The sequence below is a fragment of the Phragmites australis genome, chromosome 3, assembly GCF_958298935.1.
Source record: "Phragmites australis chromosome 3, lpPhrAust1.1, whole genome shotgun sequence".
In the NCBI taxonomy this organism is placed as follows: Eukaryota; Viridiplantae; Streptophyta; class Magnoliopsida; order Poales; family Poaceae; genus Phragmites; species Phragmites australis.
The window spans coordinates 18946491-19005544 of NC_084923.1; the positions used below are offsets into that span (position 1 = coordinate 18946491).

A 59054-nucleotide genomic window follows, 5' to 3' on the forward strand; every position below is an offset into this window, starting at 1 on the left:
TGTGAGATGTTCGTGGGGGTGGCGCCTTCGGCGACGCTGCTACGACACTTCTTCGTCCTCCGGCCGGTGGGGAAGAAGAGAGGGCACTCCACGGTGGATGTCGCGGGGTGCTGCAACCTTCGGCTACGAGACGGCCTGGGGGAGCACTACATCCCCCAGGTACTGCGCAGCAAGTGGGAGGAATGGCGACGGGACTGGTTCTTCGTCGACGTCGACCCCCACGAGCGTCTCGATCTACCAGAAGCGGTGCGCATCCGACCACCCGCCACTGTGGACATCCCGGCGCCGTTGAGAGGGCCCACCGGGCGGCCACAGAGGCACCCGGTGTGCCCACCCTGTCTTGTTCTTCTGTCAGGGCAGGGCGGCAGGCGGAACGCTTTGGTCCTGGCAATGTTATCCCGAAATACCCCGGATGATACGGGACGGGACCCGTGCAATTAATGGACCCACGCCCCTCTGCCAAAGCATGGCAGGGACTGACACTGCGGCGTGGGCAGTTGGGAATGTCAGGATGTCAGGATGTCAGGCCGCGCATGCCCATTAAATACGGCTTCGGACTTTTGACTGGTTGACACCTCGCCGACGGGTCCTTCCGAGTCGTCGAGGCGTCGGATGATCTTGCGCGAACCTTCGGGGAACCGAGTGCTCGGGGGCTGCCACGTGCAGCCCCGGGCACTCTCTCTCGAGCACTTCTGTAGGACCTTTGGGGAACCGAGTCCTCGGGGGCTGCCACGTGCAGCCCCGAGCACTCTCTCCCGATCACTTCTGTAGGACCTTCGGGGAACCGAGTCCTCGGGGGCTACCACGTGCAGCCCCGAGTACTCTCTCTCGAGCACTTGAGTAGATCCTTCGGGGAACCGAGTGCTCGGGGGCCGCCACGTGCAGCCCCGAGCACTCTCTCCCGAGCACTTGAGTAGATCCTTCGGGGAATCGAGTGCTCGGGGGCCGCCACGTGCAGCCCTGAGCACTCTCTCCCGAGCACTTGGTTGTTTGGCCCATTGGGGGACTATGGTACTCGGGGGCGAGCGGGCACCCTTCCGAGCACTTTCTTCCCGGTACTTGGACTCTGCGGGTCATCGAGGAACTGGGGTGCTCGGGGACCAGAGGCTGTTGCCCCGAGCACCTTCTCCCGGAACTTAGATTTTCCTCATCCTGCAGGGGGGACCTCGCGGGATGGTGACACGTGGCGGACGGCCGGCCTGGTCTCGGGACTCAGGGACCCCCGGTTCCTGATACACCGACAATCACCCATCACCAATGACTTATAATAGGTGATGGGTTAATAATATAGGTGACGGGTGACATTCTTCACCCGTCACCTATTACTTATTACCCGTCATTTGTCTCTTTGACAGAAATCTTTCAACTTCAAATTCATAAATTGTTATGTGGAAGCAAACACTTAGTATTACAAATTTAAAGAACCTGAAACCTAAAATTCAAATTTGACTTATTAATATTACATATTTGACATTAATATTATAAATTTAATATATATAAATTCAAATTTGACATTAATATTACAAATTTGACACTCAAATTCAAATTCATCGTTTTCGTGTTTTCTTGATATGGATCCCTTCGTTATGGTCGGAGTGCAGGTATGGAGTTTTCTCAGTCAGCAAAAGGTTTGTTACGATTGCAGTAGCAAAAGGGGGGATTTCATCGAATTGATTGAACTCCTCATCATCAACAACATTTGTAACTCCGACGATGTGTCTTTTCCCAGCGAGAATCACATGGTGTTTCTTCTTTATTTTGTTAGTCACATAAAAGACTTGCCGAACATCTTTAGCGAGGACGAAGGGTTCAGACTTGTATCTGACATGTTTGAGATCAATGCTAGTGAATCCATACTTGTCATTAGTGACGCCCTTTGCCCCATGTACCCAACAGCACCGAAACAGGGCTACCTTGAATCCTAAGTAGTTCAGCTCCCAGATCTCCTCTATTTGACAGTAGTATGTGCTCCTTTGCCTGTCGATGTCATAAGCATCTATACGGATACCATTGTTCTGATATATGCTCTTCTCATCTTGGGCAACCATGTAAAATGTTATTCGTTTATATCGTACCCTTGATATGTCATAATTTTGTATATAGGGCCCGATGCCAGTTTTTTTATCATAGCACTTGTAGGAGTACTCGATTATCTAATTCGATCTCGGAATCAAATCATGAACCTTTCCATACGTTGCCTCGCAACCCAAGCTTCGGTCTGCCCTAGATTCTCTTCAACTAGCATCTGCTTGTGCTCATCAACATATGGGCACACTTCTCTCATTTGTTGCAGCACGAGAAAATGAGCTTGGTTGTATGCCTTCTGATCAAGAGTTATTGCCATCTTCCCCAGGAGCCCTACACATGTGAGCCTCTCCTCATGATGAGACTTAGGCAAGCTAATTGGGTTATTTGGGTCAATGCAATTAACAGACCACTCTAATACCTCCTCTGTCGCGTAACCCTGCATGATGCATTCCTCAGGAAAGGCTCGATTCCTTACGTACGACTTGAGAACTCCCATATATCTCTCATATGGAAACATGTGATGTAGGAACACGGGGCCAAGGTAGTGTATCTCCTTCACAAGGTGAGCAGTGAGATGTACCATGATATCAAAAAAGGATGGTGGGAAATATATCTCAAGAATACATAGAGTCTCAAGGTGTCTTCTTTCTAGCTCCTCCAGCGAGTCTGGATCGAGCACCTTTTGTTCAATTGCATTGAAGAAAAAGCACAGGCTCAAGATAGCCTCGCAAACTACAAGCAGTGAGCATGTTCCTAATAGCTACCGCAAGTAGTGAGCATAATCACGTGGCAATTATGGGACTTCATCAAGGCAAAATTCATTTTTAGCTCTTCCACTGAAACAAGTCTTGCGATGTTGGACGAGTAACCGGAGGGAACTTTCACACTGTGCAAGAACTCGCAGAATTCTTTTTTGTCCTTGGAGAGAGTGATAGCTGTTGGGGGTATGTGTTTTCCTTTGTTCGTACCATGTGCATGGAGCTCCAGCTTTAAGCCTATTTCTTCAAGGTCAACTCGTACGTTCTCATGATCCTTTCATTTTCCCTTCATTTGGAGCAATGTACCGATCAGCCTCTCGCAGATATTTTTCTTTACATGCATATTGTCGATAGAGTGACGAACATCTAATTTTTCCCAATACTCTAGCTCGAATAGTATTGATTTCTTGTTCCACATTTCTAATTATTCATCAACCTTGGAGGATTGTTTTCGCTTGCCAAGGACAACATTGATATTGTTAACCTGATTGTGGTCGATGCCGTATGTACACTATTTTCTTTGAGTTGTTCAACCTCAAACTGCATGTGTCATCTAAGCAATGGGGGGCAAGCTTCACCTTTCTTTTGCTCTAACCTGACACGTTATGAAGTACTGGCAGATCATTGATGGTGACGAACAACATGACGTGCAAGGAAAAGTAATCTTGCTTGTACTAATCCCAAACCTCAACGCTTTTCGACAAGAGTTTCTTAACATCATCAACTAAAGGCATGAGTTATACATCGATATCGTTGCCAGGTTATTTCGGTCCTGATATCAAGTTTGACAACATAATGTATTTCCGCTTATTACAAAGCCAGGGTGGAAGGTTGTAGATAGACAATACAACAGGCTAGGGGCTATGTGAGGTACTCAGGCTACGAATGGATTCATGCCATCTGTGCTCGTAGAAAACCTAATATTTTTCAATTCTTCAGTGAACCAACCAATTGTGGAATCAACGATTCGCCACTGAGCGGAATCCGCCAGGTGTCGTATTGTTGTGTCATTCTTACAACCCTCCTTATGCCAGCGCACCAATTGGGCCTCATTTTTGTTGGCAAACAGACGCTTTAGACAGGGAATTATAGAAAAATATCACATCACCTTCCTAAGAGACCCTTTACTTTTCTTGCCTCCATCCCCGTTACCACCGTCATTTCTACGCTTATATTGATGGGTTCCACAAACAGGGCATTGATCCCGCTCTATATACTCTCCACGAAACAAGATACAATCCTACTTACATGCATGTATTTTTTCTATTTCCAGTCCTAAACGACAAATTATCTTCTTCACGTCGTAGACGCCCTCGGGCACCAAGTTCTCCTCCGGTAGCATGTCCCTTAACAGATCCAGCAATACTTCGAAACTCTTGTCAATCCAACCATGGGCATTCAGGTGTAGAAGCTTTAGGTTCCCAAATATCCTCGTGTACTTCTCCTTACAGTTAGGATAAATGGGCGTCTTGGAATCACGCACAAATTCCTAGAATTTAGCAAACTCACCATTGTTATACTCGTCATGCCGCTCGACATCCCGCACCATCTGGTCCACATTCTCCACAAAATCCTCGAGATCATTATCATTGAAACCTAATATATCATCGTCCCTGAGATCATGATCTATTTCACCAGGTGTAAGTTCTTGATCTACACTGTGGGTATAGAGGCCCCGATCCATCTCTCCCTCGTTAAAGCTTTCCTCGCCATGTTTATTCCAACATGTATAATTCTCTTTAAATCCATGCTTGATCAAGTGTGCATGGACATTGTCTGGTTTCAGGAATTTTTTATCATTCTTGCAATCGTGACATGGACGATACATTGTCGTTTTACCATGATCTTTCATATCCATCAAAGCAGCACTCATGAAATACTTTACCCCGCTCAGGTACTCTGTACAAGTCCGGGTCTCAAGATACATCCAACTTTTGTCCTCCATCTATAATTAATATAAAAATATTCATTCTTCATTAACAATTACCTTAATTGCGTGATGAAGCATGCGATTAAAATTTCTATACAATTACACTAGATCGATGGCATCTAGCGGTAGATAGGGCAAATCTAGTACCAAATCTAACATAAATACAACTCAGTTGTACTAAGATTTTGGAAAAAGATGCAAAATGGTCAATTACAACTCAAAGCACAAGAGATCTACCAATTAGGGTTTAGAAGAGGAGAGGAAAGGGGGAGATGCAAACCTTCAAAGACCTAGTATCAATTCAAACTTCAAATCAACAAGATATTAGAGAGTCTCTAGCGGAATCAGAGAAAATCACCAGCTACTGTGCACGCAGCACTATTCAGTAACTGTTCGGCACGTATAGTAGCTGATGCTCTTATAACAGATCTGAGTAATAAGTGACATGTTATAATATTATCTTTCACCTATTACCTGTTATCTATGACGAGTTTATACCCGATCATGACTCGATACCATATAAGTGACGGATCGTATAGTAACTCGTCACTAAATTATCTCTTTTATCTGTTTTTCATATAGTGTAATTAGTTTCTACGAGATGGAAACATGCAAAAACAATTTCACGCTACATCCTTAAAAAAACTAGTGGACAGAAAATTAAGATTGCAACCACATATAGATCAAACACACCCCATAACTACCTAATCACCTAAGTGAACAAAATGACCAACCATGTAATCGTAAAGGAAACACGGACGCGCGCGCAGTGAATCAAACTTCGTGAGCAGCTGCGTGCATGCAGGCGTACGGCCGGCGACATGGCGTCTAGACGCCGCCGCAGCGGTAGATGATCCGGCACGTCCTGCCGACCCTGACGACGTACGTATGCTGCGGCTTGACGAGGAATGGCGGCAGCCGCAGCAGCGCCTCGCAGACGCAGTCCTTTTGCACCTCCTTCAGCCACCGGCAGCAGTCGCGGTACGCCCGGAGCTCCTCGTCGTGGTGCTCGTCGTCGTCGTCATCGTCATCGTCATCGTCGTCATCATCATCATGGTCGTCTTCGTGGTCGTCGTCGTGGTCCGGGTCGTCGGTGTCGTGATGGTCGTCGTCGTCATGATGATCGTCGTCGTGGTCAGGGTCATCGGTGTCGTGGTGGTCGTCGTCGCCATTGTCGTCCCTCAGACGGCCACGCCTGCCACGCCCACGACCGCGCCCACGCCCGTGCCCGCCGCGGGTTCGGTTGCCGTGGTGGCCGACGGTGCGGTTCCCCACGACGCCATGGCTGTCATTGGTCGCCGCCATCAGGCCCGAGATGCTGATCGCCGCCGCGCGGTGGCCGCGACGGCCACGGTCATGGTGATCGTCGTGGTCGTCATGGTCTTCGTCGTCGTCGTCATCATGGTCGTCGTCGTCGTCATCGTCGTCGTCATGGTGGTGATGGTCATGCTCATCCGGGGGACTCGGCGGCAGGATGGAGCAAGCCTGGCTGGCGATGGCGAACTGGCTGATGCAGAACGCCTTGGCGCCCTTCGGCTGCGCCGCGGCAGGCGCCATCAGAGAAGGGAGGAAGAGGAGGACGGCGGCGGCGAGCGCCGCGACGTGAGGCGCCGAGGCCGCCATTCTTGGCTGGACCTGTCGTCGTATTGACCTACTGTAGTACTTAGCCGCTGTGGCCTCTCTTGCTGGCGAAGTGCCACTTCTTATATATACAAAGATGCATATTTCAAGTAGTTGGGGTCAGCCTCTGCATGGTTTGGATTAGGTGCTTTTTTGCGAAACTAGACGAGTAGGAGTGACCGGATCATGGGTGCATGGTTTGAATTAGGTGCTTCATACCGGTGGCATGCATGCAGCAAGGGCAATTTGATCGGCCATGTCCACCTTGTTTACATGCATGCAGTACATCTTGCTGGTGAGAGGTTAGTGGCTCTCCGGTCATGCAACTCAATTGTTTTGGGGTCTGCAATAACAGATTTGCTATATTTTTAAGACTATTTTCATGACCACAAAAGCTTAGGTTACCCCCTCGAACAACCGTCTGAGGACAAGTTGATATTGCAATGCAGAGAACTTCAGCTATATAATTATGTTTGGGTGATTTGAGATGCTATGACTACTATTTTCAATGTTGAAGAAACAAATTCTCGAAATGGGACCTTGTATATGGCCAAAACAAAAGGCAAAAAGTAACCACGAAGAATTCACTTCACAGATTATTAAGGTTGCATTCCTTTTGAGACAAAAAAAAAGACACTGATCAAGCAGGAACTACAACGCAGTTACTAAATATTTTGGCGCTATACGGACAAACATTGTGCTGAACAAAGCTTGCATCAAAGCAGTTACTGTGCAGAAAGAATGTGTTTTCTTCATCAGATGCAAGGACAATGGCAAAATGCTTTGTATTTTACTTTTTGGCATATGTACGCTGTAATCAAACAGTTAAGTCACCAGAGTAGCTGTTGTCTGAGGGCTGGAGGGATACATGAATGGACATAAACGATGAAAATCCTCCAAATGAAATTGAAAACCGTCGGACTAACAATACAATCTACAGCTAAGATAGATGACAATCTATCCCTATGATTCAGCTCTCCATTCTCAGAACAATCCCAAGATACATATGTACATGGAGGCAGGTAACGTCTAGCCACTTTCTGGATGGTTTCGCGCTGGAGTCCACTGGAACGGAGACGATTAGCCACCTCAGCCTTCCAAGTTTACCAAAGCGGAAAGTCTCGAACTAAAAAAAACATCAGCGCCTATCAAAATAGGTCGTCAGATGAAATACAAAATATAACGAGCCGCATACCGCAGAGCAATGCCAATGGGACAACATACCATTTCAATGTTGCAAAAGGTCATCTTGGTCTCCAGCTACCATGTCCTGCAGTAAAACATGTACATTTAATATCCTCAACTCTATAATCACACAAGGCAATGTGAAGGAACTTTCTTTTCAAAATGCCTGCTTAACGCTTATTTTAGCATCTCATACCAAGCAAATTACATAAATTCGACTTTGTTATTAAGTGAAAGGAATTAATATTAGGGTCCATTTGGATCCATTGAACTGGATTTGATCCATTCAATTGTATTCAAAATCCTATTCTAATAGCATTTGAATTTGATGTAAAACAAATCAAAATCCGATTTATATGTTTTGCTGTGCTGAATTGGAAGATGTTCACCAAAAAAATTTGAAACAAAATCATCAAGTACGATCAGCTCCCCAAATCAAGCCTAAAACCAACGCCAGTTGCTGCCAGCTGCACAAAGTGCCACTGCGAGAAGATGAAGCTGCTCCGTCCAGTTAATTCCACTGGCACCGCCGCCGCCGTCACCTCAGGGAGGCGGAGCAAGTCTTAAGTTGGCGGTGGGAAGAAGGCCTCACCGACATATCACCACCAACCTCCATGCCCAAGACATTGACCTCGCTGCTGTGCTTTGCATCCCTGCCATTCTCGACCTCAGTCATCAACTCATGCTTTGGCAAAAAGACAAGGTCACAACCCGCAGGTCGAAGAAGGAATCACCAATTCTTTTTGGCAAAGAATTGTACTTAGTTATCTCATCCCTCTCTGGAATTAAGGTGAAAAAGTTTATTTCAATTCCAGAAGCGTGCCAAACAGCCCAAACTATGGAATCCAATTTCAATTCATCAATTTCACACCCAATACCATGGATCCAAACAGGGCCTAACATGGAAGCCTTTGAATCAACAAAATTCTGTAACTCTTTCATGCGGTTTCCACACCTGATCTTTTACTGAAGCCCTTGGATTAGGCTTGAAAAGTTTCTACCATAACCACAAATAAACAAATAATAATAGCAGATTCATACAAGGCAAAAGCTATCAAACCAGATTTTCCAGTAACAATGATGCGTAGGTAAATGGATGCAACTTATATTAGGAAACATATCAAAGCAACAAGAACATACCTCCAGCTACATGTGAAACCAGAGGCTCCACAGAACGTCTGGAGGGAGAATAGTTCGATATCCTAGGGGGCCTAGACCAGCCTGCACAAGGCCCTGGTGGAGGATCTGATGGCTGTCCATAGTGCATCGGGGCTGGTGAAGCTTCAACATGGTCTGGAATCGGAGGAGGCCCTGAATAGTACACCAGAACAAACCAAATTAGCTCAATACTGGGTGGGTGATCATATATAACAAGCAACAGCTTATTCATGAAAAAACACTAGCAAATCCAATTTTTATTAGGAAACTTTATAGCATGAAGACCATGATAAATAAAAAGAAGTTCACAACATGACCATTCTAAATAAGTTTACCTGACGGAAAAGGAGGAAATCTTCCCCTCTCACCAACTTCATGGTGCATTGGTCCCCTAATAGCTCTCTCATCAAAGTGATGTCCTCGGTCATCGAAATGCTGTCTTCTATCATCAAAGTAATGGGCTCTATCATCATAGTGATATCTTCTATCATCGTAGTGATATCCTCTATCATCAAAATGGTGTTGTCTATCATGCCCGTGCCTTCTATCTTGTCTGTGATGACCTCGATCATGTCCATTGTACCGATATCTCTCAGGATAAGATGAACAGTTATTACCCCAGTGAGGTGGTCTTTGTTGAGGTTCTGGTGGCACACAAGGGAATTGATTTAGAGGCGGAGGGGGTGGTGGTTGCAAATGATACCCCTCATTAGGTATTGATGCATTTGGGGGTCGATGGTAGTTATTTCCATGATATGATCCTGGGGGTGCAGGGAAATTCCCATGAGGACCAGGAGGATTGAGTGGTGCCATTGGCGGGGGAGGGGGTATCTGATTCGGATGCCCTCCATACCCCGAATTACAAAATGGTGGAGGTGGCAATGGTGCCACAGAAGGATTCATGTTTCCTGAGTGCTCTGCAGTAGAATGTGGTTGTTGACTTTGAACATTCTGCCAAAAAGAAAAAAAAAGGCACAAGTTAAGTCATACTATAATGATTGTGTAACCTCTTCTTGCACAGGAACAAAATATACATACATAGGTAGCTCTTGGAGGATGCAGCCCAACAGGATCAGATGTCATTTGCAATTTTGGCTGCATCTGTGAACTCTGAGAAATGGGCGCAGGTGGAGGAGGTGGCACAGGTGGAGGAGATGATGGCAATGGCGGAGGTGATGGAGGCCTATCATTAGGAAGAGGAGGGCCAACATCTGAAGGGTATTGATCAGATGTAGACTTGGTGTCACTTTGGTCTGGTCGGCATTTGGTGCTAACTTCGACTTCAGAAGGTGGAGCTACATCCTCCATCTCAAGCTCGCCATCAACTTCTTCAAGAATACGCCGGTGCTTCTCCACAGGCATTTGAGATTCTTCATCGTCATCATTACCTTGGGCATCCTGTTCAGGTGTAACAGCTTCAAAACTCCGATCTTCAGAGGAGCTTCCTTCCTCTTCTTCAAGTACTTTTGTGCAAATTAAGTTGGGTAGCTGGAAACCAGCATTGCTGTTGAAAATAATGAAACACGTAAACATGAAGAAAATAGAAGTAGGAAACTTTTTCTCAGAACAAAAGATGATGTTGCCTAGCTCTATATGCATAACTGATTTGCTAAAGTAATGACATCAAATTCGAAGGCCCGCTCAGCACTATGATGCCACTGACACGACTCTGCACTCCTTCTATTATACATGACCCTAAAAACGCATTATCACAAGTTTTTTACCAATTTATTGTCCCATACACACACATATATATATATACATGTGTGTGTATACACACATATATATATACATACACACACACACACACACTATATATATATATATATATATATATATATATATGTCAGTTACTATAAACATATATGGTCGTAACTGAGTACCTTATCTAATCATAATTATGCACTTTTTTGTCATGTGATCGCAACTGAGTCACCTCTGCGCACACCCTTAGTTACGATCCAAAAAGCAGTATAGTTGCTATCGTAAATAACTTTTTTGTCATGTGATCGTAACTCAACTATCTGTGCTATCGTAACTGACTATTTTCTTAATCGTAACTGTGATCGCAACTGGGTCACATCTGCGTACACCCAGTTACGATCCAAAAAGCGGTATAGGTGTTATCGTAACTGACTTTTTTGTCATGTGATGTAACTCAACTATCTATGCTGTCGTAACTGACTATTTTCTTAGTCATAACTAGGGGTGGCGCAGCAGTAAACTACAATGCTTCTCGTAATTATACACTTTTTATCATATGATTGTAACTCACATATGTGTGCCGTCGTAACTGAGGTGATGCGAAGGTGGCTGCAGCAACTGAGGGTGGCGCAACGTAGTTCACTGTAGCACCTAGGCGCAAAATAGACTGCCTTATAACTGGGGAATGCATAATTGCAACACGAGAAGATATCACTGTAGTTCGTGTCTGCGCACATCCCACAAGTTGTAACTCACAGTGTTTCGGGTTGTAACTGGGGGATGTGCGCAGTGCGAATAACAAGTTGTAACTCATAGTGTCAGTTTCTCGTGTTACAATTATGCATTTATAGACGTGAAGTTGTAACTGGTCTACCTAACAAGTTGTAACCCACAGTGTTTCGAGTTGTAACTGAGGGATGTGCATAGTACGAATAACAAGTTGTAACTCATAGTGTTAACTTCTCGTGTTGCAATTATACATTTCTGAACGTAAAGTTGTAACTAGTCTACCTAACAAGTTGTAACTCATAATGTTTCGGGTTATAACTGGAGGATGTGCGCAATGCGAATAACAAGTTGTAACTCACAGTGTTAGCTTCTCGTGTTGCAATTATGCATTTCTGGACGTGAAGTTGTAACTGGTCTACCTAACAAGTTGTAACTCACAGTGTTTCGGATTGTAACTGGAAGATGTGCACAGTGCGAATAGCAACTGCGCATATGCGCAGAATAGCCTCGCCGTGTGTGTGTATTATAGAAAGGGTGTCCACTAGTGATTGTTAAGTCTTAAGCAACTTTACTAAGTCCCCCCTACATTCCAGTGATAATTCTGTTACACATTTTATAGCTGATGTACAAGTCCACATAGCTGATGTACAAGTCAAATTCGGTGGATCCCCCCCCCCCCCTTCCCCCGCGAATATTTGAAATTCAATGTTGGCAACTTGGCATCATTTACCCACAAGCCACAATAGCACACTGCTTAACCAACAAACAGTACCATCCCAAGCATACAAATGCATTAAGAAACTTATTCAAAACTGCACAGTGCAAATAAGTTCATCAATGTTGCAGAAACTCTGCTTGCTTCCAGTATTGGGATCATAGGGTCAAACCACAAAAAGAAAAGTTCCTTCATGTATGGACATAAGGATACCCTAGCCAAGCCTAACAAGAGCTTACACATGATCCCATTTTATGGCCGGTCAATTCATCTAGTCCTTGCCTTGATTATGTATTGGCAAGAAAGAACTAAAAGACTAGTGCATATAGCATGAAAACATGCAAACAATACAAAAATGACACTAATGCATATAATTTAAAACTATTTTCCATTTCCTCTTTCCGGTACATGAAAGAGGGAACCACCATAGCTCCCATACTCTTAATTATGTATTGGTAAGCAACAAATAAAAAATTAGTGCATATAGCATGACATGCCAACAGCACAAACATATAACACTATTGCATATAACTTAAAACCATTTTACATTTCAGGAAAATGAATGAGGGAAATTGCCATACCTCCCATACTCATCAACAAGCATTCCTTCATTGTCACGCAAAGGATCATTTAGAGCTCTTTCTGTCCTCGAAGGACGGCGAGAACTTCCAAATGATGCCTCATTGATAGTCTCAATTTCTCTAATATGATGACGGATGATATATTCTGAAAGTGTTTTTCTCTCAAGCCAAAGTTTCAAAACCTAATAACCAAATGACAAACTTGTAAGGGGCAAAGAAAAAGGCAAGGTTGCACACGATATCTGTTCCGCCAGACAAACAAAGGCACTTACCTTGAGACACTGCCTTCGATTCTCCCATGCTGAGTTTCCAGGAGGTGCAGCAGCATAGAGTATTCGAGGTAGAACTGCTTGAATAAGAGAAGGATATACATCTCCAGCTCCACCTGCAAGATTATAAACAGTGATAAATACCATGCATCCAAAAATAATGAACAAAGATTGGGAAGGTGTACACTTACCTTTCTGATTGCGAGAGCACTGTGTTATTGAATCCACAAGAAAGAAGAGGTCCACCCTCTTATACAAATTTGATTCCTTTTCCAGGTGCTCGACGATAATATCAATTGTCTAAAATTGACAGAAAAAAGGCATCAGAAAAATTTGATAGATGGCAATTGGTTGCATAAAAGGCCATGTTTGTCTTTCTTGGTAGGCAGAAAGCAGCATGCATGTTTATATAAAATTCCAAGTAAACTAGAATTTAGAAACAGTACGACTGACAGGATTATCACTGGTTATTTCCGAGTCCGCAAGTTGGTGATGTAGGTTCTCATACCATGCCTAAGCAAGTAGAAACTATTATAGATGGCTCTCTACAGTAACAAGCTAGATGCTCCGAAATTAAATGCATGCTCCTTGAGCTTGTGGTTGGAACAGAGAACAGCACATCATCACCAAGCTATGAAAGCCAAGAAAACAAATATCTGCTTACCAATCCACCAACCATCCAACATATCAAAGAAAGCAACAGTAAATCCAGAAGCATGCAAATGAAGATTATTCTAAAAAGAAACCTAGTTACAGGACATTAACAAAGAACTAGGAGTCTAGGAGTGGTAACAAAACAGTTTCCTCCGTGAACAATAGTACAATACAAACAAAAGAGAAGGGATAGGCATGGTCTAACCTCACCAGCAATGCCGAATTTAGCACAATCAATAGCAAGACGTGTTGCACGTGCTATACTTTCTTTTGTTCTCGTCAGTGTACCGAGGAAATCTTTGAAAGCCCTTCGTGCTGCATTGGCTTCATCATGCCCTGCTAATTTCTTATGTTGAATACTATCAAAAGGACTCCTAGACTGAAAATTATCATATGTCGAGGTGGACCTGATTATCCGATTTGAAGGTGACAACTGCCTTTGCGATCCTTCCTTGGGAGGTGTATTTACTAAAGTTTCAGGAATATACTTGGCATTTAGAAAGTTATCTGCAAAGGAAGTTGATCGAGAGAATCTTCTAGCTTGTGCAACAGCTATGAGTTCTTTCATTGGCATTGAATCCGGAGAAGTGCTCTTATCCTTTAGGTTTCTGTGGTTAAGTTCTTTCAATGCCAAAGCTGAAAATGTATGCCTGCAAGAAAAAATAAGTACAGTCATGTCTTTTCAGAAGGCTATCTTGTAAATTTAAGCACCAAGATAGAAGGTATAACAGATGAAAATATCAGAACTGCAAGAGGCAACAGCGCATTCAGGCACCTGATCTACCATCTTATTCAATTCTCCATCAAAACTGTAAATCTTGCATACAAAATTTACAAGGAGAGCATTAATTGATTGAAGTGAAAAGAGTTCTATCATCACTTAATGCATGTAGAACTCCACTCCCTCCATGTTGCTATATTTGTAAGCATTGTTTCAAAATGTTTGTCCAACAAAGAAAATGCGAGCGTAGTTTCCTTTTTTAAAATGAAAAACGAGTGTGTAATTGAATTGCTTCCACTCTCTACCCCTGCTTTAATGCTGTGAAAGAAATTAAGTGTTTGTAGCATGTCATATGATAGAGATATGCATGAGTTGCTTTCGCATTACTTTTTTCTTATATTTAGTGCTTTCTTGGTCTGTGTGCATGGTGGGATTGGACAAATATTATTAAGCAGAGGGTGTACACTACTAGGATAAAATATATATTTCTAACAAGGGGGAGGCGACTCAATATGTAAGATAAGAATATGGCTATTATAAGGCATCAAAGTGAATATATATATATAGGTCTTTTTCGTTCTTGCAAAATAAGCACTCGTGTTTAGAAACAGCACGGCAGGCGGCAGCTTGCAAACAGTGGATTTAGAGCTCCAGCAATAGAGGATGTTCAGCCTTCAAACATGTCCCAGCAACAATTAAATCTCCATTGTGGTCCCAAAATTAATCTCTGCCAACTCCTAAATAGCATCTTTCTATAACAAATTCTATATCTAAGATAGAACAAACATGTTGATTAGCAGCATATGGATAGACGATCAGGTACACAAAGAGGTAGAAAACAGCCACAACTGTTTCGCATTTTTAAGAAAGGAGGATTGTGCAGGATAAATGAAATACCTCACAAAGATATATTGGCATCCAGACAACTATGCAATACGGAAAGATTTATTGGATCCAAAAAGCTATAGTCAGGACATTTTTGAAAATCCAATTCAAAAGAATCAAATCTACATAAGTCAAAAGGTACTAGTCAATTATCAAATCAACATGATTCCAGTTAAACCACTTATATATAGTGCAGTAGTCCTTCCACTTAATTTTGACCTGTGAAATGATTAAGACGTGAGCATTAACCCAAGCTATCTGGTCTTAAAAAAGGGAGTTATCCTGGTGCGCAAAATATCAATGTGATATTACTCGAAAAAGGATCAGTATGGAACATAGGAATGTTGCAGGAAAGAAAATTTCAAGTGAGGGTGGATATTGTGTTTCCACCAACTTTCCTAAGTTCCAAACAAGGGATAAATCTAAAAGATTATTATCGTGTATAATATCATCTGCACATTGGCATTCAATGGTTAATGAGTCACTGCTTTTTAGGTACAATGCAAATCATGTATCAAGACACAATCATTTTGACAATTTATTTGTAGGAAAGGGAGAGAGTTCAGCTGCCCACCACGATATGTGCAGCATCCTTCATTACCCTAGTTTCTACAATCAATACCTAGCCACATACCAGCAGAAACATGCGGCGTACAGGGTATTCTCCTAATTATTAAACCATCGCATAGACCTACTTTGCAAATGGCCAAATGCAAATTCAAAAGTAGACATCTTTAGGTGAATAATTATTTGTCACATCATTCAAAAAATGGAAAGGCCATAGTAACAAAAAAATTGGAAAAGAAGCATGTCTAAAACAGAAAAGGGGCTGCATTAACATTGTCGAAGAGCAATAGTAGACATGTAGATTGGAAAAATATCAATGGTAAACAAACACTGGTTTAGAAAACTTCAACATGAAAATCTGGATCTTACACTTCAAATGCCCGGGTGTCTGCATCGGATAATATACTGGAACATTTAGTAGCCAATGAAGAGTTGCTTGTTGTATCCCCCATATTGTTTGTTGATTCAGCTATAACAGTCTCACCACGGTACATAGCATCGGTGATCACATTGCTGTTTGTCAGGTCAATTGGCTCGGCACTTCTGTCAACATCACAAACAGCGGAGCCAATTGGTTTTGTGTCCTTGCCGATGATTGGTTTTGTGACTGCATTTCCACCAGCTTTCTCCAAAGATGAAGATAACCGATCAGGTACAGATGTGGTTAGTGTAACAGCAATAGCAGGCTCACTCGACTTCATACAAAGGGCTGAAACGTTCCCACAGACAACATTATCAACTTCATTACAAACCAAGGAACTATCGGTATTTTTGCTGTCCATATGGGTTTCTTCACAAATATCGCCTTTCATCATGATATGATTGTCACTATCATTTGCTTCTGAAGGAACATTGTTATTTTGTAAAATTGATTCTGAGGTGTATGTTTTGCCTGTTGGGCTATGCACGAATTCCATGTTCAAAGATGGTCTAGGGCTTTGAACTACTGCAGATCTATTGGAGGCTGTGACTACTGCATCTGCAGATTTATTAGAATTGTTGTTTGCTAAAGACAAAGAGCCGTTTAAAACCAAGTCGTTTGGTCCAGTCACTTCAGGTAGACAATTATCAGTTTCAGCAACATTAGCAGACATAGCTTCTAAGGCGCGATGAAGGCGTTTTGAGGGAGGCAAAGCAGCTTCCACATCCAAAGCTAAAATCTTTGGTTGGTATTCTTTATTCTTCCAAGAAGGGTTACCTTCCCCTGATAGGACAGACTTGTAAAATTTGGATGATGAATTAGAAACAGTATTTACCACAGCGGACACCTGAACAGCTGAATAATCATTGCCTGGTATTGCATGTGTACTATGTGTATCACATTGGTTTGCAGGTGTAGCAAGCTCTGTTTTGTTACTAGAAACGTCAATCTCATCAACAGGTGAGTCCTTCAACTGAGGCCTTCCCATTCGAACCCTTGCCCTTTTGACTAATGGCAAGTGCTCATCGCCATCTGACTTATTCACTTCATTCTTTGAGTTTGGAGAATCTGCAAGGTTTTCACTTGACTCAGCCTGCAATTCTTCATCTTTATTTGGTGTTGTACAATCTATAGAATGAGGAAGAGGCTTTCTATTTGATTTTCTTTTTCTCTTCAAACTTGCTACTGTGGTCATGGGAAGATTTGATGTACCATTCGATTTCAATTCTGTCTCTGAAGTTCCATTGTCAGATGCTTCACTGTTACAGGTACTATCTACCTTAGCAGGAGGATTCAACTTTTTATTGATGTTACTAGTCTCACAAGTTTCAGGTTGGTTGAAGGCGCCTCCACTTGAATGCAACCAAACATTATCTTGTTTTGAAACAGAACCTGAGTTAGCTTTGTCATCTTCATGACGATTGGAATCTTCTTTATTGTCATCAGGAATCAAATCAATAGAATCCAAACTGGTATGACCCAAAAGTTTACCAGAGCCTTGAGCCTTTCTTGATTCAATACTTATTGAACTTCTTGACTTCCGCAGCGATGGAACCCTGCTACGTGTATAGCAATTCTGTGGCTGTGCATCCCTTAGCTTCTTTGAAAATGAACTAGTAGACAAAGGGATATCCCTCATTTCATCAAGGATGGATACATTTTCAGTAGGCTCGTCGGGGGCAGAATTTACAACACAATGCTGGTCCCCCATTACAGTGACAGAAGGTCCATCAGAATTGACCACGTCATGACTCCTTCCAGTGACAGAATGGTCTTCTGGTTGTCTATCACTATCCATATTGGAGCTATTGACTAGACTTTCAGTATCCATGCAGCTATTATTATCAGCAAGCTTTTCTATACCTGGCTTCACTTCATCAGCAGCCAAGTCAAGCTTATTATTACCTTTCTCCTTTAAAGAATCATAAACTTCAATTATCTCATCAACTGCTCTCAGAAAATCAGCCCCTTTACCATGTCGCCTGGCAAGTAGAGACCTCTTTTTCTCTTCAGTGAATGCCTCAAGATCAGCATAATTGCAGAAAGCACTGCAACAGAAGAAACTAAAAGTCATAAACGACATACAGGTTTCTCAGTAAAGGTAATCTAGTTCCATCTACAAATTTTCTGCACAGCAGCATGCAGGACGCAACCCAAGCATTAGAGAGACAAAGAGAAGAGAGAGAGGGAAAGACCAAGAATCGTTTTCATAATGTTATCACTTCGCATGTCTAGTCTATCCTAGAAGACAAATTTTCTTCTAGATAACAACAGGTATTGTTGACAAAACACAAAACCATAATGATACAAAGTAAATACGAACGTTGGGAGAATTATAGGGCAAAAGCCACACAATCACAGTGTCATATAGCCACGTTTGCATGTTTTTAATCCATAGTCTCAAAAAACACCACCTCTATAACACTATTGTTACTATCATGTAGTAGTAAGGTCACTCAGGGGGTAGTCTTTACAAAGCATGTTTTAATAGGGATCCTAACACCTTGACGAACATTTTTTGCCTTTGGCTTATACATCACTGTAATCATTGTAATGCTAGTCCAAGTAACATCTTCAGCAAACCTGTTGGTAGTAGAAGTTTCTCAGGAGCCAGCGAGGACCATATACAGGAAAATATTGTACTTTCCCTCAATTTTCTCATTAGTACTCACGTTTCTTTAAGAAACCAGCACAAGAGAGTGGACTTTTAGCAAGTTTACTTCCTCTCCCCATGGTTTGTGGAATCTCCTAAACCAGAGGTACCATAATGTTTTTGTGAACTCAATTGCCTTGACCAGATAACAATTTTTCGAATAGCCCAAGTCAAGTCTCTGAAGGAATTTTTACTAGCCAATTTTTACTGTTCAGTATAATAAAAAGGATTTCACAAGTGAAGCGGTGCCACCCATAGAGAAATTTCTCAGGATCAAGAACTTCAATGTGGCAATGTAATTGAGGCACTTTCATAAGTTAACACCCCCCACCCCTCCCGCGGGAAAAAACGATGAAGATTCTTCGAAAGTCCACAATAACTATCCCAAGCAGTGTATACACCAACAGCATTTATTCTCATTTCACCAAAAGAGTATATCACTTGATTATTAATATTTAAAAAAAAAAGAACTATAAAAAACATGTAAGAATATGGGCTAACTGTCAATAACAACACTAGGATCTTTCTAAAAGATGCTGTTCAATAGATACAAAAGCAGCTCGTAAATTCAAATAAAATTGAATGGTTCAGCCCAAATAGCACTTAGTCACTTACATCTGTTTAGTACCATAGAAATAGACCAGCAGCTTCTTCTTAACAGAAGACAGGCCCCATTGCTCTGGCTCACTTATCTGAAACAGTAAGCATTCTCACAAATGAAGTTATATCTGGATATTCCCTCAAGAAAAAGGTAATTTCTGAAAGTGTAAAATCAATATTCATACAAGTAAATATCCCATGCTCACACAGTGTTATTAAGGTGTCGTCTAACCGCCGATTAGCTGTCCAGTCAGTAACTGCACACCAACTGGAGGTTTCGACTCGACTGGAGCTCCTAGTCAGCGGACCGGACGATTAGGTGTTGTCTAATCACGATTAGGCATCTATCTTGCTAAAGGTCAAGGCGGACCATGGGGAGCATGTAAAGGAAAGGGTGAGGAGGCAGATGACAAGGCAAGAGAGGCACTTTGCGGCAGTGAGCTGACAAGGGAAGGGGCAGCAGCGGCGATGGCAACATACACAATAGCCCTAATGTTTAACGGAAAGGTTTCTTTGATGGAATACTTTATTGGACTGGCCTGGCCCAGCCCATTGCCCTCTCAGCTTCAGAAAGAGCAAAACCAAACAGTCAGTCTCCACTTCAGCCGCCACCAATCTGAGCTTAATAGGGAGCCACACAGCTGCGACGGGGCGATAGCAGCGGTGGCAACAGAGCAGGCGAGATGCATCCGGCCTTCCGACAGCAAGCTGCAAAGAACCTAGATCCGACTGTGAGTTGTGATGAGGCCGCTGCCGCCGACAAGGTGCGACGGGTTCTGCACCTCCAGTCTGTCTCTTCTCTTCTTCTTCCTCTCTGAAGTCTGAACCTTATCGCTTCCCCATTTTTTTATGTTGTACTCGATCTAGTAGTAGTATACTAGCAGCAGAAGGTGGTGTCTCTGAAATAAGGAGTAGACTAGTCATCAACTACAGTAGACTAGTCGTCGAGTCCTCGTGACTAGTTGGCTAGCCGGTAGTGTGGTGACTCAACGAGAATGAACACTACTTGCCAATAGCAGTTCCACAGGAGCTATACCAGCTGAAGTTGAAAGTAAAACCCCAGAGACAAATTAATTAACTGGGAACCCTACTTGCTCTCAGGAAAATGTCTACATCAACAAAAGAGCAGACTAACACAGTTAACCGGATGCCGCCTCAGTGAATACAGGATGAAGGAAAGTTTGCGAGGACGCTGATATAAATAGGAGTCCTGATAGGCAGTAGCAGTGCCTAAGCATCTTAGCCCCAGTCCATTCTGCTCCTTCCAACAAGAAATGGCATGAGTGTTGCATTCCACAAAGGAACACAGGATAAAAGTCGATGCACTCTGTTCCATGCTAAACACCAGCCATTTCGACCCGAAAACAGGCAGCACACTTAATCCGGACATTCCTGTACTTGCCTCTGCTAAGCTGGTAATGGCACAAGAGCTTCACGCATGCAACCCGAGGATTGCCAATGTGCTCTCAAGTTCTGTCCTCTCCCTCACATTTATTACCAAACCAGTATATCCATGCAACAGACATATGGAACCTACATTTTATCTTACACCACAAGCGAGTGGTAAAGAAGGTTACATTCAGAACAGGTGCAACTTTTGTAGGCTTTTTCTTTTCCCGACGTGCAATATTTTGACCTGTGCAGCATGCACTGGACAATTTAAACAAAAGACATGCTTGGCCATATTTTTTTCAATTAACTAAAAAGTTAATTTGTTTACTTTCATGCAGTGGAACAATATACAAGAATGACTCATTACCAAAACACTTCCATCCTCAAGGCCAAACAGAATGCTCATTAAAATGGAATTAGTAATTGTCTGCTCAAGTGTGGCACCGTGAAAGATTGAGAACATTTTTACTGTTGTGCAACCAATGAGATGAAAATGAGAAAAAGTTTTGAAGTGAAAGAGGAAATTATCACGAAAGTGATGGTAGCAAAAATTAGAACAACCTCAATGGTACGCTAGTGGATTAAACGAGATCTTTTCTATCACAAAACAGGCATAGACATCCTATCAATAGAGAAGTCAGCAATATTCCATAATCACTGAAGACCTAAATCAAGTTATTAAGCATACTAGACCAGTGGTGCACCTACTAATATAAGGAGCAATCATCTTTTAGTTCATTATCCATGTCTAGATCCAAACTTAAACACAAAACATGAGAAAACATTTGAGGCACACTTTGGTTGACTATCGAATATATATTCCAAAAGAACAAAAGCAAGCACATAATATACTCCGCATATCGATATACATTGCATGGGCACCAAAGAAAAAAGAATTATCAGATGCTAAACCTAAAAGAGAAAAAATGAAGAAAAAAATCACAAGATTATGATAAAATGGTGTCTACCCTAAAAAGATCCTTACCTTTCCTGGCAGGCGATCAGTTATTTCACATGTGAAACCTACCAAGGAAACCTGTGCCTCTGTCACAAATCATAGAGAACCTCGCCTCTTTACTTGTAAACATGCAAGTCTAAGAGCAGATCACTAAGAACGAAATCCATATCTGCAGCTCAAGAACGTCAAAGAGAGAACATCGCCGAAATCTTAACGGCACATCCAAACACAGGCAAGAAAACCCACTAATCACCCAAATCCTACCCAATACCCATACCGTTTATGCCATAAACCACCAGCAACACCAAAGCTTGACAAGAAACCGGCAGGTAAACGAATAAATCACCACGAATTGAACCAAGCTAGGTCAAATTGCAGTAGAAATTAGCCCCTGCTTCCTACAGCTCAGCAGAAAGTAACAGAAAGGGTTTCTTTTACTGAAAGATCCTGTCTTTCTTGAGCATGTGGTATCCGAAACCCTACTTGCTCAAAATCTCGGTGATTTGCAGCACTAGAACGACAAAATTATCACAGATTAACAGCTAAAATGAGCAAATCAAGGTAGGAGACCACCGAAAAACCTAGGATTTAACCGAACCGGCCGCAGCGCAGCCCCCAGACCCGGGTCTTCTTCGTCCCCACGAAACCCTAAGCACGCTACCCTAGCCCGTGGCCCAGAATCCCCGGACCCCAGGCTGCCCAAGCCACCAGGAGGCCACAGATCAGAAGAGAGCGGAGCAAGCCGCGAGCCACGCCTGAACTCACCATGGCCGGCCACGCCGGGAAGCCCTTCATCTTGGCGAGCACGAGGTCGCCCACCTTCCACTTCGCCGCGGCCACCGCTGCAGCCGCCGCCGCCGCCGCCGCCGCGCGCTTCCTCTTCGCCGGCGCCATCGCCCGGCCCCGCCCACGCTCCACACCAACCAGCCCGCCGCCGCCCCGCCCGCCGCCGATCAGGGCTCACAGGGCGCCCCCGCGACGGCTACCGCCTGCGCCCGAGGAGCAGAGGCGTCTCCGCGAGAGAGGCCACGGCTGGCGCCTGCTCCGGCGAAGCTCCCGGTGGCGGTCGTCCAACTCTCCTCGACTTCGGCGGCGGCGGCAGCGGCGAGGGGGGCAGGCATGGGAGGGGGAGGAGTAGCTTCGGGGATTTTTTTTTTTCTCTCCTCTCGCAGTTTTATTTTTTGCGCGTTTAGTAGTTAACTCGAGAGCGTGCGACTGCGCTCGTGTGTGCGACGGGGGTGGTGGGTTGGCTGGTAGCCCGGTGGAGGAAGGAAGGAAGGCGAGCGCGGGCGCGGGCGTGGGCGCGAGAGGGCCGCCGCGCGTTTATATGGGGCTGTTTGGTTAGAGACTAAATTGAGTTAGCTAAAATTTAGTTGCGTTGTGAAATTTGTTCTTTATTTTATTTGAGATTAAAATTTAGTTATGTTTTAAAAAAAATTAGCCGGTTAAAATTTTTCTATATATTTTTAGCAAATCTCGGGAGGCTAAATTGTTTATCAAAAATTTTGGTCGGTCAAATTTTAACTGGATCTCAAATCAAACATCATTTTGATGGTTAAATTTAGCATTGTTCTAATTTGATCTCTAACCAAATTTTAGTTTAGCATGTAGGGGCTAAAATCCAAACAGTCCCCACGATAAGGTCGGCTCTTCGGATCCTGACTGCCAAATTGGTTAATGGATGTTTTCTACAGTATTAATGTCTATTGACGCTTTTGTAACATTGAGAATCTCCTGTATCTACTGGGGAGTAGCCAACCGCCCCTGCTATATGTCACATGTTCTTTTTTTCAGAAGATATTGCTAGCTGAGTACGCAACGGGAACATATAAAGTGGGGAACTAGGATAAAAAAGTACTACTACAAAATAACATATCAGTACTGGTTGAACAACAATTTTAGTGTCGATTTTTCAACCAGTAATCTTTACTCGACACTGAGTGTCGGGTCTGAAACCGGCACTGAATATTTTTTTAGTGTTAGGACGTGCCTCCAACCGATACTGAAAATGTTCCCAAGCCAAAAATAAATAAACGAGGCGGCTCAAAAGAGCCAGCTCGGCTGCCGCTCCTGTCGCCACCACCACCGCTGTTATGCTAAAATCGACTCATCCCAATCCAGTTGACTCATCTCAATCTAAATAGCATGCTAATAATCGATTCAACATCACACAAAAAAATCAATTCGACATCACACAAAAAATCGCTCGACATAACACAAAAAATTGATTCAATACAAAAAAATTGCTCGACATCACACAAAAAATCGATCTATCAATGTCGGTTTCATTATCCATCCAGCACAAATCATAGCACATAGAGAAAGATCGTCTGCTCAGGGCTGTCGCACGTGAATGCCACCAGCACACCAGCTAGGTCCCCTTGCTACGAAGTCACGGCGTGAGGAGGCGCGGAAGGAGACCCTATCGCGGCTCGGGACCACCAGCAATCTATCGGGCTCAACCTATTTTTATTTTTATTATTTTTTAGCATTTTCTATGAAGATCGTCGGTGCTCAGTTCACAAGTTTGTGTGTATTTTCATTGTTTTTTGCATGGTTGTTCTTCTTTTATTTTATTTGCAGAAGTTATTGTTAGTGATAGTTGGCAATAGAACATTGACAATAGGACTAGGACATCGAAGGAAAGGCACAGCTGGGTGCTAGCTAAGGGAGTGTTGGGGATCCTGTGGGCACTTGCTTAATTGTTAATGCTTTGTAGTTTTAAGATATTCAAAGTTGTTTTCTGCGAAGTTATTATCATTTTCCTTGTACTCCATGAAGATATTGCTGGCGCTAATTGGCTATCATGATGCAGTTGTTTGAGACTCGGGGCAGGTCCAGAGATCCAATGTGTTCTAGCATGTTTGTGCATATTTTAATACTGTGTGTGTTTATAAGTTTTTGCATAATATTGTTCTTTCCTTTTTCTTTCTTTTGGTAAATTGCTAGTGCCGATTGACTAGGCAGATCGGTGAAGGCTTTGGGGAGCAGGGTGCAGAAGGTATTTTTTGTACCAAAAGGCGCCAAACAGGGGGCTAACACAAGTTGTAACACCAAGACATGTTGGAAAATGCTAACTCATATTCAGACGTGAAGGAAATCAGGAAAAGGTTTGACTACCTAAACATACAGAATTATATTCCCTTCTCCTGATCAAAGATATAACCAAACGCGTTTAAGATTATGAAAGAATGTAGTATCAACACGACGGTGTGGTTTCTATAGAAAAACAAGAAACTAATATCTATTCGTGTAGAAAGAATAGCAATCTAATGAAAGGATCTTATGTAACTCGTGTAAATTTTTCAAACAAGTTTCTAAAGGGTTGTCAAAGCAAATATCGATACAAGTGAAAAATGTTTAGATAATTCATGGATATACCAAGTGCAAAACCTTTTCACTTCATGCATATTCGCATGAACTTCATGCATAAGTTCCAAATTATAAAAATATTTTTCTTCATATAGACAACTGAAGTTCTATACCTGTAAGTTTCATAATCATATCTGTGTGATTGCAAAAAGAACGAAAAACGTAAAAGGTCTAGAGAAAATTAAACAATGCCCATACCTTGGGTTAAGGTTCAGTGGCATTCCTAACAATTGTCTTTTTTTTAACGCCGAGCCCTCTTTCCGGAGCCTTCTCGGAGGCTTTTGACGGAGTGTGAGACCGGAGGCTCAAGCCCCGATCGGTCCCCTCCACCTATGGAGTTTCACCACCAAGCTACAAACCTGTTTGCAATCAGTCGTCTTTTTCCCAACCCTTATGACAGCAATGAGACAAGTGGAACAAGCATGAGAGGGGAAGTCGCTTTGGCTTGGAGTGTTCAGTCCAATATTTACATGTAATGTGGTTCTTGTGGTTTGGCTTGGTGGTTTGGTAGCGGAGGGCATGAAAGAGCATCAAATCGGAGTAGGACTAGATAGCAAAATTATGTATCTATGGATATCTTGAGGGTATCTTGCAGTTAGCGTATCATGTTTGTGGGCTAGTAGTCTTTGATAGGTCAATGACTGTAACATTGAGTATGGTTACATATACACGACTTCTTTGGATTAAAATATTGTCTTTCTTTCTTATATACCATTTTGTCAAGAAGTTAATTTATTGGTGCTAATTGGACCATATATAATGATCAAAGGCTGAGTAAAAGGATAGGTGCATGGCGCCATACATATGGGTTGAGGCTTCCTGCTCAGGAAATTTGTGATGTAAATAATGTAATCTTAACACATTTAGTTGCAATATTAGAAGTTGAGATGGTGGAACAGAAAACGTTGTATATATCTAACGAAACAACAAAGATATTGTAGCAAGATTCTCCTTTTTCATAACCAAGGAATTCGGTTCCATCTATCCACAATAACTGTGGTCATTGGTTGTTGATGACAGTCATAATATAAAGATTTCTTTAGCAAGGAAGCCAATTGCCGATACATGAAACTTTATTTCATTTGTATCTAGGCACGTGTACAGGTGACCCGGTGACTCACCCTGCCAAGGACCTCCATGTACTCTCCTCCTCTATCACAATCTATGTTGTATAATTTGAGTAATTTTGCAGTCTGCATTTGTTATTGTACCAATACAATCTAGAATATTGGACGCCTTAAAATATGTATAGTAAGCTCTTTATGAATAAGATATTATGTTATGTCTAACAAAAAATAAAATCCCAAGTGGTATATTTGTGCAAACCATTCCTTACAAACTTGTGGAAGGTGATGAATACAAGGTTTTTAGTAATTCTAGAAAAGTTGTCATGTTTTCAGAACAAGGAATCAACTACTACCACATATTCTTGATACAGGTTGTTCAGACTTGCACATGAATCAAGTTGGTAAACGAAATGATCATTTTATCAATAATTTACATACTCTTCAATGTTTCACTTAATCTTAATAATTCTCTCTCTATCAGCAGCTTATATTTAAAGAAAGAGTTGAAACAAAGCTAAAATGGCTTCTATTTGGAGTCTGAGGTGGTGAACACGTAGAAGTTCACAGTTGAACTAGCTCAAAGGAGTTTGGATCACTCAAGCACACACGTCTTGTAGCCCATATTCTCCACTTTACAATGATCATGCCAATATAAAGACTAAACAGAGCTACAAAATTAAGAGAAGACATTATATATAGATGCCTATTTGCAGTTGTCGGGACCGGTCTAAGAACAGACCAATATCCTTACCGTATATTGAGCCAGGAATATGTAACAACCCTGATTTTTGTAAAATATAATTTTCTCAAAGAAATAAATAAAGTAAATAAATGTTTGGAGAAATAAAGAAAAAAGAACGAAAATAAAATGAAATAAAAATGAAAACTCTCTCTTCTCCCTCCCTTTCTCGCCCAGCCCGACCCATCCCCGACCTATTTTCCCTTTTCCCGAAATAAAAATGAAAACTCTCTCTTCTCCCTCCCTTTCTCTCCCAGCCCGACCCATCCCCAACCTATTTTCCCTTTTCCCTCCCCAACCCGACCCAGCTCCATCCCACCCCCTAGTCTCCCTCTTCTGGCCTAGCCATCGAGCCAGCCCACCTCTCCCTCTCACGCCCTCCGTCCAAGCACGTGTGTAGCCCACCTTCCCCCCCCCCCCCTCGCGCTGACCCACTCGTGCCCGCACACCAGCACCCGCCCTCTCCCTCTCTCTATCGTCTGGGCCTATGTGTCAGCTTCACCCCTTCCTCCCTGCCGCCCTCCTCTCTCTATATCGCACCCCATTCAAACTGTTGCGCCAATCTCACACCCACTGAAGGAAGGAACCCACCTCGCGCCCGCGCATATGGAATCCAAGGCCGAGGAGAAGGAAAGGGACCGTGCAACCTACGGTATTGAAGCTCACCGCATGGAAACCCCACGCGCGATCTCCGTCAGTCGCTAAACCCTAACCCACCCCGAGCACCCCTCCTCGCCCTATAAAAGGCGCCCTCGGTCTCCTCCCTAGCCTCACACTCTCCCCCGCATCCTTTTCCATATGTCTCGTGTGCGAGAGTGTCATCTAGGGACTCTACTGTCGAGCTTCATCCACCACCGAACCTCCTCGCCACCACCGTGCTTCTATAGACCTCCCAGACGACCACATGTGCGCAAAATGGGTTCCCTATCGACGGGGGCACCTTTTTCTGCCGCTCACTGGAGTTCCCCAGCCGCCACGACGACGTTTTCACTTGCTCCGATCGTGCACCACCACCCAACCTCATCGCCGACGTCGTCCAGTTACCGAATCTTAGGTAGATCCCCTTTCCCGCCGTCTAATCTCGCATATAGGGCTGAGATTATAAGCCGCGTACCTGTTTGCCTATATTAGATCTCAGACGTCCAACCCTCATCGTGCAGCCGAGATTTACATAAACCCGATCCGCATCATCATCGCCACACAAGCATGCCATATGTGCGGTTTTATCCGATGTGGCAGGCCTAGTCAACAACTTCGGCCTAGTCAGCAACCACATCAGCAGGATGACGTTAACCATGCCAATAAATCAGTTTTCCTTCAAAAAATAATTCTAAAAATCCAATAAATTCAAAATTAGGTTTTTCTTTTATTGAAAATTTCTAAAATTCTTTAATCATTCAAATAAGGGAAAAATGCAACCCCCCCCCCCAAAAAAGTCACTTGGATTTTGACTTTCCCTCTCAGAAGTTGTTTTGTTGCAAAAACCCCCCAAAAGTTTGACTTTATTGCAAAAATCCTCCAAAAATTCAAAAAAAAATCACAAAAAAAATCTAAAAAAACTAGAGACAATTCTAAGACCTTCTGTGAATTTTTTTTTCAAAAATAATATCATTTGCATCATATTTCATGGAGAGGAAGTTTAAAATAATAGAAAAATATGCAGCTCATTTATTAACTCATGTTATTTTAACTTTATCATGTCTAGCATTATTTTTTCTATATAAATAATTGTTTAAGTAAACTAAAAAAAGTGGTTTCACTAATTTTGGCGGTGTTATAGATTAGTTATGAATTAATCTATCTACAACACATTTACTCAATCTTGCACGTTACACTAACTATTTCAAGATTTTATGTATTTTTAGAAGATAGAGGATCATGTAAGAAGATTAAAAAAATTGGTTTCATGATTTTTAGATTAGTAAATAATTAACTATGCATTTAACTCGAATTAATAAATGATTTGCACATTTTTGTTTTTAAACTTTCTCTCACGAAATATGATGCAAAGGATATTATTTTTGAATATTTTTTACAAAAGGTCTTAAAATTGTCTCTAGTTATTTTTAGAATTTTGCGTGATCTTTGTTAATTTTTTTTGAATTTTTCGGAGTGTTTTTGCAACAAGATCAAACCTTTAAGGGTTTTTTTTGCAACAAAAGAACTTTTGGGGAAGTCAAAATCCAAGTGATTTTTAGGTGTTTTGCATTTTTCCCTTCAAATAAAGGTTTTTAAATGATTTTCTTAGTAAAATAACTACAATAAAATGTTTTAAGTCTGTTTTAATATGTTTTAGTATTAAAAATAATAAATAAAATTCTAGAAAATGTTTTAAGGTTTAAATAATGTTTGTTTAATGTTTTTAATTCTAAAAATTTGATAAATAATTATGATAAATTATAAAATGTGTTTTCTTTAGTTAAATAATTTATAATAATATGTTCTCATTCATTTTAGTGTTTCTTAATTAATCATATCCTTTTTAATTCATAAAATTTGCTAGAAAACCCTAGAAATTCCCAGCAAATACTAGGGCCTCTAGAAAATCCCAGAAAAATTCCTACGCCATTCTTTCACCCTTTCCAAGTCATATATTTACTGTCACAACTCCTATGCAATCGTTTCCTTCGCCAATAATTCACCAAAAATCATAAAAAGTAATAAATTGAGTTGTATGATGTGTTTTTAGCTTTTTTTCTTGGTTCTTGGTATTTATTGCCTTGTTTTCTTTTGTGATTAGATGCCGCCGTCCTAGAGGAAGATTTTGCAGGTTTCTAGGACCAGAAATTTGAAGATCTCGCTGAGTACCAGGGTGAAGGCTAGTTGTCCTTGATGCATTTTGTTCCTATGTTTCGAAATGTTTCCGTTTGATAAAGTTGCATGCTTACAATTGTAGTTGGGAAACCAATGTTAGGCTATACCTTATTTCCTTCAAATTTTTCTTGTCACCTCGGTTTTGGTCCGATCAAGGGTAGAAATGATTAGTCGTGCTTGGGATAATAATTTTGACAATGGTTTTATGCAATGAGATAAAATAATATTTTTAGTAACATGGGACTTAGGGTATGGGCAAGTTTGACATGTTAGTTTGTCTGTGATGTGTTCCTTGCAGTTTGGTGATTTCCATATGTTGGAGGATGGTGGTCTTGCCCATACCACTTTAAGGACCGTTTCTTGGTGAGATCGGACAAAGTTTTACAATACAACCACAAGCCTTGTATGGTATGTGTCTGACCAATTAATTAATTTTCTCTCAGCATAGTATAGACTAGGTGGTGGAACGGGGAATGAATGAATTTCCTTGGAACCGGAAGGCGCCAGAGGGGGCTTCCGTTGTTGAGGTTATTTGTGTCACGCGGCGGTGAAACCTCAACATGTAGACATTTGTTGGGAGAAATTTTGTAAATGCCTCGCAGCGATAATCCTGGCCGCACACCTCGGAAGTGTGTAGGTGTCTACCTAACATGGGTATAACGAATAATCACGTCTTGTGGGTAAAGTATACAACATCTGCAGAGTGTAAAACTTATATATCAGTCGTGCTCATGATCATGAGCGGCGAGGAATGCTACACATGATTAGAATATTTTAGAAATGGTTGAAAAACTTTGGGGTGGTGGTTCATTCATGGTTGAGAACCATGTTTGAGGTGATCAACTTTGGTTGAGGTCAAGAATGTTAATTCTTGAGGTTATTTTCTCTCAGTCATTTACTATTGCTTTTATTTAAATGTTTTATTTAAATTATGCCTTTATGCAAATAAACCCCTACAAGCCTTATTATTGTGATTGCCTTCATATCATTACTTTATCATAACTTATGGAGTACGAGACGTACTCACTCTTACTATAACTATGCTGCTCAGTCTGGAAAGTCTCTAAAGATGACTATGGGAACGGAGAAATCTAAGGTGGTACTCTACATCGACTACCTATGGGATATGTGGAACCAGAAGTCTGCGCTAGCTGCAGGGTTTATTTGCTTTTTGACCCTCGGAGGTCCTTTTTGTAAGAATGATCAGTGCAGCGGATTCAACGTCGACTAGTGAAAGTGCCTAGAGGAGGGGTGAATAGGTTATTCTGAAAATTAAAACTAAAACATCGGATTAAATCTGCCGGATACTCCGGTGAAGGTCGGATACTCTGGTCTAGTCCGGAGTCTCCGGTCTATACAGGAAATCAAGAACAACTACGAATTAAAGCGGGCAGCTAGAATCTAAAATTGTAGCTATGTCTACTAGATATCACAGAGCTAAAATAACAATTAATACTAGTAAGATGATCACTAAGGTAATTTATATGAAGAATCATAAATTCACACGATTAAGTAAATTGCACAAATAAGAACACGAGAGATTATCCCGGAGTTCGGCCACCTCACAAAGAAGTGCCTATATCTCCGTTGAGGAGCTCACAAAGAGCCGGATCTTTTCCAACCCTATCCTCTTCTAGCGACCACAAAGATCAAACTAGAATTTCCTTACTCAATTTGAAGTTGATTACAAACTTCCCGTGGCACTCCACAAAGATTGGGTGCTCTACGGGCGACATCTTGCCGTCTAGAAGCACAAAGCTTCAAGAGTAAAGATTACAACGAATGCTCGAGGAAGAACTCAATGCTCAAGTGGTTTAAACTCTCTCCAAACCCAAACTCACTAAATTTTGCGAACTTTGCACTAGAGGTGGTTGGAGGGACTTTGAATGCTCTTAAAGTGCTCAAGGAGTCTAGAGTTCACCAGCAACAGCAAGCCTTTAATGCCATATGGTGTGGGAGTATTTATAGCCCTCTCTCAAAAACTAGCTGTTACTGTTCTGTCAGACCTAACCGGAGTATCCGGTGAACACCGGAGTATCCGGCCCCAAATCCAAAAATAGCGTCAGAACGGTCACAGAATGTGTCAGAACTAGCCGTTACAATTCTGTTAAGTTACCGGAGTCTCCGGTCCTGACAGGGCTTTTGAAAAGGCTAAGTCCGGAGACTTGCCGGACCCTCCGGCCTCTTTAGGTACCGGAGTATCTGGTGAACACCGGAGACTCCGGTCTTTTTATCAAAAAGAATAAAAGCTACCTGAGACACCCCTGCCGGAGTCTCCCTCGGAAACTCCAGTTAAAACATTTTCTCCTACCGGAGTATCCGGTGAACACCGGAGACTCCGGTCTTTTTCAATGAAAATAAAGACTTAACTGTTTGACCTCTGGCAGAGTCTCCCTCGGAGACTCCGGCCCAAAAACTCACCAACTACCGGAGTATCCGGTGAACACCGGAGACTCCGGTCTTTTTCAACAAAAATAAATCGGAACCGAGCACCCTCTGCCGGAGTCTACCTCGGAGACTCCGAACTAAATACTGAGTACCGTAGTATCCGGTGAACACCGGAGACTCCGGACTCAGTCTTTTGCAAAACTAACCCGGTGTCCGTGGGTGAGTGTGTCTCTCAACTTGTTGGTTCTAAATGATATCTTGAGTATTGAGACATTAATCAAGCAATCAAATGCAACCTTCTTAATAGAGCGGCTATACTAGACTCAATTTCAAAAATAAAAGAATTTAAATCATATTGAGTACTCCTAGTTTCTTCTCCTTTCTTTTCGACGGACGTCAAACGTCATATGTCTTCTCAACTTAAGACTTAAACCTGTTCATGACTTAGATAAACATATTAGATCTTTAATCGTTTTGTCATCAATAATCCAAAACCCATTTAGGTGCCTAGATGCACTTTCAACTAGCCAGAGGAGGCAGGGTTGGTCTTGTAGTTGTCATCACATTTTTCACGGGATGAGATGCTCCAACTTGCTTTCCCGCTTGATAAGCACTACAAATTCTATTTTTCTCAAAAGAAATATTTGTTAGTCCTAGGATGTGTTGACACTTTTGAAGTTTAGACAAATTCTTCATGCCAACATGAGCTAGTCGGCGATGCCAAAGCCAACCCTTGCTAGACTTAGCTATCAAGCAAGTTTTAGGCTTTACTTCATCTGTTGAAAAATCAACAAGATAAAGTTTACCCTTCAACTTACCGGTGAAAGCTATTGAGGCGTCTCCCCTTGTAGAGACAATCACACCCTCATTGGTAAAAAGACAATTATAACCTATCTCACATAATTGAGATACGGATAACAAATTGTAATTAAGAGATTTGACTAACAAGATATTTGAAATAGAATGATCATTTGAGATGGCGATTTTATCTAGGCAAGATATTTGAAATAGAATGATCATTTGAGATGGCGATTTTATCTAGGCCCATTACCTCTCCTTTTCCATTATCGCCAAAAATGATGTTTTCATGAGGTCCTCCATTTGCTTCAAAAGAGGAAAATATACCATTTTCTCCGGTCATGTGATTTGTACATCCACTATCAATGATCCAACTTGATCCACCAGAGGAGTATGCCTACAAAACAAAGTTATACCTTTATTTTAGGTACCCCAATTTGTTTGGGTCCTTTAGCGTTAGTCACAAGCACTTTTGGCACCCACACATTCCTTTTAACAATTCTATCTTTTGTGCGGGGACCAACATAGAGAGCAACCACTTTACCACGGTGGTCTCTCTTGAGCATATATGAGGCATAGAACGAGCATTGAGGAGCATGAGCCTTTGGTTGCCTTGTTTGAGCCGTGTGATCAACTTGCTTGCCTCCTTTGACAAATTTGAGGCATTCCACTCCATTCAATAGCACATGACCATTTGGTTTGCTCGTGTATTGGTCAAATCCAAGACCTCTCTTTAGCTTGTTATCCTTGGCTTGGATGGTCTTGTAAAGTGCATCCTTTGATTTATAGGTTTTGATGCATCCATATTTGACCAAGGTATTTAGCCTCTCATTCTCCTTTTGTAAGGCTTGTAAGGATTCAACATTAGTCGTACAAGCATTTATATCAAAGTTGAAACAACGAGAGCATCCATTTCTAGTAGATGCGCTAGATAGTAAATTAGCTTCATTAGAGTTGGATGAGTCTTTCTTAAGGATATCAATTTGTGTTTCAAGAGTTTTATAATTTTCATCTAAACAAGATAATTTCTCTTGAAGCAAGAAATTGTTACTCTTAAGGTCGGTAATTGAGGAATTGGCTAAATCATAATCATTTGATAATTTCTCAACTTTCTCCTTATCTTTAGCAAAGAGCTCCTCGAGTTCAAGGTTTCTCTCATTTTTAAGGATGAGTAAGTCCTCTTGTCTCTCGAGGGTCTCTTCATGACTATCTATTGTATCCATTAACTTCTTTATTTTAGCCAAGACATTTTTATTCAAACCTTTAAACAAGCTATCACAATCACTATCATATTCACTATCGCTATCTAAAAGCTTGGATTGAGATTTTACCTTATGGCTTTTAGCCATGAAGCACTTTTGGGAGTCGTCGTCATCATCACTCATCAAGAGTGATTTTCTTGGTGTTGGCTCATGGATGGCAATGGTGGCGACTCCTTCATCATCGGAGTCAGAGTTTGAATCCCACTCTTCTCCAATGTGTGCTTGACCCGAATACTTCTTCTTGTATATCTTGTTCTTGTCTTTCTTGTATGGCTTGATCTTATTGTCTTCTTTATCCTTTCCTTTCTTCTTGTTTGGACAATCGGCTATGAAGTGACCAACTTCGCCACATTCATAGCATGCCCTTCTTGATGTTCTCTTCTTGGGCATGTCTCTCTTTTATTTTAAATAGCTTCCCTTTTCTCATGAACTTCTTGAATCTTTTCACAAAGAAGGTCATTTCTTCATCTTCGGAGCTTTCCTCTTCACTTGTACTTGATTCTTGAGCTTGTTTGCTTTTGCTTGCCTTGAATGCAACCTCCTTGTTCTTAGAGGTTGAGCTTTGTTTGGTATGAATCTTCACTTCATTTGCTTCTTCTTCCATGAGCTCATGAGCAAGGATCCTTCCAAGCACATCGCTTGGTATAAACCTCTTGTAGTCCCTTCTCTTTCGGAGGAGTGTCACCAAAGTGGGGTTTCTAGGAGCAAATGCTCTAAGCAATTTCTTTACCACTTTGTGATCATCAATGTCCTCACTCCCGAGTCCTCTTAGCTTGTTCACAAGCACCATCATCCGATCATACATGGCTTGAGGAGTTTCATGATCTTCCATCATAAATCTTCCTAGCTTGCCCTCAAGCAGCTCTATCTTGGATTCTCTTACACTTGTTGTCCCTTCATGAGCAACTTGAAGAGTATCCCAAATTTGCTTGGCTTCTTCAAGTCCATCCACTTTATTGAATTCTTCCGAACTCAAAGCAATAAGCAATACACTTGTGGCTTGAGCATTGCGGTGCATATTTTGTTCTTCACTTGTGGTGAGCTCTTGATCTTCCTTCGGCAACTCAAATTCCGTACAAACAATCTTCCAAATACTAGGATGAAGAGAGATTAAATGCATTTTCATTTTGTGCCTCCAAGTGGCATAATGTGTACCATCGAAAAATGGTGCACGCCCGGAATGCACGGAGATATAGTTGCTTGAAGAATTTAAACGATCATAATTGAAAGGAATTTCACTTCCCTTTCCTTTACCATTATCGTCATCATTCTTCGATGGATTATCTTTAAAACCCCTCGGACTTCCAGATATCGACATTATAATTTCCTCCAAGCGGTGAAGCCTTATAGGAGGTTAGGCTCTGATACCAATTGAAAGTGCCTAGAGGGGGGGAGGTCAATAGGCTTTTCTGAAAATTAAAACTAAAACAGCGGATTAAATCTGTCGGATACTCCAGTGAAGGTCGGATACTCCGGTCTAGTCCGGAGTCTCCTGTCTATACAGGAAATCAAGAACAACTACGAATTAAAGCGGGCAGCTAGAATCTAAAGTTGTAGCTATGTCTACTAGATATCACAGAGCTAAAATAACAATTAATACTAGTAAGATGATCACTAAGGTAATTTATATGAAGAATCACAAATTCACACGATTAAATAAATTGCACAAATAAGAACACGAGAGATTATCCCGGAGTTTGGCCACCTCACAAAGAAGTGCCTACGTCTCCGTTGAGGAGCTCACAAAGAGCTAGATTTTTTCCAACCCTATCCTCTTCTAGCGACCACAAAGATCAAGCTAGAATTTCCTTACTCAATTTGAAGTTGATTACAAACTTCCCGTGGCACTTCACAAAGATTGGGTGCTCTACGGGTGACGCCTTGCTGTCTAGAAGCACAAAGCTTCAAGAGTAAAGATCACATCGAATGCTCGAGGAAGAACTCAATGCTCAAGTGGTTTAAACTCTCTCCAAACCCAAACTCACTAAATTTTACAAACTTTGCACTAGAGGTGGTTGGAGGGACTTTGAATGCTCTTAAAGTGCTCAAGGAGTCTAGAGTTCACCAGCAACAGCAAGCCTTTAATGTCATGGGGTGTGGGAGTGTTTATAGCCCTCTCTCAAAAACTAGCTGTTACTGTTCTGTCAGACCTGACCGGAGTATCCGGCCCCAAATCCAAAAACGGCGTCAGAACGGTCACAGAACGTGTCAGAACTAGCCGTTACAATTCCGTTAAGTTACCGGAGTCTCCGGTGAACACTGGAGTCTCTGGTCCTGATAGGACTTTCGAAAAGACTAAGTCCGGAGACTTGCCGGACCCTCCGGCCTCTCCAGGTACCGGAGTATCCGGTGAACACCGGAGACTCCGGTCTTTTTATCAAAAAGAATAAAAGCTAATTGAGACACCCCTACCGGAGTCTCCCTCGGAAACTCCAGTTAAAACATTTTCTCCTACCGGAGTATCCGGTGAACACCAGAGACTTCGAACTTTTTCAATGAAAATAAAGACTTAACCGATTGACCTCTGGCAGAGTCTCCCTCGGAGACTCCGGCCCAAAAACTCACCAACTACCGGAGTATCCGGTGAACACCGGAGACTCCGGTCTTTTTCAACAAAAATAAATCGGAACCGAGCACCCTCTGCCGGAGTCTACCTCGGAGACTCCGGACTAAATACTGAGTACCGGAGTATCCGGTGAACACCGGAGACTCCGGACTCAGTCTTTTGCAAAACTAACCCGGTGTCCGTGGGTGAGTGTGTCTCTCAACTTGTTGGTTCTAAATGATATCTTGAGCATTGAGACACTAATCAAGCAATCAAATGCAACCCTCTTAATAGAGCGGCTATCCTAGACTCAATTTCGAAAATAAAAGAATTTAAATCATATTGAGTACTCCTAGTTTCTTCTCCTTTCTTTTCGACGGGCATCAAACGTCATATGTCTTCTCAACTTAAGACTTAAACCTTTTCATGACTTAGATAAACATATTAGATCTTTAATCGTTTTGTCATCAATAAGCCAAAACCCATTTAGGGGGTCTAGATGCACTTTCAACTAGCCAGAGGAGGCAGAGTTGACATGAGATTTGACTACCCACACCGCCCCTGCCCTATCGAATAGGGGCGGCCGTGTCCGCCTGGTCGCCCACCTCACCGTGCACGCACTGTAGGCACTTGGGATAGCCTGATCCAGTGGCCCTGGCACGCAGAAGAGTGAAATAGGAGGGGAGGGGTAGCGGCGAGAGCTCCAGAGCAGGGTCGATTTGTGCTATGGCCCTGGCGACATGCGAGTGTCTACGCGTGACTGGGGGACGTGGGAGATCGCGTATCGGCAGCGTATGTGCGCAGCTGGGCGGCGTCCACGAGTGAAAATGAGCGGGGGCGCCCACGCACCGATCTGTTTAGGTTTTCGAGCGAGGAGAGCGAGGCGTTGGCGTGAAAGAGGAGCGTGGTTGGTCGTCGAGGAATGCGGATAAGAAGATCGAGGAGGGCGGAGAGGCACAAGATAACCGCGCGTTACGGAAGGAAAGGTAGCGAGGAGGGCGGAGCGGCGCTGGAGGAGCGCGAGAGCGGGATCAGCAGAAGGGAAAGGGAGCGGGAGAGAAGAGCGGAACAGGTGCGGGGAGCGAAACACACATGAAGAAATGATACAGTACATTATTTTTGAGTAGTAGAGAAAATGTCTCCCTACATTTCCGAATAAAATTGTGAATCTTTTCTATATGTTTTTGTTGTCTATCCAAGCATTCCTTTTCTTTTCTACCATGTATGTGTTTTCGATTCTTGTAATATTCTGCCCTACATGGTGTTCGCTTCTAGTTTTTCATATTAAATCACCACAACCGAGTGACCCATGAATCAGAATGCTACGCATTTCATCAGAAAAAGGTGTCATTTTGGGATGCTACAAGCAAAATTTAAACTTTAGATGCTGAAATTGCCGAGAATATTATGAATGAACACATGAAAACAGTACCAGAATTCTGTCTTGCAGTTACCTTCATATAATCATGGTTTTATAAATATACTACAATAAAAATTAGTGATCAATACATCGAATACTTTTTCAACACGTGATCTTTACAAACGGACTTCAGACTAGGTAACAAATAGATTGCTGAATAACGAGAAGACTCGGGTTAGAGTCTGTCCATGAGGGCATGAGGCCAGCTCCAATGGATTCCTTTAAGGAATCAAAATTCTGTTGTGAAGGGATTTTTTTTCTTTTAACGTTCCAACGATTTTTCTTCACGGTTCACTTCACGACAGGATTTCCAGAGTTATTTCCTTCAAGACGGGATTCTCTCTTCTTTCCCTTCGCGATTCCTCTTAAAATAAAACTGTTGGAGATGAGAGAAAATAGAAATATAAGAACGACAAAAAAAATCAAAAAGAAAACGAAATGAAGAGAATATGGTTGGAGATGATCTGAGTGACAGCGCCTCACCCGCCCGTGCGGAGTCGTGTTTGTATGACTCGCTGGTGTAGTTAAATGGTTATGTGTTTAGCGTGGTTAGGTGTTTAACGTGTGCGTTTGTAATTAAATTTTTTTGATCTTACAACTTTCACTACAGTTCCAATTTCCACATTTACCAGTAAATCGTTATTCCCCATGAGACTTCCAAAAGGCCGGTCACATTTTTCTCGCCAGAGCCGTCGACGGGGGCGGCCCGGCAGCGACAGCCTGTGCCACTGCCGCGCGGGCCCCACACCCGGCGCTCTGATGATCTGATCCCGTTATAAATAAAGGGGAATTTGCACGCGCTGCTCTCCTCTCTTGGAATAAACACGAGAAAAATCGAATCGAGAGACAAAGGATTCGAGAGAGCTCTGCACGGGAGGGAGGCGAAGGCGAAGAGGGCGAGGCGAGATGGGGGCGGCCGAGTCCGTGCCGGAGACCTCCATACACGAATTCACCGTCAAGGTGCGGCGATCCCCCTCGCAGAATCGCATTTCTTTGCGTGGTCCTCCTCTTTTTCTTCCGCTGATTTTTTTTGGGGGGAATTTTTTTCCTTATCCGGCGCAGGACTGCAGCGGCAAGGAGGTGAGCCTGGAGACCTACAAGGGGAAGGTCCTCCTCGTTGTTAACGTCGCCTCCAAATGGTATCTTCTCGTCTCGTCTCGTCTCTTCTTTCCCTGCCAGCTGATACCTTCCTTTTCTTCTTTTCGTTCTTATCTTTGTGCCTGAGATACTGAAACGGTTGGTGTTCTTGATGCCTTCAGCGGGTTCACGGAGACCAATTACACGCAGCTGACGGAGCTATATCAGAAGTACAAGGACAAAGGTACTGGCTTTGCTTCGTTCTGTTCTTGGTCCATCTTGTTTTCTTAGCTATAATAGCATTTCTGTGTCTTAGAGCTATTTTGAAAGGATTAGACTTGAAAAGCTTTAAGAGTAAGGATCAATCTGTCCTAATTCTCCATTGAGGATACGGATTAGTAATTTCAATCTAAGGCCCCGTTTGGTAGAGCTCTGGCTCCGGAATCAGCTCCCAGCGCTGCCAAACGGGCTCGTCGGGGAGTGATTCCGCTCGGGAATCACTTCCCGTTTTGTATAGCGAGGTGGGAGCTGAAAAAACTAGCTTCCACCGGATTCCTGACTGATTCTCCTCGATTTCAATATAATATCCTCTCAGGAATCACTTCCACCACTAGCATACCAAACGATTTTACAAACAGAATCACTTTCACCACAGAATCACTCCTATCCTACTTTCACTACAGAATCACTCTCACTACAGAATCAGAGCTCTACCAAACGGCCTCTAAGCACAATTTAAGGGACCATTTTGATAGTAGTTCTGACTTCTAGGCGCCTTTTGGAGATAAACAAATGGTTTTGAAAGAAAGTAGTGGAAGTACCGTTTTCCAATAGAGATTTGCTTTCATGAGGATTGTTTCCCCAAATTTCTTAAACAAGGCATAGTATTTATCAACAAGCATGGCAATTATCAGCCACCTAAGATTTTCCTGGTCAACAGATAAATCTTTAATCCAGAATTGCACATAGCCGAATTGACAGCCATTTTTATTAGCTCCATTCCTGAAAGTTTATTTTCCATTTATTGCTCGGTTTATGCTGTAGCAATACTTAATATGCCCACTCTTGTGGAAAATTTTTAAAAAAACTGCAAGGAGTCTAAATGACGTTGAGAACGCTAATGACAGCTTGTTACTTATGCATTAAGTACCAAGCTCCATTACACACTTGTATTGAATTTTACTTTGTAGCGAGTTCAGTATATGGGTATCAAACGATTGCCACATACAATGTTACTTACATAATTTGGTTCCGTTTGGGTGTACTATTCAATTGAACTGTTGGACACTCTGCTGTTCTTCTCCAGATATAACAAAAGTTTACTTCATTTACTTCTAAAATTGACAGACTTTGAGGTATTAGCATTCCCTTGCAACCAGTTCTTGCGACAAGAACCAGGAACTGCTGAGCAGATAAAAGACTTTGCTTGCACCAGATTTAAAGCTGAATACCCAGTTTTTCAGAAGGTGAGAACATTTTGTCAGACATACTTGCTTGTTTAAAAGTTTTCTTTTTATCTTTTCTTTTTACTTTTTCTAAGATTTAAAGAATGCTGAATTCTAGTCTCTAATTGTTGGTCTATAGTTCGACATCTATATATTATTCACGCTGATTTAAAGATAGCAACAGCAGTATGAAGAGGTCATGTGGTAAAAATATATCAATTTTTTAACTGAGTTCATATCGAACATGAAGAGGCACCGCTTACTTGGTTTTTGTTTGGCATAATCAGACAACTTTTTTAGTTGCTTTGCACAAGCATATTTAAAGAATAATCTGCATATTTATCTCACTGACTTCCAATACAGCTAATCAGCTGTGGTGAAAATTTACTGGAATGGCATAATTTGGATAGACTTGACTTAAACGTGCAAACTACTTGTTTTTTTCAGAACGATGATAACCTCTTAAGTCTCAATCTGCAGGTGCGTGTAAATGGCACGGATGCTGCACCAGTTTACAAGTTCCTGAAAGCTAGCAAACCTGGTTTGTTTGGATCTAGAATCAAATGGAATTTCACCAAGTTTCTTGTCGACAAAAATGGAAAGGTTATTGAGAGGTACTCGACTGCGACCGCTCCATTGTCGATTGAGGTCCCTCCCTCCCTCCCTCCCCCCCCCCCCCCCTCTCTCTCTCTCTCTGCACATCATTTTCTGATGCTTTGGTTTCAAATTTGCAGAAGGAAATTCAGAAGGCCCTCGAGGAATAGATCTTCATGCCTTCCCCTCCGTCTCCCGCTTGCAGTACTCCTTTGTAATATTTAGACATCCCGCTTGCAGTACTCCTTTGTAATATTTAGACATCCCTGCTTATCTGTAGAATGTAGTAAATTTGTGCAGTGTTTTATGATGCTTTATTGTGCTTTTTTTTTCATTTGTGTAAGTAGAGATTGAGTAGTCACCACTTTATCTATACCGATCTCTTATGGTTTGCCGTTTTTCGCATTGTAGTTTAAGCCAAGGTTTGTTTGAATGCTTATTCTGCTCCAAATTACGCTTGTGGGTTTGCCACGGGCATGTGCGCAATATCATATGGCTCTTCAAGTTTAACACTTGCGGTCAGAATCCTGAACGCCTATGATAAGACGTTCAGGTCGGATCGCACTACAAGCACATACAGAAAATTTTGGCAGACAGCACTTTAGGCAAGATCGCACAAGATACAGAAACATGTGACAGGTAACATTTAGGTCAGATCGCACATGAAGCAAAAGTTGCCTGCCAAGGGCTTGACAACTCGAGAGAAGAAACACCCGGACAAAGACTGCTCGCTGCCTTACAACAATTGGAATTGGTTTGCGCATGCGCGTCGCATTTTCCTTCTCGCATCTCTCTCTTAGCTACACTAATCATGAGCCATGCCTGTGAACTACTCCACTAATCAGCATCTCACTCACACGATGACAGGTGCAGAATAACTACTCGTACTTAGGACCGAGGCTGGCTACAGCGTGGTGAGTGAGCAAAGAATAAAAAGAAAACATATTATGTGATATTCCAGCCCCACAGAGGAATCTCCTGACAGTACAATGCAGGCTGTGAATTCCACCAAACGCTGGAACGAAGGCTCAGACTTTGTCAGAAGCATCCACCTCCTGCAGCAGCAGCTGCTGCTGCTGGGGCATGTCCTCCGTGCTCCCCGCTGCGGCCAGTTTTTCTGCCAATCTTTGCTCCAGTGCCCTCTGGCCCCTCTCTCTGCAACCAATCAACAGCAGTCAGATGAAAATTGAACCCAACATTGTCAGATTGTCAGGGACTCTCAAGCTTAACGGTAGAGCACAGCGTCTTTCAGCCTTGCAGGTCAGTCAGCGAAATAAGCTATGGCTAGGAAAGTGCAGGAATTACGCGTCCATTTTCTCCACAGGAAAAGGCATCACAAACAACCATGCGATGAATTTTGAGTATTTTTCCAAAAAAAATTTTCCTCGAACACGCAGGAAAGCTGCGTGTCATTATATTAAGAAGAAGAAAAGGATAGCGTCCGATTACAAAGCCGTACCAACGGCTAGGTTAGTATTTGGATACATGCGCGCCACTGAAAATATAAACTACCCTGACCGAAAGCTCACAGCCACAAAGACCGCAACCCCCTAGCCCCTCCTAAGTACCATAAGCTAGTATTTTTCCAAACTTGTAAAGACGGTGTTCAATGAAAGCAACAAGTGGCCACCAATATCACTCATGGACTAGCCAGGGAAAAGGAAATTCGCACCTCCTCCTGTTTGCTTCAATGGAGCATGAACCAGGGAACTGTGAGCCATCCAATGTTTGGCCTGTAGCTTCAGATCTTTCGTACCGCCCGCATAGAAGCTTATGGAATATAGAAGCTATTGGGTCCAAAATTGGCCTGCATGTTTGCTATAAATCAGCAAGAGTATATCTAACTGAATATGTATTCAGAAGTCCATAATGTTCTCACGGCAATCTGAAAAAGAAAAGACAATTAAACCAACTGACAAACTTATCCATCCAAAAATAAAAGTTTGGATCTATTTCTTTGGAGCATTGTCTAGCCCTGTAAAGCTGATTCAATAGTGTTTAGCAATAAATACTTTCACAGAACGCATGAACACTTTTTCAGATCCCTAGTGGCTAGAGCTAGGACTCTATAGCATGAAATTGATGGAATCATTTCTGCTAGATGGTTGTTTGATTCCTATAAACTAAGTAGCACCTAGCCTGATGGAGAGCAGGATGGATATGCACCCATTACTCTAGAACTGTTCTTTTGTCATTCTTTTGGTAATCTTTACAATTTTGAAATTATAGTTAAATGATATGCTCAATTTGGGAAAAATCAGTACCTCAGAAATCCAGGGAAGAAGCTTGCGAATGAGAATTCATCACTTGGGTCCCCTTTTAGGCCTACTTCTAGTCTCTTTTGGAAGTAACGCAGGTAAATCCAACTCATATAAATGCCAAATAGTATGATTGGAAGGTATGATATTGATTCCTTCAGGAAGAAGCTTACAGCGACCGAGGAAAATGCAACAATAGACGGAATCCACTGAGTAAACAGGAAAATGAGTGTCAGGAAACCTTTTACAAGAATGAAAAGTGAATGTTGAATTGGGCAAAATCCATGGTAGAAGTGAACAAACACCTTTGCCTTAATCTTCAGCACAAGAAGACTAAGTTCCTGATCAGGTAAAATTTGCTTGATGCCCACCAGGAGTCCCGAAAGAACTCCATAAAACCCAGAAAGAGGTGTATATCTGCAGAGTCAAATAGATGCAATGTCAAGATTCATGGTACATTACAAGTTGAAAAAGTAATTCATTCTGAAATAGAATGAAGATACGATATTAAAAAGAATAAGAAAAACTATACATTGCTGCATATCCCCAACTAACCAACTGACCCTAGTTCCATCATATCAGTTATATATCCTATGAGGAAAAGGGAGAGATAGAATCATAGAATAATCATTTCAGTGTTCGAGTGAGAGAGATAGGCAGCCTATATAAAAGAATACAAGCATCGATAAGGAGAGGAATCGCACATTATGTTGTTAGTTCAATCTGCAGGCCACCTGTGTAGCAACGTTTTTGGGAGCACTCAAGAATATATGGCTCATTTACAGAAAGGCAACATCCAAGGTGCAGAAGCATTGCTTATGTCAACATGAATGCCGATTCATCTTAAAAAATAAAGTGCACCTGCAATACTGAATAAAAAATTTGACTAGTAAAGTAGTATTACAGGAATGTGACACTTACAAGTAGCTCTCCTCCTGTGTTATGTAGTAAAAAACAATAGCAGTTACAAAGACACACACTGAAGTTGAGAGGTTGACAATAAAAATGAACTTCAGTAACTCCTTAGCACCCCATAAAGGCTCCAACGACTTCCCAAACAGAAGAAGACCAAGTATGCTGACAATCACCTGGAAGCACACTATCTCTGTCAGACAAGGTTGCTGTTTCCTAATACAACAAGTGAAGAGTATTGTGATATTGTGGTGTGTTGATACGTACTGGGCGAAGGAGTGTAATGGAACTAGGGATAAATGCTTTCCTAACGAATGAAAGCTCAACACACAACACCGTAACATGATATCAAATTAAAGTAAACATTAAACAACATGCCCATTGGATAGTTCATAAGCGTAGAGGAGACAATACCATGGAAAATGGATTACAATACAATAGCACCTTATCATTTTCTAACATGCTAAGTTCACTTTTTTTATTTCAACGTTAGTCAGCGGAAATGGAAACAAAGTAGAATGGTATATTGATATCCATTGAATCGGGAATGGGTGTATGCACAACTCCAACTCCACTCAGCAAAATCTCTTTCTACTACCATTTGTTAAAGTTCGTTTATTTATCTGTCTGACAATTTAGTTCCATAGGTGTAGAAAAAGACAAAAGTGAATACTAAGGAAATGGAAAAATGATTGTGGCAATCAAACTACATATGGTTTGGAGATACATTCATGCAAACCTACCCCTGGAATGGTTTGCTCAATATAGCCAGCAGTTACCAGGTTCCAAGCAAATGGGATTGTCCTGTATACAAAACACCTTTAATTAGTTGGATCACCTGGAAAATATTGTACTATCAAGAAATGGTACAATAAAGATTGTAGCGAGTTTTACTGTCATACAGTGCATTGCTCTAGTTACATATGGCCGTAGCAACCACATAACATGGGTGTAAATGGGCTTAAATTTACATCAAGATTCCAATTAAACGCAATTGAGCATCAACTATTGCCTACCAAATTATCCAGAACATGTACTGGCATTTCTTATAGTATAGGTGTGACTCATCGTGAATGCAAATTCTAAAATTCTAGTTCCCCCATATAGAGGAAGTTGGCAAGTTGATAAGGTGGGCTTAAGATTTCGGAGGGCACCTGGCTGGTATCAGCGCGAGGTAGCTGGTGGCCAAAGGGAATAGCTGGACCAAAATGTGGCCGAGGAACAAGACGACGGCGAGGCCCTTGCACAGCTTGGTGAACCCTGTGAAGAATCTCCCTCCCTGCATTGGCGAGATCAATCAGACACGCATAAATGCACTAGCTAGTTAAGCAACTCAGTCTGCGTATGTAAGAGAAATATCATCCTGATGCCCAATTGGCAATCTGGGAAACGATAAGCTGGCGATCCCTCCCGTGGTGAGACCAGCGGAATCGATAATAAGGCCGAGGGCACGACCAAGGCCGGCCATGTCGTTCGAAATGACACGCGAGAGGCGAGCGATTCGAACGGACCGCGCGAGCGATCCGGAGGTGGTGGGAGCACGCGCAGATCACCGGACGGGTTCGCGCGCGGGCGCGCATTCACGCACAGGCAGCGAAGAGAGAGAGGGAGATAGAGAGAGAGAGAGAGAGAGAGAGAGAGAGAGAGAGAGTGGCAGTAGAGCCATACCGCTGCGGGAACCGAGGTGGCGGAGGCGCTCATCGTGTCGGCAGCGACCTCCCTTCCCGTGGAACCCGAGGTCCCCGACACACGTCACAGGGCGGCGGGGGCTCGACACTCGGAAGGAGACGCAGCCGGCGACCCGCAGGTCCGGACAGCTGCGATGTTGCCCTCCTGCTCGGCGACGATCTCACAGCAACGGGGACGGGAGCGGGGCGTCCTCCGTCCGTCGCCGGCGAGGGTGACGATCCGAGCCGGGGGTTTTATGCGGAGCGAAGAGAGCGATGGACGGGGTGCGATTCAACTAGGCCGGGTGGGCGTCGGCCGGTCCGCATGGGATTCGGCTGGGTCCAATCCAAATCCAGTACGCGCACAGCTGCTAGTGCGTGCGCTCCTACCGTGCGCGTGCGTGGTTCGAGCCTAACATCCATCCACTGGGCCAACAAAGTTGTATGAGCACCGCGAGCGAGCGAGCGTCACGGGTGAGGTAGCGCGGCGTCGTGACCGGCTGATCGCTGCCGGCGATCGGCCGAACGCGTGCAAGCGGACGGCGGACTCGTAGACAACGCGGAGCTAGCGCACCCTTCACGCCTCGCGCCGCCTGCCGGAGAAGACGTGGAAGCGCTCGAGGGCACCAGCCACTGCCCCGGTGTCTCGCGACGTGTCGGCGAGTAGCTAGACGCTCTACGTACTCTTACCTCGTCGGAGCTAGACGGCGCGCTGCACCGCGAACCATCGGGGCGGTGATCCATCTCATTCCCCTCCGTTACTACCCCGGATACCGCTAGGATGCACGCCTGCAGTACGAGCGCCTTGTCAGTGATGAAAACCCGATCCGATCCGTTTTTTATATTTTTTCTGACCGTTTCGGATTTTTACGACTTGCACGGAAATAAGATAAAAACAATTTTACTGTTTTTCGGATCATATTATCGGTATCTTATTTTTAATCAAAAATTCTCGTTAGGATTTTTATTTTTTTCAATTAAGATTAAACTTCACAAATCACAATACAACCCACAAGCTAAGTCCAAACATCCATTTATCCTAAACTTCATTCATATACTTATTGGCGCAGTCTAAATTGGCTACCGATCTGCCGATATCATCTGAGCTCAGACGTCTCTGTTGTCTCTAACTTTAGTCTTAGTGTGACTGTGTATTGAATCGAGTATTCAAGTTATAATATAGTGGTTATTTTTCATTTAAAACATATATTATTACATGGTCTATATTTGTTGGTGTGAATTAATTATATGTTACGTCGGTTCTTGAAATTATAGTTATATATGTCGGTGTTTCTAATTTAAATTATCGGTCCGACTAATGCTAACGTGTTTCTATTAGGATTCATTTTCAATAGGCTGATATTTCTGAGTTCCTACCATTTTTGTTTTTCTTTTTTAAGAAAATGTAAAAATAAAAACAATTAGCAGTTTTCCCAACCGTTTTATTTCCGTTTTCATCGTGCCTGCAGGCACGGCGTCGTCAGGCCGGCGGACACCAACCCAAATTTTTACAAAAGAATTTAAACGCACATTGCGAAGCGCACCCCTTCACGGAGAAAGTGGTCTTCCAAAAAAATCACGAACACAACTACTCCCTCTAATAAAGAATACTACGTTTTCGACGTGACAAAGTCTTCAATTTCACCACAATTATTTTTCCTATTAGAATATATTTATGAAATTATAACATTATGAAAGTATTTTTAAAAATAAATCTATACATATGATTTTCATATTTCCAAACAAAACTTTTTATTGGTTATTGATAGTCAAAATTTTAAAAGTTTGACCAAACCTGGTTAAAAAGTATCAAGTTTTTTTGTCGGGTGGGGGGGGGGGTTCCCAAATAATCGGCTTTCCAATTATATCACAATACATTAGCAAGAATAAGGGCTTGTAAGTAGTGTTGAGACAATACACAATCAATGGGATCGCTACAATTCTTAGTTCTATATGTACACACGAACATCCTGAAAACGCTCGTACAGTATTTCCTTTCCATTTTACATGTAAAACCAATCAAGCTGGACATCAGCCGAAGGCAACTCTATGACTATTAACAAACTGGAACACGTATTGTCAAGGGAGTCATCGTGTAGTTTTGCTCGTCTCAGTGTCTCAGTCATTGTTCTTGAAGAAGGAACCCCATTTGTGTGTCAATCCATCTATCAGGCCACCGGTCCGGTTCTTTTGAACTACCAGAGTTGCTCTTGTGCCATCCTCTCCATTGACGTTCTGAGTTGATTTCGGGGGTTCTACCGAGGCAGGCTTTCCATTGATCTTTGTTGACGCCTGGGGCTCTGAAGAGCCAGAAGCATTGACAGAAGCCGCCCGATTCACATCTTGGCTATCTGCACTTAGCACTTCAGCTGCTTTTGCTTCACTGTTGCAGACTGATATATGCTCGCCAGGAGCATCAGTGGCACATACCGACACAGAGGATGTATCCGGCTCCACTGTCGCACCAGTTACACCATTGCAATCTTTGACGACATTATTTTCCTTGGATGCATCATCAGATGCAGCCGATTGCGCATTTTTTGTATTTGACTGCTCAAAGTCCCTCAGGGACTCAATAATTGCTTGCATCAGCATCTGCATTTCAGCACAAGAAAAAAGAGATTCAACATTGATAAGCTTAGACCCATAAAGATAAAGCCTAGGAAATAGAAGTACATTCAATATACATTCACATTCATCCTTGTAAACTGTAGCCCCCTAAGATATTGATTTGCATAAAATGCATGAGATATGGAGGGCAGTAAAACAGCAATCAAAGTTTCCCACATTTCGGACAGGTCAGTCAAGCTTATGGTGTTGACATCCCCATTTTAAATTGGAGTGCTCACTTGCACCAATAAAGTCCTTGTCAAGAAGTGTACTATCATAGCTCAATTCAAGATTAGTAAGAACTTACTGTTACCAGGTCAAGTTTGTTCCCTATCTTCCTTTCATCACATTAAACCCGGCTTTCTTACATTCAATTAATCAAAACTAATCTCTATCAAGCTTGTTTCCTATCTTCCTTTCATCACATTAAACCCGGATTTCTTACATTCAATTCATCAAAACTAATCACTATCAGGTCTAAACCTCCCAACGCCTTCTACAACCTATAGTCACCAGAAATCTGGGTTGATCGGGATAAGGAATGGCGTCACAGACGCAGGTCGACCCCTGACAAAAATAGGGTACTAAGGGGTATACCTCATCGAGATGACAATTTGCAATGTGGTGCTTGACCCTGAAGAATCCAGGTCAATGACCCGGGACGAAACATGGGGTTGATGCACATCATCCACACGTGACCAGAACCTCAACCAAATGCATCCCATGCTTCAAAGGACATAAGAAAAGAAGAAAATAAATGGGACTAGATGACAAGTTGGGCTGCTATTTGATGGCCCATCCAGCTCACCAGGCCACCACCACCTTAACTTGCCTTCCCATCTAACCACTGCTTTCTTTCCCCTTCCTGTTCTCTCTCCTTCGACGGCGCAGCACCGCCTCCTCAATCCTTCACTGTCGCATCGCCTCCCCTTGCCCTTGAAGCTGCCAGCACACATTCCATGTTTAATCCTTCGCTGCAGGGCTGCCTCACGTTGTCCCAAAGCCGACGCGCCACACACCCCATTCAACCTCTGTTGTGCCCCCTCTCGACTTCCCCTTCTCCTCCCTTCACCGGAGAACCTCGAGCTGGAGCTCATGAACCTGCAGCAACGGGGCAGCAACCTAGCCAAAAAGGGGACGTCGAACTTGTTCGATCCCGACCCTCAAATTAGGACGGTGTCCCAGGGTCGTGGAACGTGTTGTCGACCCTGACTCCTGTGATCGTTGGGATCGTTATATATATATATAAAACTCGATATCAGGGAGAAGACGTCCCCTTGGCTTTGTCTTTGGAGAGGGGAGTTCCGAATCCTTTAGGGAGGTACTCACACGACCTGCGAGCACCCAAATTCGAGCCCGGATGGGTGACCTCTCAATTGGAGGCTCTACCAACCGAGCTATTGCTCGGTTTGCCAAATTATGACCCTGAAACGTTAGAGAAAATTGAAGGAATAACTTACTCTGTCTTCATCTTCCTCGGTGTAAGGCATATCGGATAAGCTATCAAATGAGTACTCCACATACTCTCCATCATCAGAGGTTGGAGTGAGCAGCCTTCCATTGCGGCCATTGGGAGGAGTAGCAGTAGATACACTAGATGAGGATGGGCCAACGTCACTATCCATTCCCTGTTCAAACAGCAACCGGTACAAATCTGAAGGGTCAAGCTCAATGGGTGCAATCTTCGGTAAGCTTGCTAAGATTAGCATTTCATCCGTACAGATTGAAGCACTTGCACTGAAATTTATCAGCAATATACATGAAACTAAGAGAAAAATATCTACTCTGAGGTAGAGCTAAAGAATGTACTGCACAAAGACTAAGGTATAAAAAGTGAGAGTGCAGCATCTCCTATTCTTTAGTCCAGCAAGGTATCATTTGGTATAGAGCTTGATTGATGCATTCTGATACCATGCAACTGTAGTATAAACATTATCGTTTGCTACAGACTACAGGTATGCCGTAATGACAATGCACAATTGTATCGCTAACCCCTGCACATTCTTGAACCTGATGCACTTGGTATACCAGTGTCCAAATCATATGGGCTAAAATTCTATATTACAGTTGAAATCTCTGATCAAGTGCACCAAATACTCATCATACGATTTATACTTCATACAGTAAAATGACGACAGCTCAAGTGCATGGTCCTCTGAACATATCAAGTTTAGGCCAATCAGAGAAGAATACACAGTACAGATACAGAGGTAAAAATTACAAAGAAAGTGGAACTTTGCTACGGTTAAGACAGGTGATATATTAGGAAAGGTCAGCAAGATATGGAGATTGGTGTTTGGGCATGTTATATCTATACCCAAACTGTGCAATGGCTGTAAGATTACTGAAGGGAGATTTGCTTTCACACCGCTATGAGAAGCCATAGCCAAGCAGAGGACGATCGGGTAGGAAATGGTTACGAAAGAAATAACATTTTATCCTAAAAGAAGTAAAAAATAGCACCAAGAAATACCTCAGTTCTGTCAGTCCTGTCTTCTGTGGTGGCACCAGATGGGACCTGCAAAACAATTTTAATAAGCCAAAACTAAGTTTGCTGCCCCATGAAAGAGATAACAGTACGCTAGGACAAACATAGGCTATCTTTGTTTTCAAATGCTTGACACTTCTAACCAAAAGCTGTATTCACAATATTTGGCACTTTGTAGTTCCCAAGGCATATTTCCCAGATTTTAGCCATCCCCTCCACTTCTCCACCCCATTATCTATTTTTCAGATGTTATTGAGGGGCATTCTGGTCACACTTTATCCAAAGAGTGATTGCCTAGTTATGCACATTTGATTGAAGTATTTGAAAATGGAGGGAATAAATTAGTTGATAATATTTGGATTTGCACAATAGTGCTTATTTAAGAAATCATTAGTGTCAACCAATTGAAACACCAACCTCCATTCTGCTCATGAGCCTTCTAGAACGCAACTGCGCAATGGCACCTTCTGTGGTAGTTGCATGGGCTGTCCCTGAAAAACACACAAGTTCTTGCCATGATTGGCAATTGGCATACCAAATCTATGAGAAGATAAAAGTTTCAAATCATACCTGTAGGTGAATCAGCAAACCTATATTCTATGTCGTGTTGTGTATCCCAATGACCCTATCAGGAGAACCTAAGGTAAGTAAAGCCAACATGATTCAATAAGCTTTTAAGGAGCATTGTTCTGCGCTACCTGACCAAGGCTGCCATGTGGTGTCAGGAAATAATGATCATCAGGGACTTCAGGAGGGTTTAGCACATTATGGAAAAATATCGTGATCGAGTCAAAGTAAAACTGAGGACGTGGTGAATTGTGGTCCCCGTCAAATTTTATGATGTTTTTGTCACCCTGCAGATGCATTTGGAACAACAATATGTTAATAACTTGACATACAAAGGTCATCTGTGTTCCACGTTGGAGGGAAGATGGAAACTTACAACATACGATTCATAGATTTTGTCTGAATGATGGGGAAGTATAAAATCATCCTCAGTTGCATGCCCAAACAAAGCAGGAACAAAACATCGTTTTGCTACCTGCAATGTTACATTTCAGGTAGTAGATACATATTAGCGTGTCATCAAAACAGAGCCAGAGATATGTATACCAATGATGTGTAGCAGCATTATCAAATAAGCTTGAATAGTGTAGTTGACAGCTGGTGAAAGAAAATGCACTTATTTTCTGAAAGAGAAAAGGCTTGCGTAGTTCCCCCGTTGACTTGCCTGCTAATGTTTACTAAGTGTAGTAAGCAGTTGGTGAAAGAAAATGCACTTATGATGCCAACCTAGCAGTCTAGGACTCTACTGTTTAGGAGAACAACAAAAAAAATGGCACGAGAAATCTCTTAGCAGCTCATAGCAACTAACATTATTTGTGAAAGAGCAGAGAACCAAAAACTGTAAACTCAAATACAACAAGTTAAAACAAAAAAAAAGAATAAAGTACAACATACTAAGTACTGACCTAAATAGTCTATGAAACAATGTAGGAAAACTTAAACTGAAATAAAGTATTATTTGAAAAATATTTTTAAATAAAAAACTAAGTAAATTCAATGGTAAAACTGGAAAATTGTCGGTGTAATCTAGCCCATTGAGAGCAGATCACTAAACCTTGCCCAAAACCCAATGCAACATCAACATTTAATACAAGTATATAACTTCAGATGATAATAAACCTGAATGGTATCAAGATCCATGATGTCAAAGTTGGCTTTTCTCTTGACAATCCTTCGCATATGTTGTATTGCAATTTTGACCTAAACAACAAACAGAAGGGCCACGACAAATAAGATGTAATCTACTGTCTGGAAGTTTGCAAAAAAGCTACGCATGGATAAGCATATATATAAAACAAAATAAAATTAATACTACCACCATTCTTTTTTTACTTGTTGCTTAGGTCATCGACACGGTCTTCAACAAGCACGTTTGACCATTACTTTTCATAACTACTTACTAAAAGTTGATAAAAAAATTGATGATATGAAAGTATTTTTCATGACAAATCCACCAGTGTCATTTTCATGTTCCAAATCCTAATAGTTTTGTGTGTAATAGTGGTCAAAGTTTTTAAAGTTTGACTACACACATTCTATAACGACATCTATTTAAGAACAAAGGTAGTCTAAAAGTCAACAGAAACTGATGTACAAATGTAATTACCAAAGCCAGAACTCACGAACTCTGAATCTAAGGAGTAAACAGGATAGTGAACAGTAGCAGGTCATGCATCACTGGAACTAATACTAGTTGATAAAAGGGCATACAAATGGAGTCTGAGATTGTACAGGTCATGCACAGACCCAATTGGAGGTTCAAGTATATATATCATTCATAGAAGTGGTATCATAAGGTGTTTATTTATGTAGGAGATGGATACATGGTAGCACTAACACATACTGAAGCGAAACTACACATTAAATACCATGAGTGCCTGGGCCAAGACAGAACAACCCAGTCCCTATCATCAAATGATGCTTACTGTGAATTTTGGCAGTGGGTATTTGTATGTATCCACTAGCTCCATCATCAAGTCAACCAAGTTGGAGAATGGGCTATCAAGAACCATTCCAGCAATTGATGGATCCTCCGCTCCATACATTAGACTGAAAACCATAAAATTAAGAGTAAAAGGGTGGATAAGGATAAATTAGAGATAATAATGAATTTAAGGATGAATGGCAGGGTTTGTGAGCACGCAAACACACAGGGGGCAGGGCACACAAGCAATATTATGACATATAAATGCATTAAAGGATGATAAATGACAATTACAAAATGTTTAAAAAGAACAAGTTGATCTTTCCACACCACAGACTAAGCTGGCGTGACCCAGCCACAACACATCTACCACCTCCGTTCTTTTTTACTTGATGTTTTTGACTTTTCATGGTCTTCGATATATGACTTTGACCAATGCTTTTTTTAAACTTTACGCTATGATATAATAATAAAAATATAATACGAAAGCATTTCTAACAGCAAATCTAATGATGCAATTTTCATATAACAAATCTATGCAGTTTCAACATATATGTGGTCAAACTTTGGAGAGTTCGACAACGCGGTTTCTAGGAAGTCAAGTAAAGAAGAACGGAAGTAAACTTATATTTCCAATCGCTAATTACTGGATCAATCTTGGAATATCATAAATCCTATTACTGTATTAAACTGAACACTGCTATCCTAATTTACTCATTCATGACATATTCATTAAAACATAAAGAACATACCTTGTGACAGCACCCATTGAGCGACCCCACAAACCAATGCAAGATACATTCCCATCTGTCCGTAGATAATTAACCACAGCCTTCAGATCTTCCCTCTGTAAAACAAAATAGATTACATCGACAGGGTGCTTTTGATAGCAACAAAACCATTCATTTAGGTGCCTCCATGCAAAAGACTGTTTCCTTGGTGAAAATATGTCGCAACTACGACAGCTGATTCAAAACAGAAGAGTGAGTGTTATGATCCTAGGGTCATTAAGAGGATAAACATCCACCGGGAGGATAGCCGGGTGGCGTCGGCTGCTAAGGGAGGGATTAGACTATAGATTAGGGAGACTTTTAGATTAATTCTTCTTTACTTAATTACAAGGATATGCTGGCTGCCCCTTTATACAGAGGGGAAAATACAATTCTAATTCAATTCCAACTCCTACCAAACTAATCTCTAAACAAATCAATTCGAATAACAAATTGCATGGCACAAGAAGCACCATGGCAGCAGAAGGACTTCATCTATTATGTGCAGGAATTACTGTTCGCGCCCCCCAAACAGTACCGCGTTACTGTAGCACGCGATCGGGGAGGTTAGAATAGATTAGTTAGTATATCTATTGGGGAGGTTAGAATAGATTAGTTAGTATATCTATTGGTTTGTTAAGCTCTTATCCTATCTAGAGTTTGTTAGTCAAGTTGTTAGTTAGGCCTATATAAAGCACACGACTGCCATCTTTTGTAATCAAGCAAGAGAATAATTCATCTAAGTCTCCCCAATCTATAATCTAATCCTTCCCCTAGCAGCTGACACCGCCCGGCTATCCTCTCGGTGTTGTTTATCCCAACAGAGGGACAAAGGGAACAAGGGAGGTTTCCATTAGCATACAGCAACATGCTAGACAATCAGATACTCTATATCATTTTAAAAATGCTCTATAGTATAAACAAGGAACGATTCCATTTTAAAAATGCTCTATAGCATTGATTAATCTTTTATGCAATCATTTACATTTCATTGGGACATTAACCACCCATTTGATAGTCATGATGTTATTCCAGATTATTTTACTTCTGAATGAAAACATAAAAAAGTACAAAATTATTTCATAATATTCATTTCTCAAGTTGCCTAACCACATTTTCACTAATGTTAAATGCAAAAATTATACAGGCAAACTGAAGGTTTGGAAAAAGAACAGGTTTTGTCATTATCTTCTATAAGGACAAGAAGAACTCACTTCATTCCAGCCTAATGTGACATGATCTCCTTCAGAGAGTCCAGACCCTGAAAAGTCCAGCGTAAAGACTGTAATGTTTGATGGTAGAAGAATAATAGCGGCTTCACTAGCATCAGCTCTGCATCCACTGGAAAATAAATAATGCAGATCAATTAATGCCAACATAACAGAATAAAATATCAAAACAAATATATGTAAGGACTGAGCTTTATCTTCGTTATAGGTGGAAAGGCATTTTGCCAGAACTGAAAAACCAATGTACAGTAAACAATTAGGTAATATGCGCTTACCTGTTTCCATGACAGTATATGACACAAGGAAGATTTTTTCCTTCAGGGATCACAACAGGTCTGTAGTGACTACACTTCAATTTCTTGCCCTGACCATTCATGACCTGAAAAGAAATACTGCACATATTTAATCATTGAGTCATAGTTAACTGTGGAACCCAACTTTATCCTGAAGCAACTGAATGCCAGCAAGAGAAATACTCAAAGATGTGATGGGCATTATGAGGCGTTTAAATAGCAGATAGAACAATGAAAGTAACTCTCACGTAAATTTCTCATCCACCAATGACCAATATAATGTATATAAATTAAATGGGCACACATTAACTTCCATCTTAAAGGAAATTGGAAAATCACTTTCCACTGAATCAAAACACACAACTCAATCAAAGATCAGTCAACTAATTTACTGAGTATACAAGCAAATAAGAAAATTTTCATATGGATATCTATATCTATACCTACACATCTCTGTACTATTGTAATGTGTGAATTCATACATTTTCTAATCCCCTCAAAAATGTATACAAAATTACTCCTGACCATCTGAAAAGCCACATATAACGTATGAGATCCCAAGTTAGTCTTGCATTTGCAACATCTTTGGTGTTCATCTAACAGATTTTGCTGTTTACGATAGAGGTAAGATGCTCCCAATTTTGAAGTAGAGAACATGGCAAGCATGAATATATAAAACATATAACCTCCAAGTCCTTCCTCTGAAACCATCTTCCCTTCAGCATAAACTTCTGCTCCAATAGATCATCGTTTGGACTGTAGTCAGCTCTGTCGTGCAACAAAGTAGCAGACAGTCAGTGACTCCAATAACAATGAGGAACAAGCATATGACGAGCTCAGCTTATTCACAACTATGCCAGGCTCACATGCATGTTCTTGATGCTAAATGTACATGTAAATGAAATTCTGGTAAGGCTGGACCGAAGGTCAGCAAGTTTGCAATGCTGAGAAATCACAGGTGACAAATTAAGTTGGATCGCTAGACTATTTCAGCCTCACCAAGTTCAACGAACAATTATGAATTGCCTCTCGTTTCTCAGCAATTATCAACAACGAACAAGTAGGCATTCTAATTCAACAACCCACACACGGCGCTCTGAGCGGCACCAAACTCTGACAGCTCCAACGAACCGAATTGCAAGCATCAAACATACACACTACCACTACCAATACCACGCCTAAACCTAAAAACAACCACGACTCCACCTGAATTACGCGGCCGCGAGCACAACCCGCGGACAACCACCAGCGAATCCGATTCGACTGCCGGGGCCGTACAACCCGACCGAGCGAACCAACCCCAAGAGGGTCAGAGCCAGGCCGCATCAGGCCACCAGCCCAACCGGAGTAGCCCCGAGCCGGCGGGGCCCAGATCCGAACCCACACCGACCGAACAGTGGCGGCGCGGCGGAGGCGGGAACGGGGAGGGCACAGGGAGCTCACCTGGGCGGGCGGATGATGAAGTTGACGAGCTGGTCCATCGGCGGGGCCGAATCTCCGCGACGAGAGAGACGGAGCGGGGAGGAGATTGGGGATTGGTGCACGCGGCCGAAGCGAACTTGCTTCCGCTCTGTGGTCGCTTCCGATTCCCCCCGCCTCCTCTTCTCCTCTTCCTCCTCCGGCTTTTTAATTGCTTTGGTCGCGGTGGACACGGGGTGGTGGGGCTGGGGGGCCCTTGCGTTTGCGTGGCTGCCTCCTTCTCCTTTCCCGGACTCGGCAGGCCAGACGGCGACAACGCAGGCTGCCAAAGGAAGGGAATGGCGGTTTTCGCGCCTGGGACCCTCGGTTCTTCCACTTTGACAACGTCGCATTGATCATGCTCCTCTTACAAAAGTGCTGGATTATCGTCATCACTTCAGATCTATTAGTTGGACATGTACTTCCAGTTTTAGAATCAAAACCTGCATTTTAACACTCCAGGCAGAAGTTTTGTTTAGTCATGTACAAAGTACGAGAAAACGAAGTCATATATATTGTGGATTCGCGGTAGCTTTCAAATAGCGTGTGAGAACATTTGATTGCTTAAAAGTACACCTAGCCAACTGTCAGGACATATTTTTGTCATTCTACTCACTTTCATTTTATGCGGTAAATATTAACATAAAAGATGTGATCTAGGTGCACATGACGATATTTGTGCTTATTTATGGCTGTTGGTGTACCAGGTGGTAAGGCTGAATATGTGTTCATTTTGGAATTAACACATTAAGGGCTCTTTTTTTAAAATAGGGAATTTCCAAGTTTTTTTGGAATAGAAAGTTTCTTCCCATGGGCTCGTATGAAAATCAATACATTCTAATTGAGGCTTTTGAGGATTTAGTCGATATTTTTCTCTCTCTAGGATAACATATATTTACCAATATACTACCTCTGAAACAACTAAAGAAAAAATTGCATAGAATCAATAGCCATATATATGTTACATCTTGAGTTTGTAGGCTAAAATAAGATGGTTTATGTTTTTATTTTTACATTAAAATAAAAATAAAATGGATCACTCAAATATCCTTAATGTACTCACAGTTTCAGTTCCACGAATATTTGGAGCTAGGGATACCCAGTTTAAAAAATTTTAGATTTAAAGCTCTGCCAAACAGATATTAAATTGGGAGAGTTAGAGATTTAGAATGAGCAAGTCTTTATCTTAGAGGAGGCTACCCTAGGGATTAGTTGGTGCAATATTTGCCACCATGAGTGTTCAACACTTCCATGTCAGCCCAAGTCAATCTTCATGAATACCTCTATTTTCTGATGGATTGTGCAGGACCTCCTAGCACAGGTGGAACATTGTGGTGGCTAAGGTGGGCCGTGACCCCCTTCGGCCTAACAATTTTTTTTATCTTGTAGTGTATTTTGGGTATAATCTATTATATTTTATTGATTCGGTCCTCTTTAGCTTAGTTAGAGCTTATCTGGCTTCATCGGTCATTTCTAAATTTCGGCACAAGCTTGGCCGCTTCCTCCGAGAATACCCTATATCCTAAGGGAAGCACCAAATTTTGGTAGTGAACTGCCGAACCTTATGAGCAGAGATGAGCAAATAGAAGGGTGGTGCAAAGAAATTAATAGAGTCGACAGACCAAAAGCATGATCCTTTCATCGACGTGAGATGGTGAAAATGCACTAGACCCAAGAATTTATCCTCGATGATTAGTTTCTCAATGACTAATTAAGTTACTGAAAGACTAGTTACATTTTTTTTGCTCCAAATAAGTCAATTGTTTGGAGCTTAGCTGCTACTCTTGCTCTTGTATATTACACACTCTGATTCTACTCCAAGACTTTCT

The 59054-nt window shown here is 42.1% G+C and overlaps 5 protein-coding genes across 10 annotated transcripts; 1 reads left to right on the forward strand and 4 right to left on the reverse strand.

Moving 5' to 3' along the window:
• Window positions 1–5502: 5502 nt before the first annotated feature.
• Window positions 5503–6935, reverse strand: LOC133911040 (nonsense-mediated mRNA decay protein 2-like). Its single transcript, XM_062353264.1, has one exon. The coding sequence runs from the start codon at window positions 6337–6339 to the stop codon at window positions 5545–5547; it is 795 nt and encodes a 264-aa protein (XP_062209248.1). The 5' UTR covers window positions 6340–6935; the 3' UTR covers window positions 5503–5544.
• Window positions 6936–7107: 172 nt separating this feature from the next.
• On the reverse strand, window positions 7108–22819 carry LOC133912543 (protein HUA2-LIKE 2-like). 4 transcript variants are annotated; one of them, XM_062355342.1, is made up of 12 exons: window positions 22294–22819; window positions 19194–19270; window positions 15874–17973; window positions 13537–13981; window positions 12869–12977; window positions 12681–12793; window positions 12409–12590; window positions 9718–10183; window positions 9015–9630; window positions 8662–8832; window positions 7561–7606; window positions 7108–7462 (listed from the first exon to the last, which is right to left on the reverse strand). In XM_062355342.1, the coding sequence occupies exons 1-11, from the start codon at window positions 22420–22422 to the stop codon at window positions 7581–7583; spliced, it is 4434 nt and encodes a 1477-aa protein (XP_062211326.1). In that variant the 5' UTR covers window positions 22423–22819; the 3' UTR covers window positions 7108–7462; window positions 7561–7580. The 4 variants fall into 4 exon arrangements, with proteins under 4 accessions (XP_062211326.1, XP_062211327.1, XP_062211328.1 ...); XM_062355343.1 differs by having other exon boundaries at window positions 7108–7481; XM_062355344.1 differs by having other exon boundaries at window positions 7532–7606.
• A 15910-nt stretch (window positions 22820–38729) lies between these two features.
• On the forward strand, window positions 38730–41486 carry LOC133912546 (probable glutathione peroxidase 4). Of its 3 annotated transcripts, none has more exons than XM_062355350.1 (7): window positions 38730–38893; window positions 38996–39072; window positions 39193–39254; window positions 40358–40476; window positions 40936–41103; window positions 41190–41241; window positions 41277–41486. In XM_062355350.1, the coding sequence occupies exons 1-6, from the start codon at window positions 38840–38842 to the stop codon at window positions 41217–41219; spliced, it is 510 nt and encodes a 169-aa protein (XP_062211334.1). In that variant the 5' UTR covers window positions 38730–38839; the 3' UTR covers window positions 41220–41241; window positions 41277–41486. The 3 variants fall into 3 exon arrangements, with proteins under 3 accessions (XP_062211334.1, XP_062211332.1, XP_062211333.1); XM_062355348.1 differs by having other exon boundaries at window positions 40936–41069; XM_062355349.1 differs by having other exon boundaries at window positions 41190–41486.
• Window positions 41487–41649: 163 nt separating this feature from the next.
• On the reverse strand, window positions 41650–46208 carry LOC133912545 (rhomboid-like protein 19). Its single transcript, XM_062355346.1, has 8 exons — window positions 45888–46208; window positions 45374–45498; window positions 44963–45023; window positions 44229–44395; window positions 43613–43724; window positions 43314–43516; window positions 42722–42856; window positions 41650–42204 (listed from the first exon to the last, which is right to left on the reverse strand). Exons 1-8 carry the CDS (start codon window positions 45918–45920, stop codon window positions 42078–42080), a joined length of 963 nt encoding a protein of 320 aa, XP_062211330.1. The 5' UTR covers window positions 45921–46208; the 3' UTR covers window positions 41650–42077.
• Window positions 46209–47725: 1517 nt separating this feature from the next.
• LOC133912547 (uncharacterized) lies at window positions 47726–57436 on the reverse strand. The gene is made up of 14 exons (XM_062355351.1): window positions 57211–57436; window positions 56454–56535; window positions 55750–55853; window positions 55460–55586; window positions 54228–54322; window positions 53477–53600; window positions 52671–52751; window positions 51928–52026; window positions 51683–51838; window positions 51555–51609; window positions 51402–51475; window positions 50970–51014; window positions 49957–50124; window positions 47726–48481 (listed from the first exon to the last, which is right to left on the reverse strand). The coding sequence occupies exons 1-14, from the start codon at window positions 57246–57248 to the stop codon at window positions 48005–48007; spliced, it is 1725 nt and encodes a 574-aa protein (XP_062211335.1). The 5' UTR covers window positions 57249–57436; the 3' UTR covers window positions 47726–48004.
• Window positions 57437–59054: the final 1618 nt, after the last annotated feature.

What these genes read in the sequence shown, in the direction of transcription:
- LOC133911040 (XM_062353264.1), bottom strand. Translation starts at nt 6,339, where the DNA reads ATGGCGGCCTCGGCGCCTCACGTCGCGGCGCTCGCCGCCGCCGTCCTC.
- LOC133912543 (XM_062355342.1), bottom strand. Translation starts at nt 22,422, where the DNA reads ATGGCGCCGGCGAAGAGGAAGCGCGCGGCGGCGGCGGCGGCGGCGGCT. An exon ending in TCCCGGCGTGGCCGGCCATG is followed by an intron (nt 19,271 to 22,293) that starts GTGAGTTCAGGC and finishes TTACTGTTTCAG; the next exon opens with ATAAGTGAGCCAGAGCAATG. An exon ending in ATTTCCTCCTTTTCCGTCAG is followed by an intron (nt 8,833 to 9,014) that starts GTAAACTTATTT and finishes TGTACTATTCAG; the next exon opens with GGCCTCCTCCGATTCCAGAC.
- LOC133912546 (XM_062355348.1), top strand. Translation starts at nt 38,840, where the DNA reads ATGGGGGCGGCCGAGTCCGTGCCGGAGACCTCCATACACGAATTCACC. An exon ending in TCAGAAGTACAAGGACAAAG is followed by an intron (nt 39,255 to 40,357) that starts GTACTGGCTTTG and finishes TAAAATTGACAG; the next exon opens with ACTTTGAGGTATTAGCATTC. An exon ending in AATACCCAGTTTTTCAGAAG is followed by an intron (nt 40,477 to 40,935) that starts GTGAGAACATTT and finishes CTCAATCTGCAG; the next exon opens with GTGCGTGTAAATGGCACGGA.
- LOC133912545 (XM_062355346.1), bottom strand. Translation starts at nt 45,920, where the DNA reads ATGAGCGCCTCCGCCACCTCGGTTCCCGCAGCG. An exon ending in TTCTTCCCTGGATTTCTGAG is followed by an intron (nt 42,857 to 43,313) that starts GTACTGATTTTT and finishes GCAAACATGCAG; the next exon opens with GCCAATTTTGGACCCAATAG. An exon ending in ATTGAAGCAAACAGGAGGAG is followed by an intron (nt 42,205 to 42,721) that starts GTGCGAATTTCC and finishes GATTGGTTGCAG; the next exon opens with AGAGAGGGGCCAGAGGGCAC.
- LOC133912547 (XM_062355351.1), bottom strand. Translation starts at nt 57,248, where the DNA reads ATGGACCAGCTCGTCAACTTCATCATCCGCCCGCCCAG. An exon ending in TCACATTAGGCTGGAATGAA is followed by an intron (nt 54,323 to 55,459) that starts GTGAGTTCTTCT and finishes TTTGTTTTACAG; the next exon opens with AGGGAAGATCTGAAGGCTGT. An exon ending in TGGATCTTGATACCATTCAG is followed by an intron (nt 52,027 to 52,670) that starts GTTTATTATCAT and finishes GTAACATTGCAG; the next exon opens with GTAGCAAAACGATGTTTTGT.